Below are 72,089 nucleotides of genomic sequence, written 5' to 3' on the forward strand. Positions count from 1 at the left end.
AGGACTTTTAAAGTTCCAGCGTTCCAGCATTAAAGTTCTGCAGTGGAGAGTTTAGAATCATCATAGTGTCAGTACCGGGAGGATAACAGAATTCCTTTACGGTCAAAGTTGGGCAATTCTTTACTCCGTGAAGTGACGGGATGATGTAATAAGGGTGAGGATTGCCGCCTCAAGTCAAACTCTCAAAGAAAGCAATACATGTGGGCTCCATATTACAGGTACCTCTCTCTCTTTCTCTGGTAGTCAGCTTACTTTGGGAAAATTCAGCATACCACATATGATGTACTTTAAAAGGGGGAAAACTCATATTGATTTCTGTGGACACCAAGGTGGAGTTTATTACTAGAGCTGTCAAGTACAACATTTTCCTGTTGCCTAGAATGGACACACAGGGGAATGTGGCTCCAGATAGGGGGGACTTCCTGTCATACTGGCGCTTTCTCTGTCTGTGTGTGACCAGGTAGATGGGCATGACCCTAGCTGACCAGATAAAAGAGCTGGTCATGCAACCATCTCTCTTTTGGGCTCTTACTGAGAGCCAGTGTGGTGTACTGGTTAAGAGCGGTAGTCTTGCAATCTGGGGAACCGGGTTCGAGTCTCCGCTCCTCCACTTGCAGCTGCTGGGTGACCTTGGGCTAGTCACACTTTTCTGAAGTCTCTCAGCCCCACTCCCTTCACAGAGTGTTTGTTGTGGGGGAGGAAGGGAAAGGAGAATGTTAGCCGCTTTGAGACTCCTTAAAGGTACCCCTGCCCGTACGGGCCAGTCGTGTCCAACTCTAGGGTTGTGCGCCCATCTCACTTAAGAGGCCGGGGGCCAGCGCTGTCCAGAGACACTTCCGGGTCACGTGGCCAGCGTGACGAAGCTGCTCTGGCAAGCCGGCACCAGCGCAGCACATGGAAACGCCGTTCACCTTCCCGCTATAAAGCGGTACCTATTTATCTACTTGCACTTAGGGGTGCTTTCGAACTGCTAGGTGGGCAGGAGCTGGGACCGAAAGACGGGAGCTCACCCCGCCGCGGGGATTCGAACTGCCGACCATGCGATCGGCAAGCCCTAGGCACTGTGGTTTTACCCACAGCACCACCCGCGTCCCCGACTCTTTAGGGTAGTGATAAAGCAGGATATCAAATCCAAACTCCTCCTCCTCCTCCTCCTCCTCTTCTTCTTCTCTCTTACTCTTACTATTGAACTCTCCTGGCTCTTAGCCAGCTCATGGCTCAACCTTCACATAGGTTGGAGCCCACAAGCAGAGTCTGAGATGTAGCTCAGTCTTCTTTTCACTGTAACCACAAAATAAAGGCTGCCTTCAGATTACTGCTGTGAACTGAATGTGAGTAAAACTTTATTCTTACTTTTAAAGAAGACCGTGTTGTGTTACTACTATTTTAAGAGGGAAATAAAGGGGAAACTTACCAGGAACAATCCAAACTGGATTGCTTAATTACAGGATTCTAACGAATCATCATCAACTTGCTTCCAATAAGTTGCAAAGGGAATGTGCTCTGCTATTTACTCACTAGCATGCGTGGGGAGTGATAATATCAAAACACTACCATATTTTCCCCTCTATAAGACGGGGCCCATGTATAAGATGCCCCCTATTTTTGGGGACTCAGATTTAAGAAAATAGGGGGAGATATATCATTGTATAAGACGCCCCCCTAATTTTTGACATTATTTTTTAGGAGAAAAACCTAGTCTTATACAAAAAATACAGTATATTCTCTCCTACCTTTCTTAACATTCCCCCAATTTCAGCATGCTTCTTTCCTCCTTTTAAATCAATGGTGCATTAACAGAGCAATCCTACACATGTCAACTCAGAAATAAACCCCACTGAGTTCAATGGGGCTTGCCGCCAAGTAAGTGGAGATAGGATCACAGTATTAATGTGATAATCTTGGACTGTTTTCACAATTGCTTGCCTCGCAGAGTGGTGTGTGAGAGTTTGGCTCTCAATGAACAGGTGTATGCCTAGTCATCTACAGTTTTCCCTTGGCATGCGTGTTGTGAAGCATGATTTTCAACTGTCGTAAGCGCGCCAAGTGATAAGGCAGCAATTGCAATGAGTGAAGGAATGAGTTCCACTAAAATTGAGGAAGGGTATGGTTTAGCTCTAACTAAGGCTGGGAATTCTATGTGAACATGGACAGATAAAATAAAAACAAAACCTGCTCCATTAGGCCAACCAGTTTCTTTGTTTGTAGGTTGGATGTGTGATATCCGAAGACAGGCCATTCTCCATAGTAGGTCCATAGAAATAATTGGACTTAATTTCAGTGGACCTTCTCCGAATGTGATCTGGTTGAGTATTACTCTATGTCTGTAAGTAAACTGTGGGTTGTATTCACCCTGGTGCATTTCATCCTAAAACCGCTTTCCTACAATAAGAACATTGGGATTCCATTATTTATCAGTTATCATATAGACTTCCTAACCCCTTTCTTATTCCTTCACAAATCCACCAATCTAGCCAATAAATAAGCACAACAACATGTTATTTTATGATATATTTGATATGTGGTGTGTAGGATTTTTATTAAAAAGCGGTATACAAATATATGGAATGAATGAATGAATCCATCCATCCATTGGCTTAACTTTCCTCCATGCAACACACATATACACTCTTGGCATGCAGGTATCCATCCATCTGAATGATGAAATATGTCTGCTTTACAAATATTCTGACTCACTTCTACCTCCAAATGAAATGTAGCTAAACCACCGAAACATCCTGTCTGCCTGGTTTGGTTTGCCATTGCTGCAGAAGAGGCCTGAATGCTTTGCTTGGGTTCGAACTCCTAATCCTTGGTCAGTGGGAAGCACTTGAATGGAGTGTGTGAGGAGGGGCACATGGTTCAGACAGGAAAGGCACTGGCAAGGTTAATGAACAGCTGCTCTCCCCTCCTTTAAGCCCCTACGCAGGTGATTTTGTTCATCACGACCACCTATGCAATTTCTGGCATCATCAGCGGTGCTGTCAAGGGAAGGACTTTGGGGCAGACGTCCAGAATCAGAACCATCGTGTCCCCAAACGCACAAGGACTGCTTCATCACATTTTGGATTACTGAAGAAATGACATGGTGCACATTGCCATCTTAAAAAGTAAGACTATCAAGGCCAGAGTCTACATTTATGTAACTGCACCACCAGTTATGAGTAAAAGTATAAAAAGTAAACTTTTCTTTTTAAATTTTCTGATTTAGTCTGGGACATAACTTTTGAAGTATCTGGGTCTTGAAATCTTGCAACCAATCTCCTCTCCAGAAAACGTGCAATGGCGCTTGGAGGGTGTCCAATATTGTTTTAGGGAAGAGGGAGGAAATTCCAGGGAAATCCGGTGGGTGTGTAGACCTACTGCCTTGAACATCATATTCATCACGTAACCCTATGGAGTTGTTGCATTGCTCCCAGCTAGTGAGGTGATGTGCAAAATACTTGCTTATTTTCTGTCTCCCAACCCCAGCATCATTTCACATAAGAAAATAGGAACCTGCCTGCCTGCCCTATACCGAATCAGACCGTTGGTCCATCTAGCTCAGTATTGTATACGCTGATTGGCAGCGGCTCTCCAGGAATTCAGGAAGGGGCATTCCCAGCTCTACCTGGAGATGCCTTGGCCTGAAACTGGGATCTTCTACATGGAAAATATGTGCTCTATCACCGTTTTCAGTTCCTGCGCTCTTCTAATTTTCAGGGACTCTGGAAACCAAGCAGTGTTCAAACATTCCTTAATGGCATTATGAGAACAGCCTAATTTGACATCTTTAAGAGGAGATGACTGGCAAGGACATTTATTTAATTAAAAGGTGTATCTCAGTGTGGTGATCACACAGGGTCCCCGGACGTTTCACCATCTATTGATCCCTGTGCCATCACTTGATTTCTCGCTGCCATCACCCAGGCCCTACCTGGTACAATACTGAGTCCAGTCATGTTTAAATTGGAACATAAACTTCTGTTTATTTATTGCAGTTTAACAAGTGTGTGGTTTCATAAATGGTATCGGTCAATTACAATCATAGGGTGCCTATCCAGACCTATAACTTCTGCTACCTGCTCTCACTCACTAAACCACATCTCAGATATTTACTTGTCCTCCTAGCTCCTAACTGTTCCTGACTCAACTTATTTCACTACACTCACTCAACCTACCCACAGACTCTATCCCAATTCACTCCCACTCCAACCAACCACCCAACTCCCAACAAACTCCCCTTTCGCCCCTCCCAGAGCTGGTTTTATAATCCCTCTGACTCCACCCCCTGGGTTCTGATTGGGTAACTTGTTTAACTAATTCACCTCCAGCACGCTCATATATTAATGTCACACCCAGTACCAATTACCTGACTGGCCCACATTTCCTACGGGGGGGGGGGGGTTATTGCAATGCTTCACCTTAATGCCATCATTATCCTTCCCCCTCCCCAGTCATATTATTATATTGTCCCATGTGCTCATTCCTTTCCTGAAAATAAGGAAGAAATGAATCAATTATTTTCCCCTGACCCTTGAACTTGTCCAGGGAAGCCCCCTCTGACTTTTTAAATAGCAGAACGGCTAACTGAATTTTGCAGTGGTTCAGGCCCATTCACACATTCTTTGCTCCCTTCACTCAGTTTCACATTTACTACAAGACTTTCCCTGTCCTTAGTTGCAGCATAAACTCATTCGAACTTCAGGAAGCTACTCAAAAGCCACAGGCTTGGAAGTAGGGCTTTCACTGTTCACAATCATGAGTTTTCACTTGTGTTCAGCGCCAAAGAAAAGTGAGATGAGAAAAGGTAATGGGTGATGCTATCTCACCTGTTTCAAGGCTGAGCTTTGTTGTTGAAACCAAATTACAGCCCTCAGTGAAAAGCGCCTTTGCAACTCTCTGCAATGTCTTCATGACTTCCACGAGGTTTTGAATATGCAATAATCATCCATATTCCATACACAGGGAATATAATAATAATAATAATAATAATAATAATAATAATAATAATAATAATTTATACCCTGCCCATCTGGCTGGGGAAACCCAGCAGCTTTCAACAAAACATTAAAACACAATAATTCATCAGATATTAAAAGCTTCCCTAAACAGGATTCCTTCAGATGTCTTCTAAAAGTCAGATAGTTGTTAATTTCTTTGACATCTGATGGGTGGGTGTTCCATAGGGCGGGCGCCACTACCGAGAAGGCCCTCTGCCTGGTTCCCTGTAACTTTGCTTCTTGCAGTGAGGGAACTGCCAGAAGGCCCTCGGAGCTGGACCTCAGTGTCTGGGCAGAACGATGGCCAAATGACCCGGAAGCTGTCTGCAAACAAACGCCAGCTCCCTTGGCCTATAGAACGAGATGAGCACCGCAACCCCAGAGTCATCTGCGACTGGACCTAACGGTCAGGGGTACCTTTACCTTACTCTTTATGCTGCAGTTTTTACTGAATTGCTTAAGAGAGTTAATCTTATCTGAATATATGTCATATTTGGCTGTCTTTCTCTTGCTATGTTTGGTAGCTTTCCACGAGACATTTACAGAAGCCGCAGTGTCAAAAACAGGTTTTTATGTATAGTTACTACTATTATTTCCAACCTCAAGAAGAAATAGAGCATTCAGATCAGGGCTTGTTTGGGTTCTCTTTCCCTCCTCCCCACTTGTCCACAAGAAAGTCTTAGTTCATACAGGACTGGGAGTTGGAATATTAATCTTGGAAGTACTGCCATGCCTAATTGGCACAGTTACCTGCACGTAAAAGCATTTAACATATACAATATATGTGTTTGCATTTCAATGCAGAAGCTTGTTGGGACTGACCGCCAGATAAGTGTGTATAGGAATGCAGCAAGAGTGGCTACTAGGGCAGTTTTTAGCTGGGCTTCCTTGGACTGGAACAATGCCCCTCAAATAAATGTACCTCATAGTTATTGTGCGGCATGTGGTATAATGGTGGTATTTAGTACATTTCAGTCAAATACTGATGCCTGCCTACAGTGGTACTATCAGGGTAGGACTCTGGGGCAGAAAACTAAGACCCAACCCAGCAGAATGAGCAGGTAAGCTCTGCGTTGCAGCAGGGCTGTATAACTACCTTTTGAAGCAAGCAAAGCAATGGAGGTACCCAGGGAGTGGTGAGGCGGGCCCCCACCAGGAGCGCAGGTGATGGGGGGGCACGCAAATTCGGCTAAAATATGTCCATAAATGTAAATATTGATTATTGCCTCATAAGAATTGGTTTTGAATAGAGGGTGAATTGAATGGGGGGAGGCGTTGGAGGAGAGGTGGAAATAAGAGCTAATTTGTCTGTGGCTAGGGACCCAGGTGGCGCTGTGGGTTAAACCACAGAGCCTAGGACTTGCCGATAAGAAGGTTGGTGGTTCGAATCCCCGCGACAGGGTGAGCTCCCGTTGCTCGGTCCCAGCTCCTGCCCACCTAGCAGTTCGAAAGCACGTCAAAGTGCAAGTAGATAAATAGGTACTGCTCCAGTGGGAAGGTAAACGGTGTTTCCGTGCGCTGCTCTGGTTCGCCAGAAGCGGCTTAGTCATGCTGGCCACATGACCCAGAAGCTGTACGCCGGCTCCCTCGGACAATAAAGTGAGATGAGCACTGCAACCCCAGAGTCGGCCACGACTGGACCTAATGGTCAGGGGTCCCTTTACCTTTACCTAGGGGCACAATCTGGACAGTTCTTCCAGGGGCGCAAGATCACCTAGCTACGGCTCTGGAGGTACCCCTGTAAGATAATTAAGTCCAGACCAGAAAATTACCTTGCTCCTTCTCTGTCAGCCTACACTAGAAACTTCTATCAGTCTTAAAATACTTAAGCCACCAAGAACACCATAAAAGAATATTGGGGATTTGTACTGTTGGGATGTGAATAGATGCTAGGAGATGATATATTTATTAGATATTACCCTTCCTTCCTCACGTTTTTGAGTTTAGCAGAGTGCATCCCTTTGCAGCTTAAAAGGGAAATTTAACTAGACTAAAATAGGATTACATAATCCTGGATGCTTTAAGGCGGCCTGGATTTTCCTGGTATTACCCTCTTTTCTCCCCCTTAACACAATAATCACAAAATCAGTCTTGCAAAAGATAAAAACAACATTTACTCACTCAGAATACTTGTTGAAGAGTAATGGATACAGGAGCTTGGTTCAGGCTTAAAATGGTAGTTCTGTTCAAAGACATAGTTAAAAGTAAAGGGATCCCTGACCATAAAGTCCTGTTGTAACCGACTCTGGGGTTGCGGTGCTCATCTAGCTTTATTGGCCGAGGGAGCCGGCATACAGCTTCCGGGTCATGTGGCCAGCATGACTAAGCCGCTTCTGGCGAACCAGAGCAGCGCACAGAAACACTGTTTACCTTCCCGCCAGAGTGGTACCTATTTATCTACTTGCACTTTGATGTGCTTCCGAACTGCTAGGTTGGCAGGAGCAGGGACCGAGCAATGGGAGCTCACCCTGTCGCGGGGATTCGAACCTCCGACCTTCTGATCGGCAAGTCCTAGGCTCTGAGGTTTAACCCACAGTGGTCTAGCTTAAAAAGGGAATCTGAGCTTGGAGATCAGACAAGCAGATGTTCTCACATTGCTGGCAGAACGGAAGGAGATGGAAAGGTAGGGTGTGTCCAGACAGGTGGGAGAATATATATAGTGTCTCTCATGGAGTGCTCTTTATCAAGATTACAGGAAAACTCTGTGAACTTCAGCTCCTATCCTGTGCCTCTCTAGCAAAACATGAACTGTCAGTTTGACTGCACTTTAAATGCCCCACAGTATCTTGGTGAGGTTGTTGGGAGTTCTCTGCTGCAGACCACCCTCCTACAATTCCTAGAATTCATTGGATGAGGGAATGTGAAGCAACGACTATAAGTATGGACCCACTCCAAAATAGGAGAAACTTCCCACTTCCCTTTTCTCAAAACTAGAAAGCTCCCAAGTCTTTCAACACAGAGATGATTCTCCAGTACTGTACCTAGATGAGAAGTTCACCCGCCCTGTTCCACTCAGGTAGCTTTATCCTGCGCTTACGCCCATACTCTGAGAAGTCCAACGAATTGTTTTCGCCGCAATGCACTCGTTATTACAAGGCATGTATAATATACAAGCGGTACTCCAGAATCATCAAAATAAGTACAGCACGCAGCAGGTGCCTCAGTTTGTGGGACCTTGTTAACTTCGCAGAAGGAGTTTCTCTTTGAAACCGGGATCAACGGGCTCCAGTCCTGTTTGCTACAGCTGCTCCGACGCTTCCAATAATTCTTGCTTCGGAGATAATGAAAATATATCATTAACTGTCATACGCATTGTACTTATTTTGATGATTCTGGAGTACCGCTTGTATGTACTACATGCCTTGTAGCGGGTACATTGAGACGAATACAATTCGTTGTACTTTGCTTGCCATATACTGTGTCTTTGTATGCTGGCCCAAACCCCTGGTTTTTCTATTTGTGTATGTTTTCATACAGCGGGTTCCTTATTTTTGTGCAATCTCTGAGAAGCGCACGCTGGCCAGTTCCTCGGGAAAGGCGCGGAGTCAACTTGCGCTTCACGGTTTGGGGCTTTAGGAATCTCACGCTCATAGTTAATACTTTTATATTTCCTAGTTATTTAACTTCTCCCTAGACGCCTTTCTCTCCCGCCGCCCGCCACTTCCCCAACAGAAGCTCGGTTCTTCTTCTTCTGTTTTATTTTATTCCTTAGTTTGGGCTCTAATTAATTTTTTAAGTATCTTTTTATTCCTCCTCCTGCTGGGAAATGGTTCTAGTTTAGCCCTATATACTTTTCTCCCCCTCCGTTTTTTTTTTCCCTTTTCGCCCTATCTGGAGCGGCGGTTCAATAAATAACTTTAATGAGGATGGTTTAATTGCTTTTGGATGCGGACTGCAGACGAAACGTTTGGCTGAATTATTTCTTCGGGAGGAGAGTCTGAGTTTACTTTCCTTATCCAGGCTGCCAAAACTGTCTTCATAAATACTCTCAATCTTCTCTCTCTCTCTCTCTCTCTCTAAGTGACTCTGGCGTGTGTGCTTGGAGGGGGGTGGGGAGATCATTGGAAAGATGCTTATCATTTTTTCTTTATTTACCATTCCCCATTCTGTTCTGGAAGACGCCTCTAACCTGAGAAATGTATTCCATTTGAAAGTTTCTTTGCTGAGCCTGAGACTCCTTAATCAAGAATCGCCCCCCACCCCCGTAATGTTAATCCTCCCACCCTTTCGTCCTTTTCACTCCCTTTTCCCGCCTAATTTTAAGTTCCGCGTAAATCCAGCAAAATAAACATGTCAGCTGGGGAGGCTAACAAGTCAGGCCGCCGTGAGTAACTGCCCTGCCGATCTGACAAATACGGTAGATTATGAGCCGGAGTGCGCCATCCATTTGAGAGAGACAGAGGGACTGAGTAGGGCTCCCTGTTGGCTCGGGAGAGAGAGGGTAGCTTTAAAATTGATGGCTCTGTGCGGCCCGTTATTATTAATAATAAAACGTCTCCAGCCTGGTGAGTAATCTTGAAAAGGGCTTTTTGAGTGGCGGGCTCTGAAATGAGTTACCGCTTTCCCACGGGACGCGGGCTGAATCTGGGAATTGGAGAATTCGTAGGACCGGAAGGAAGGAAGGAAGGAAGGAAGGAAGGAAGATCCTATATGTACTAAAAGCGAGTTGCCTTATCTAGTGGAGGATGGTCCATTAGGGCATGTGCGGCGCTGCCCCACCAACTTCCGTCGTCCCTCAGTCAGCCCACACCTGCCTATTTTCTCTTTTGCTGTCAACTTCCACTTCCTCAGTTTCTGTAAAACTAAAGTGCAGGCATAGGCAAACTCGGCCCCCCAGATCTTTTGGGACTACAACTCCCATCACCCCTAGCTAACAGGACCAGTGGTCAGGGATGATGGGAGTTGTAGTCCCAAAACATCTGGAGGGCCGAGTTTGCCTATGCCTGCTCATGAGGGAGGAGGATGCCAAACTAGAATTAATTGGCTGTGCTCTCTGGCGCCACCTAATGATAGGCTCCCTGTCTTCCTCCCTACCGGGTCTAATGGACACCAGCCACCATTGCAGTTATCCTAGCGTGGATTCTTATGCACCCCAAAAGGCATAATCTTTGCAGAAGGAGGAGGTGTCTGCAGGCTTAGGAGAACCCAGGGAGAAGTGGCAATGCTTAGTGGGTTGGGAACGCTGACTGGCTATGGAAGGAGGTTAATGGAATGGGGTGTCCCCGGAAAGGGCATGGTTGGGTGGAGCCCAGAGCAGGAGTGCTCCACACAGCAACATTATGTTGCATGACTATGGAGGCCCAAATTAAGGTCTGTTGAATATCAGGGAAAGTGGGACATGGGACTGGGTAGAGAGGAAGGAAGATGCATTAATGGACAAACATGGACCAAGGTAGCCTTTCAAACATTGGCGGTTTAATTGATCAGGACTAGAATATCTGCTTTACTTAAACCAGCTAAGGGAAGTTCAGGGTCTTCACCATTGGGAGACAATGAAAGGTTGACACACTACCACACCATGATTTACAGGATTGCAACTAACCTTCAGTAGAAATTATTATGTCAGGCCCTTAGAGAGAGTCATTAGGTGAATGCAGCACAATTCAATAAAATCTACTCAGAACTAAGTCCCACTGAATTCAATGGGGCTTAACTCCAGTTAAGTGAGCATAGGATTTGTGAGAGGATGTGCAGGTAAATCACAAATGCATGATTGCTAGATAGTCATATCCTCTAAACTTCTGTGGCAGAAGGGGAACAACACAACACAACTTAATATTTCCTTGTTCCTGTCACTAAACACTCCTTTTCTTACCTCCAATGGGGCAGGATGTCTGTTAGCTCTCCTCCAAAGAGGACACTCAATTTTGAACTGGACTATGGACTTCTACAAACTTTACGGATTATTGGCTGCCTGGTTTTCATCACTGTAACTGTTGAATCCCGGCAAAACGTTTGAGGTGAGTAAACCTTATATTTTCTAGTTAATTGTCAGAGAGTGATTTCTTTGCTAAAAGAGAAATATAAATGGGAGAAGATAATAATCTAAGTCAGCCTAAAACATCCTTGGGTATCATAATTGTTATAACAGGTTATGCAACCTTGGCCTAATAGCTTATAGAGAGATAAGCTGCACAGAGGTGGTGATTTTAACTCCGCTGAAATAGCTATTTGCATTTTTATGCAAGTGAGAAAGGGTAAAGATAATTAATAAATAAGATATCATCTCCTCATCTAAGTCCATCCAACAGGATTGACCCTGGATTCCCATGACACTGAATGACAGTCAGTTGCTACTGTTTTTAAACAGCAGATGGGGAAAAAAAAACCCGGAAAAGGAGAAACAAGGCGCAACTGTCCCTCTCTCTATCTGCATTTTGGTCTCAGATTAGGATGCGTTGGTTTTTTCAGGCCTATGGAAAGGAATAATGTGAGACCTAGACAGCTGTTGGGTTGTTTGATCTTCTGATTATCTGATGCTTTGGGTTGGTTGTGGTTATATTTGTTTTATCTTTTGTTGGTTTTATGGTCCTTGTATTGATTTGTGCAATTTAATAGATGGTTGTGCACCACCCTGGGAATGTTGGGGGTCAAAGGACCGAATACAAGTGTCATTTATTCATTTATTCATTCAATTTATACCCTACCCATCCTCCCAAGCAGCCCGGGCAAGCGACAGATAGATAGATAGATAGATAGATAGATAGATAGATAGATAGATAGATATAGATAGATAGATATAGAGATGATAGATAGATAGATAGATCCTTCACTTTGCCAGTTACATCAATTCAGATGGAGGTCAGTATGCTGAAGGCATTGCTTAAAAAAACAACAAACTACAACAGTGTAGTCATTAACAGTTTAAGGACCCTTGGGTCTTTTATTATTGTTTAAAGTATTGTTCAAAGTGTGTCCAGGATCTGCACACCCACTGAAGGGACTTTTCACCCCTTCAGTAATACATAGAAGACTGCTGAAGTCAAACAGGTTAATCCCCATAGAGTTATGGAAGGGAGATAATTCAGGAGTAGCCAACATTGTGCCCTCCAGATGTTCCCATCAGACCTGACCATACTGGCTGTGAGTGCTGGGAGTTGATAGTCCACAGCACCTAGAGGGCACTGCATTGGCTTACCTGGGTTAATGAAAGGAACAAACGCGATCAAAAGGTTTAGCTTGGAGCCAGGCAAAAACATTCCTTTATAACCAGGGCTTTGCCTGATTAAACACTGTGTGGCTTTTTAAATGTGTTTGTGAGAGGTGGGGTTTTTCCCCCTTATTTTTCTGTCCGTCTGTTTTTATTATGTTACGTGTTTTGTGTTGTCATGCTGTAAACTGCCCGGTAACCCCCGCCCTGTGATCTTCGGATGAAAGGCAGTATATAAATTTAATAAAAAATTAAAAAGTTTTGGGACATTTGCAGTGCAATCATGTCTACTCAGAAGTCCTAATTAATTCAATGGGGATTTCTCCTGGGTAAACGGGGTTAGGTTTGCAGCAGGAGACTTCAGTTCTAAACATGCTTACTAGGAGGCAAGCCCTATTTAATACAGTGAGGTTACCTTGAAGTCAATATTGTTACAAAAGTCGGGTGTTTGCCGCTCTCTCTGCCAAACAGTGGCCAGAGCCCATGGGGTTCCACGCACTCCCTCAGGGTTTGTGCTCCTTCGGAGAATGCTGCGGGAACTGCCGTAGCTTTAAGAAATTTGGTGTATTCACATATTTACACCTTCAGTGTGCATGGAGGCAGTCCAGATCTTACAGCACGGTCATCTCAAGAGGGGTTTGTCTCCCGCAGCAGTCCAGTCCAAGGCATCTCTCCATTCTCCTGTTCCTAAACACCAAGCCTCTTTTACCCCGTTGCATTCTAGTGGTCAGGTCTTTTGATGTTTTGAAGTACTAATGGCTAATCTCAGGAGTTCGCTGAGTTCATCAACACTTGTCGGATTAAAGACTGGTACACAATTAGGACATTTACATAGTTTAATCAACTCTTCACATGCTAATTGCTGATGCTCAGAAGTAGGTACACGCCTTCCAATACACATGGATCTTGATCACATTCTCTAAGCCTGACACAGCCTTTACACATAAACATCTCACACCTCTTGCACAGCCTCTTTTCTAATCCACATTGAGACGGTCTTATATCCCAGTTATACAAGTATTAATTAAATCCTCATATTTACTAAATCTAAACATTTAGCCACAGATCTATTACAATATGTATAAGATAGCACTGTTACAAGAGTCCCGATTGTCCGGGAATATAAAACCGAGGGACTGAGCGAAATTGCCTATAGAAAAAGGAGGGAGAAACTCCTAGGTAGTTGTCAATGGAAGAGGGATGAGACGCCCTGCAGTTGCCTCCTACTCCCAGCATCAAATCTCAATGGGTTTGTTCTTTCCCAGTCCAGGGACTGTGTGTTGGGACACACAGACTTCTCCAAATAGCAGAAGGAGGCGGCGGTTTCATCGTAAAATGAGAGCCAGCTTCTGAGCCAATCGACCACTGAGTCACCCTGAGGCTTGGCTCCGGGTTGACTCTACTTGGCGAAGGAGCTCGGTTTCTTTCACTAGAACAAACAGCTCGTTCTCCAGTGCCAGCTCCCTCCGCCTGACAGCTCAGCTCTCCCTGGAGGAGACCAGGGCGCTAGTTCAGATGTCAGTCGGACCAACATTCTGCAAACTCCCAGATGAAGGAAAGAAGCATTTCTTCAAGCAACGCAATGAAATTAGTGTGTGTGTGGGGGGGGGGGAATCTGAACTACCCAAATCAATTGTTTCTGTGGTTGATGGTTATCATTTTTAAATGGGCCTTTAAAAAACCAGTTTAAGACAAACCCATGAAGAGTAGAACTATCAGATGGCATGGCTGTTAACAATGAGGGGTACGTGTTCAGAGAGAGTACGTATATTCCAAACAACAGGTGAAGGCGATGTATTCAAATCCTGCTTGTAGACTTCCAGGAAGCAGCTGGCTGGCTCGGGGCAACATAGAAAACTGCCTCATAGTGAGTCAGAAACTGGGGACCATTTGCATGCAGGGCAGATGTTTTACCACGGAGCTATGGGACTTCCCTATAGGAAGAGGATGCTCAGTGCGATAAACAGACCTCTGGTCTGTTCTAGCAAAGCGGGGGTGGGGTGGGGGGAGACTTACTTGGGCTCCAAATGTGTAGCGGTGGTGGTGGGCGGGTCAAGGGGATCGAAGATCTGCTACTATTTCCGCAACTGGGTATCTGTCTCCAGCGTCCTATAGCCGCTCAATCAACATGAAAAGGGAGCTTTCTTCCTACTATTTGTGCTTAATGGAGCCAATCAGAGAGAAAGGAGATGAATCAGCAGTTGATGGTTATTCTGGGCAAGGTGTGCGCAATGAGAAGTTGTTCCATATGCTCCAAAGCTAAGCATTTAAGGAACACTGAAAACACAAGGTGCTTTGTACAATGGAACTTCAAGAGAACCAACATCTAGGTCACTTTGAAAAAAGTTATTGGACTACTCCAAATCATTTGCCCATGTTTGTGCACAGAAAAGAGTAGATCAGGCTGAAAGACAACTCGTGGAGATCTGCACTGGCCATTGCAACGCGCCCCCAATTATCACTATCGTATAACTGGAAGATTATTGTATAATCTTAGAAGGCGGTGCGGCTGTGAGGTTGTGTGGCTGTGACTATCATGGAATGATCCTTCACTTCTGAATTTGCCACTACGCCACTGCAAATATTAAAGTTTGCTGTGTCTGAGGTGCCTCTGGTTGCAGTGGTGTCTTAGACAATTTGAGATTCTGGACTTCATAGTCTTCCCCAACCACCCTTCTTGAGATCGAAATTCTTTCAAAGTGTGGTTAGCCAGCCCTGCTGCGTTGGAGGGTCCTGTTCGTTCTGCTGAGTGGGACTCTGAATTTCTACCCTCAAGTGGTGTCCTGATGGAACCATGTCTCTGCGGCGCGTGGATAGTTGGGAATGAATTTGACATGGATCAAAAATGCCAGGAGGTGTATCTCTCCCACCCCGCTGCCTTGTACAGTATAAGGCTGCAAGCCTAACCCCATTTACCTGGGAGTAATCCCTATTTAGTTCAATGGGACTTACTTCTAAGTAGACACCATCAGGCTTGCAGCCACAGACAGAAACGTTGCTCTTCTGGTGACACATAGGTCTTTTGATCACTGCAGATGGTGACAGCAGTCACGAAATTAAAAGACGCCTGCATCTTGGGAGAAAAGCAATGGCAAACCTAGACAGCATCTTAAAAAGCAGAGACATCACCTTGCCAACAAAGGTCCGTATAGCTATGGTTTTCCCAGTAGTTATGTATGGAAGTGAGAGCTGGACCATAAAGAAGGCTGATCGCCGAAGAATTGATGCTTTTGAATTATGGTGTTGGAGGAGACTCCCGAGAGTCCCATGGACTGCAAGAAGATCAAACCTATCCATTCTGAAGGAAATCAGCCCTGAGTGCTCACTGGAAGGACAGATCGTGAAGCTGAGGCTCCAGTACTTTGGCCGCCTCAGGAGAAGAGAAGACTCCCTGGAAAAGACCCTGGTGTTGGGAAAGATGGAGGGCACAAGGAGAAGGGGACGACAGAGGACGAGATGGTTGGACAGTGTTCTCGAAGCTACCAGCATGAGTTTGACCAAACTGCGGGAGACGGTGGAGGACAGGAGTGCCTGGCGTGCTCTGGTCCAGGGAGTCACGAAGAGTCGGACAGGACTAAACAACAACAACAGGTCTTTTGACACTGTTTGACACCCCGCCTTCCCTCAATACACACTTGCAGCAGCAACACAGCGCAATCTTGTTTCCAGGACGAGTTTTGCTTTCCTTCATCCAAATCGCATTGAAAACAAACTGGAAACAAAAGGGGCCTTCAAGGAAACTTAATGCCCCAAGGGAAGATACTAGGATGGGAAGGTAGCCCACTTGGCAAAGCCGTAGGCAGCTGGAGGAGCAGGGGCCCTGCGCCAGGATTTTGCATTCTTGCCACTGGATGCAGCTGTGGGAAGCCACGAGTGAAAGTATTTTATGGGATAAGACCGCTCGTTACATTCCCGTTGGGATATTGAGGCGGGAAGAGGATTGGGTCGTGTAGCTCCTTTTACCAATATTCGTATTATTATTTATTGGATGTATACCGTGCACCTTCCCGCAAGGAGTCCAGGGCGGCAGTATACATACCAAAGGTGCCATCTCCCTGGGGCCCTGGGTGCTCGAGCACCCATAAAATTCCTCATGAAGGGGCCGGGCACCCGCAAATTTCTATGTCAGGGCCATGCACGCTGCATGGCACCCAGTGGCGTAGCGTGGGTTGTCAGCACCCGGGGAAAGGCAAGTAATTTGCACCCCCTAACCCGTGGATTTGCCCTAACCCCCAGATGTTGCGCCCGGTGCGGCCGGCTCCTCCTGCACCCCCCACGCTACGCCACTGATGGCACCCACGGCCCCGGCCACCCACGGTCGCGGGGGCCAAGCTGGAACTCCTGGTATCACCCACTTCTAGGTATATAGCAGGGGTCACCAAACATTTTCAGCAGGGGGCCGGTCAACTGTTCCTCAGACCTTGTGGGGGGCCGAACTATATTTTGGAAAAACAATAATGAACGAATTCCTATGCCCCACAAATAACCCAGAGATGCATTTTAAATAAAAGCACACATTCTACTCATGTAAAAACACGTTGATTTCCGGACCGTCCGCGGGCCGGACTGAGAAGGCAATTGGGCTGGATTCGGCCCCAGGCCTTAGTTTCCCTACCCATGGGTATATAGGACTGGGACCGTGGAAGAAAAACCACTGTCTATTTGTACAGTACAGTGGTACCTCGGGTTAAGTACTTAATTCGTTCCGGAGGTCCGTTGTTAACCTGAAACTGTTCTTAACCTGAAGCACCTCTTTAGCTAATGGGGCCTCCTGCTGCTGCTGCGCTGCCGGAGCACGATTTCTGTTCTCATCCTGAAGCAAAGTTCTTAACCCGAGGTAATATTTCTGGGTTAGCGGAGTCTGTAACCTGAAGCGTATGCAACCCGAGGTACCACTTTATCTTACTGCCTGGCTAAATGCCCGCTCCGCCCGCTGAAATATCTTTTGCATTGATAGGTACTAGCACGTCGAGAAGCTACAGGGGTAAGTAAAGAGGGGCAGAGTCCTCTATGCTTGAAACTCTTTAAAGGCTCCTATTTTTCATTAGCCACGTGCTTCAGGCTTTCCCGTTGAAGTCAATGGGAAAGTTGGGCTGGACTCGATTCCCTACGCTAGCAGGGGACGGGGAGGGTTTTACGACCCGCCAGCCTGTAGGTTATAAATAACGCGCCGTGCACGTGGTTCGAAAGAGCCCATTTCAATAAAATCCAGCGCGGTGACAAACGGTCAAGGATTAAAATGAATAATATATGCCGGGCTGTATAAAAATTACAGTCTTACAAAACCAGCCTATAAATTTAAATTTCCGCTCTAGACTAGCGTGTGTGTGTGTGTTTGAGCAGCTCCAAATTGTTCCTTGACAAGACCAGCCTTGGCTTAGGAGCAGGCAGTTATCGCTAAGAGAAACACACGTTTGTCCTGGGGGGTGTTGCTAGGATGTCCTCATACACACATTCCTTTACGTATGAAGTGGAGTCTGGGTCATCAAGGCTTCTGCCACCGCAACTTTACCTGTTTTTAAGGTGCCGCAAGATGTGATAGCGCGGTCGCATATCACGTTTACTCAAAAGTAAATCCCATTGAGTTCAATGAAACCCACACTCAGAGAAGTGCGGGTCGTGTGCCTGGGAGTCAGTCTCGTTAAATTCAGTAGGACTTATTTCTGAGTAGACACGTGTAGGACCCCCGATGCTCGTGTACATTTACTTAGCGTGAAGGGATGGGGAGAAGAAGCGCCACTCGTTAAACAAATGTCTGGCGACTGTCGGGTCCACTTCCGAACAGAAAAGGAACTCTGCCAGAAAACGCGGTGGGCTGGAGAGACGGAAATGTTGGCAACGGTATTCTGTTCACATCCTCCCCCGACCAAATACAATTTTGTCCTTGCTTTTGACCTGTGGGAATGTTTTGCATGAAACATCCACCAGAAGACAGGTGGCTCCTGTGACGTCACAGTGCTAGTCAGGCAAGAGGATGACGCCATGTCTCGTCTGATCTTTTACCACTTACCGGAGAAGGATGAAGGAGAGAGGGCTAGGCTGCAGGATGCTCTCCCGGTCCTCCATTGATGCAGAGAACCTGGACTCGTGGATGCTATGATCAAACTTTTCCTGAAAGGTTAGCTCTCCGTTGCTTTGACGATCCTTCATTTTTGGGGGTGTATGTGTGTGTAAAGCAGATTAGGAAGCTCTAAATACCTCAGCCTTTTCCTCTCCTCTCTGTTTTCTCCTCCACTCCTGACCAGATTTAGACTGTAAACTCCTCAGGGCAGGGCTCTCTCATATGCTGATGTTAATTTGTGTAATTGCATGCCTATGCTAATGAAGACTAGTTTTGAACGAGGGATCATCAGAGGGATTAAAAACTGGTCCAAGCGTGAGTTTCTCTTTTGTTTACTTGGATACTAATCCGGGCTAGTGGCTGTTGATTATGTAGCTCAGGGGGTATAGTCACCCCAGTTTAATTAACATGGAATAGAGGAGGGCCCTGATTCCGTGTATGTTGTTGTTTAGTCGTTTAGTCGTGTCCGACTCTTCGTGACCCCGTGGACCAGAGCACGCCAGGCACTCCTGTCTTCCACCGTCTCCCGCAGTTTGGTCAAACTCATGCTGGTAGCTTCGAGAACACTGTCCAACCATCTCGTCCTCTGTCGTCCCCGTCTCCTTGTGCCCTCCATCTTTCCCAACACCAGGGTCTTTTCCAGGGAGTCTTCTCTTCTCATGAGATGGCCAAAGTTTTGGAGTCTCAGCTTCAGGATCTGTCCTTCCAGTGAGCACTCAGGGCTGATTTCCTTCAGAATGGAAAGGTTTGATCTTCTTGCAGTCCATGGGACTCTCAAGAGTCTCCTCCAGCACCATAATTCAAAAGCATCAATCTTCCGCGATCAGCCTTCTTTATGGTCCAGCTCTCACTTCAATACACCACTACTGGGAAATATACATGCGTCCTAAGAATCACTGGAGTACCAGTTGTTGGGAATCAAAAGTGGGAAGAGTACTATCGCCCTCATGGCCTGCTTGTGGGCTTCCTATTGTGGGCCGGCTTGTTGGCCACTGGGGGGACAGAGTACTGGACTCAGTAGGCCTGATCTAGCAGGTCTCCTCTTAGACAGATAAGAATAACCTGGAAGCAAATATCAGATTTGAGGAGCGTGCGGCTACCTGTTTGCGTTTACATACCGAAATGCAGTCGCGTTATTTTTTGCTCAATACGTCGCAGGGCTCAGGTTAGGCCCTCTCGGAGTCAAGAACGTCTTCAATCTTAGTGATTTCTTCTGCGTCAAAACCGATTAGCTGTCTTTGCAAAGACTGATTGCTGCAATAGTGAATGGTTTCTGCATAGTATCAGGGCAAGGGCTCATCCTCCCATTCTCGCTGTGTTTAGCCATCTACATCCCGTCTCAACGTCCCCCCCCCCCAAGGGGAGTGTTCTTATACCCCTTCTCTAGCAAATTTCCGGAAGGCTCTGTGAGCCTCAGCTCCCTGATGCAAAACATGAATTGTTGGTTTGACTGCATTTTAAATATCCCACAGTAGTTAGGCTTCCCAAGAAACCATAGGCAGTTTATTTTATTTTATTAATTACATTTATATACCACATTTATCTTCTAAGGATCTCCAGGTGATGTCCACACGTGTATGTACATAACTCTATTACGTTAAGCAAGATTATTTATTGGGGACAGGTTTACCAGCTGGTGCAGGCAGACAAACACATATAACTTCAGGAATATATTCCAGATAAATGGGAATTATGTGAACTGACATCATCGTTAAAAAGCGTTGCCATTTGTTCTGTTTGTGGGGCTCTACCTGGGATAGCCCATTCACACGCGTGCAAGTTGTCGTTTTCTGTTGCACGTGTGAAGGAGCTTCATGTTTCACCTCTCTCTCCAGAATGTGTCTCCCCCAATATCCGGACTGTAGCTGTGCTTTCCAGAGCTCTCCGAGTCAAACATTTTTGACGCCACGCTTTGAGGTGGATTACATGTGCACGTTTATCACTTGATATTTCATAACTCAGTAGTTCAACTGAATACAGTGGTACCTCAGGTTACATACGCTTCAGGTTACAGACTCCGCTAAACCAGAAATAGTGCTTCAGGTTAAGAACTTTGCTTCAGGATGAGGACAGAAATTGTGCTCCGGCGGCGCGGCAGCAGCAGGAGGCCCCATTAACTAAAGTGGTACCTCAGGTTAAGAACAGTTTCAGGTTAAGAACGGACCTCAGGAACGAATTAAGTACTTAACCAGAGGTACCACTGTATGTGAATTGCTTCCTCTTAAAGAACGTTGTGTTCGAGGTAATGTGAGAAGATGGAAAACCAACCTCGGTGCTTCCTTAAGGCGTTTGGAAGAAAGAAGGGATATAAATGTAATAATACATTTTTTAAAAAAAGTTCTGCTGGTAATGGTGATGACGACTGTCCCAGACATGTTGCCTGCTGTTTATGGCTAGCCTCTTGTTTCAACAGCCAATGATGGCATCAAACAGGCCTGACAGGCTTGCATTCTTTCAAACTCGGTCATGTTTTTTAAAAACGACCATATAAACAATGCGTGCCATTGTTCTTAATATTTTATCTCGCACTATTGTTATATAAGGCGCTTCGGAAAGTCATATAAGCAAAAGGCCAGATCTCTGCCCCGGGGGAGATTACAGTTTAAACCGCAAGAGGCTAGGAAGACTATCCGGGAAAGCAATTACACTTACTTGGGCATGTGGACTAAAGGAGTGAAGGCAAAATTTGCAGAATGTAAAATGTGCATACCAACGGGAATTTAGAATTATCTGCAGCAGGCATTCCAAATATGACTATATTCAGCTTAATTATGTTACAGTGGTACCTCGGGTTACATACGCTTCAGGTTACAGACTCCGCTAACCCAGAAATAGTACCTCGGGTTAAGAACTTTGCTTCAGGATGAGAACAGAAATCGTGCAGCGGCAGCAGGAGGCCCCATTAGCTAAAGTGGTGCTTCAGGTTAAGAACAGTTTCATGTTAAGAACGGGCCTCCGGAACGAATTAAGTTCTTAACCCGAGGTACCACTGTATTCCCTGTGATTGATTAGTTTCAAATAATTATGCAATATAGTTTTAATTAATTCTGCAACTGGTTGTTCCTTCTGCCCTCTCTTCGCATAAGGAAAGCAAAACAAAAATAGCCTCTGTGCTGCCCGAGTTACAGGAGGATGGGTCCATTTCTGCCAGATTAAACAAAAGGTGGGCTTCATTCCAGCGACGCGTGTTTCTTAATTCACCCTCCTACGGTCCACGTTCTGTTGCGGAGTCAGTAGAGGAACCTGAGTGAGGAGGGCAGGAGTTGCAAAAACAACCCCTCATCTACTTGACACGGGAGCTAACATGAAACAGAGACGCGCTGGAAATGAATTATTATCATGCTTTTTTCAAATTAACCACGTTGTTTCCTCATTGGAGTGGCTTTTTGTTGTTGCTGCTTGTTTTTGTTTTCCCTTTAAAAGTTCAATCTGGCATCAGGATGTCATCAATCTGCCTTATTATCGCCAGTCAATGAAATACACATTGGCTTTTATGATGTTGCTTCTGAAGCAAACCGAGATACACAAAAGCGGCGGGATTCAAGTAGCGACCAATAAAAAGTTACTGGTGCCGGGAAGCGGCAGACGGGTTGGAAGTGGGGAAGGGGCGCGGGGGGGGGGGGAGGGAGGAGAGACAGGGCCGGCGAAGATCTGCGGTCACTGTCTACCATCTGCGGTTCGGGTGAGGAGGAGGACGATGACGTTAGCGCCCTCTCAGCATCCTATTAATGCCTCGTTTTAAAAGGCCGGAATGCCGCCTCTGAGTCGGAAGGGGAGGGTAAACCCCCACCCCCCACCGCCAGTCACGCCCCTCCCTGATACACCACAGAGATAATGAAACCCAGGACATCAGGGTTTACACGAGTCAGAAGAACTGATCCGCCGAGTTTAGTGTTGTCTGCACTGATTGGCAGCTGCTTTCCGGGGTTTCAGGCCGGGGGCATTCCCAGCCCCACCTGGAGAAGCCAGGGCTTGAACCTGAGACCTTCTGCATGCTTTGGTGTTGAGCTGCAGCCTTTCACCACCAGCTTTATTGAGCGGACAGTTTAGAAACAACTAAGCCATGCACTAAGATTCTTGGGAGTGTTATCCCTCACGCAAGTTTTAGGATGCTCTTAGGATGCTCTCTTATACACCTACAAAGTGCCCCCCCTACAGACAGGTGTGGTACCACAAATTCTACCAGACATCTGCATTATGAGCAGTTAAAAATACCCTTATCATCCTCAGCACTTGGCAGGGTAATTCCAAAGACCAAACTATCCTGGGATGAGAGAGCTCGTTGTGTTATAAAAGGTAAAAGGACCCCTGACCATTAGGTCCAGTCGCCGACGACTCTGGGGTTGTGGCGCTCATCTCACTCTATAGGCCGAGGGAGCTGGCATTTGTCCGAAGACAGCTTCCAGGTCACATGGCCAGCATGACTAAGCCGCTTCTGGCAAACCAGAGCAGCGCATGGAAACGTCGTTTACCTTCCCGCCGGAGTGGTACCTATTTATCTACTTGCACTTTGACGTGCTTTCGAACTGCTAGGTTGGCAGGAGCAGGGACCAAGCAATGGGAGCTCACCCCGTCGTGGGGATTCGAACCGCCGACCTTCTGAATGGCAAGCCCTAGGCTCAGTGGTTTAGACCACAGCAGCGGGGGGGGGGGACCTCAGAATTGGAACCCAAATGTGGCTCTCCAAGCCTCTTCCCCCCAAGCCATATGCCTTTCACTGGCCTCCTTAAGGGCTTTTGCCTGTCTGCTAAGTGTCCTTAAGCTGTGTCACTGCCTCTTGCCTGCCTGGATGAAGAGATCTCTCTAGAAAGCAACCTCTGGCTTCTGTGTGGCGTACTGTAGTAGAAAGATAAGAGTCACACCTATCACTCTGCCCACTTTTGCCTGTATGGGTTCAAACGTTTTCATGTGTTCATACCTGAACACGTCAAACATGGAGCCACCTGAGTGCCTTACTTGCAGTGACCACGAAAGCAATGCAGATACTTCTTGTTCACGGGGCCTTGTTCACACATGCATGATTGACATGAAATACATCTTGCGAGACCTATCTCTGCTTTGGATGAAAGCAGCACTGGGCAAAGAGCTAATCAGAAACACGAAACTCGATAGTTCAATCATCATGATCACAGTCATTTCCTCATGTCACAACAAATGGAATTTGGAGAGATATCATGATCCTGCCCCCTGCAATGAAGCCAAACTATACACATTGAAAGCTGCACATTTACCCAGGAGTAAGCTCCATGGATTAAGGGTGGCGTTGTGGGTTAAACCACAGAGCCTAGGACTTGCCAATCAGAAAGTCGTGATTCAAATCCCCGCGACAGGGTGAGCTCCCATTGCTCGGTCCCTGCTCCTGCCAACCTAGCAGTTCGAAAGCATGTCGAAGTGCAAGTAGATAAATAGGTACCATTCCGGCGGGAAGGTAAATGGCGTTTCCGTGCGCTGCTCTGGTTAGCCAGAAGCGGCTTAGTCATGCTGGCCACATGACCCAGAAGCTGTATCATAAAGCGAGATGAGCGCCGCAACCCCAGAGTCGGTCACGACTGGACCTAATGGTCAGGGGTCCCTTTACCTTTACCTAAGCTCCATGGAACACAGTGGGACTTACACCTGAGCAAGCACACACAGGCTTGCACAGTCGGTAAGCTAGAAGCCAACCTTGTGCAGACCAGTAAAGTAGCTTATAAAGAAGCCTATATGTGAGAGAGAAATAGGGAGAGAAATAGTTGAAGGAGGGACAGCAGGGAAAAATATATGCCGATGTGAAATGTGCAGGCTTCTGTAAGAGAGATCACAAGACGAGTAGGACTGTAATAACAATTATGACTTTATTTGTTTTATTTGTAAAATTATTTATATGCTGCCTTTTGGGTCCCAGCCCAATATCATAAAAGCTCAATAAATACAGTGATCTAAAGCAATCAAAATTAACAAAGGCATCATCATTAACAAATATTTAAAAGGCCAGTGAAAACATTTACAAAGACTAGTAAAAGACTTACTGCACTCTTCAGTATGCCAGGTGCCTCACAATTCTTAGCCATTTGGTTAGAGGCATACATATGTGTGGTAGGTGCATTATGTAAGACTGTGTTTGTGGAAGACAATCTTACTCGGCTACGAGTGAATGCCGAAGAAGAAGAAGAAGAAGAACAAGAACAAGAACAAGAAGAACAAGAAGAAGAAGAAGGCGGCAGCTGTGGAACAAGGAAGCCAAAATGATTTTGTTATCTAAATATGGGGCTCCATTTTCTTCTGTCTGCTGTGGGTGAATTCTGGCACAGAATCTTCAAACAAATGCTCTGGAAGAGGCCCACTGAAACATGTGCAACTCCTTAGGAGCAAACAGCTTGAAGATGATAGCCAGAATTGATAAGTAGAAGTTTGGTATAGAAATTGAGAGTAGATAGAGAGAAGACCCTCCAAGACCCTCTAGATCAGTGGTTCTCAACCTGTGAGTCCCCAGATGTTGTTGGACTACAACTCCCATCATCCCTAAGCTCTGGCCTTGCTAGCTAGGGGTGATGGGAGTTGTAGTTCAACAACATCTGGGGACCCACAGGTTGAGAAAGGCTGCTCTAGATGGTCATTTAACCTGTGCTGACCTTCCTTAGGCCAAACTACTATGCTTAGGGTTGCTGACCTCATTTCCTTCTCCCTCCTTCTCCATGCTTCCCCCTTTAGGGGAAACATCAATTTTTGGATCTCTCTCCATCCAGGGGTGGCAATTTGAATAAAATATGGGGGGGGGCAAGTAAGCCCCATGCTGCATAATCATTCAGAAGACACGGCACATGCACATTTTTTGAATGGCAATGCCCATCAACTTGGGGAGCCCTTGGCCCCCTCAAATATTTTATTTTACGGGCCAAAAGGACCTTGGCTGCTAGGAGTTGGCTCCTAGGTCTCCCTCCATGCTGCAAGAACAAGCAGGGCCTGTTAGCTAGAACTAGGGATCTTTCTTATCAAATATGTATTTATTGTATGTATGTATGTATGTATGTACAGTGGTACCTCGGGTTACATACACTTCAGGTTACATATGCTTCAGGTTACAGACTCCGCTAACCCAGAAATAGTACCTCGGGTTAAGAATTTTGCTTCAGGATGAGAACACAAATCATGTGGCGGCAGCAGGAGGCCCCATTAGCTAAAGTGGTGCTTCAGGTTAAGAAAGGACCTCCAGAATGAATTAAGTACTTAACCCGAGGTACCACTGTATTGGAGAACAGCCTTTACCAAAGGTGTCATGGACCACCATGATCAACTCCCACCCAGAAACCTACGTCTCCATTCTGGAAGGCCGTGTGGATCCAGAATAGGCCTCCACAGTCACTTATGGACTCACTGTTAAGACCGTGTTCATGGAAGACAATCTTACTCGGCTACGAGTGAGTGCCAAAGAAGAAGAAAAAGATTTCTTGCAATGAATGTAGCTTTCTTATTTTCCAAACTCAGGGTCTCAGTGTGATTATACCCAGGGCAAAGTGTGCTCCTCCAGCAGGAATTTCAGTTTTCAGTTCAGCATCAGCCAGCATTTTAACTCCAAAGTCCAATATCTTATACGCCCCCACACAAGAACATACTGAAATTTTTAATCCTTAACATCATTTTGCATTCATCCAGTAACCTATACATTCCTTTCAACTGCTGCCAAGAAGCATAAAGGATGTTCTGCTCCTACAGGGGTCAGTTATTTAGTGACAGCAAATCTCTGTTTTAGTATTAGGTAGAAGGAATAACAATGCTTCCCCTTTAAGGAAATACAGTGCTCCCCCCCCCTTTTAGACCCCAAGGCAGGTTGGGAAATGTAGGCACAGCAATAGTCTACTTTCTATTGGCTCTGCCAGAGAGCAGGGGAATACCTCTGGCAGTGGCCAGAGCAGGAATAAACCTCCCTTCCTCCTTCGTAGTCTAGTAGCAGTCTAGTTATGGAAAACCCAAGAAGGGTGAAATCACTTCGTCCTTACTGTTCCGTCTGGAGATTTCTCTCTCTTTCTGGATAGTATTAACAAAACTCCACAAAGCTCTCATACATAGATTTATTGAAGATAATCAAGGCACATGTAGAACTATTACTCCCATTCCAATAGGCTGTTGTATGGTTCTGAATGAAGATGGTTAGAAACTTTTTATGAAGTTCTCTGTGGAGCTCTGTAAAGATGAAGTGAGCCAATAGTGTGAAGTGGAATGTCCAGGGTTCAAATCCTAACTCAGCAATCGACTCAGATAAAGGGTCCTTAAGCAAGCCATTGTTCTTCTCATAAGAGCCAGCTCCTAGGGATCAAGGTCCAAGGTCCCTTCTCCCCCCTAATAATTTTTTTGAGAGGGCCACCCTCCCCAAGTTAATGGACATTGCCATTCAAATGGTGTGTGCACACCACGTCTTGTGATCGATTATGCTGGGTGGGGCTTATCTCAGTCCCTCCAATATTTTATTCAAGTTGGCATCCCTGGTTTGTTTAGTCTTGGCTATGGGCTACAAACCCATACACATGTACCTGGGAGTAAGCTCTATTGAACTCAACACAACTTGTGAGGAAACATGTATGAGATTGTGCTGTCAGAGGTATTACAAACCTACTTACAATTATTCTAATGCTTGTTGAAATCAGAAGTGAAGTGATTCAAACATTTAAAACATATTTTGTAGATGTAGAGTTTTCCTGTTATCAAAGAAGACTCTAACTGGCTTTTGAAGGATGAAATATATATTTTATCCACTGAAACGAATCAAAAAGGGGCAGGGGCAGTGGAGGTTAGGATACACCAGGGTGCATTAGCTGGAGTTACATCTCTTCTCAACAGTAAATAAAAATTAACACCACTACCCTTTAAAATAATAATAATATGGAATGTATTCAATGCAGTTTTCTAAAGGAAGTTAGCTCTCTCTCTCTCTCTAGCAAAGAACATTCCTAGCAAAGGAATGTTAGTGTGTGTGATAACCTGTCCCCAGTCCAGGAAGTGCTGGTGTGAATTCTAATACTACATAAAAACTTGGCGTTTCTCAGAACTCCCCATAAAAACATATGTAAAAGAATTGCTACCCGCAATTCATCTGCAGCGTTACAGTTTTTGCAGCCTCTAGGGATGACTCAGCAAATCTTCCTCCATTATCTCAGTAACTGGAGCTTCAGCCGAAAACTCCAGTCTCCAGACACCGGTGTCAGCGACACCTGACGCAGCAAAATCATATACTGCCGAGTCATAAATGATGGTCCGAGGAGTCTGAACTGAGGGCGAAATCCTGATCCATTAAATTTAGTGGGATCGCCATTAGCTTTAATGCGAGCAGGACTTCAGCCAAAGTGAATTAAAGTCAGTCGAAGGATAATGTTTTCGTTGATGCAGCACAATATTTGTGGTGTTGATCTTGTTTCCTTCCCCCACCCGCAGTACTGGAATTAGGACGAATTCATATCATCTACCAAAAGATAATAAATATTGAGTGCCGTCCTCCCCGTACTCACCAAGCCTCAACCTTCACCGGTTCCAAATGTGTGACCCAGATGTAACCATTTCCATTTACACGTGGAGTGTTGAAGTAGACTAGTTAATTAAATACAAACGAAAGCAGAATTAAACAGCTATACACAATAAATCTCTCCTAAGAAATAATCGAGATCCAACCCCGCTGGGAATCTTGTACCTAACAAAGTATGCAAAATATGTGTCTAACTTGGTCCCCTAGTTTGGAAATAGAGACCCCCCCAAATAGTTTATTAGCTCAAGGAGTGGGGGCAACTTAGTGGGAGCCCCAACTTGTGGGCTTCCCAGAAGCACATAGCAGGTCACTGTAGAAAAAAGTTCTATCAAGTTCAATAGAGTTCCTTGCCAAATAAGTGTGTAGAGGATTGTGGCCTTAGAATACATCCTTATACATACCTACCCAGGTGAATCCGTATAGAGATGTACCCTCAACCTGATCCAGCAGGGTTATTTTTCTTATTGCGGTACCTTCATATTGACCCTGTAACGTTATAGACTTTTGAGAGTCCCATGGACTGCAAGAAGATCAAACCTCTCCATTCTTAAGGAAATCAGCCCTGAGTGCTCACTGGAAGGACAGATCCTGAAGCTGAGGTTCCACTACTTTGGCCACATCATGAGAAGAGAAGACTCCCTGGAAAAGACCCTGATGTTGGGAAAGATGGAGGGCACAAGGAGAAGCGGACGACAGAGGACGAGATGGTTGGACAGTGTTCTCGGAGCTACCAACATGAGTTTGACCAAACTGCGGGAGGCAGTGGAAGACAGGAGTGCCTGGCATGCTCTGGTCCAGGGGGTCACGAAGAGTGGGACACGACTAAACGACTAAACAACAACAACAACGTTGTAGAAGGTAATGTAGAAAATGGACCCAGATCTTCAGGTGGTAAGGCAGAAGTTTGATCCAGATCTGGATGATCCACTCCAAATTATTTAAGGATACCAATAACGAACAGGCTCTTTCCACCCCCTTTCTCCCCTAAATTAAGTTGCTGAAACAAATACAGGAGTGTGGTGCGAAAGGATTGTGAGCTCAGTTCCCCAATTCCTAGGCTGAGTTTAAAAAGGCATCTTGTACCTTAATTATGTTTCTCTTTCCCTCCCCCCATTTCACACCTGACGTGCGTTGGCGGATCTCGAGGTCCTGGTTAAAAAACGAAACAGATCCCTTAATATTAAAGGTTTGTCCGCACCTACCACGCCGGGCTGTTGCACGGTTTACTCTACAGCAAGCTGAGATCCGTGAAATGCTCTGAGCCCTAGAACTCGCTATTTAAAATTATTGAAGGATAAGTAAACAGCATCGAATGTACTTTTAGACGTCGGCGCAGAATACGTCCTTGTGCCTTTCTGGTTTTTGCAGTCCCGCTGCTTTCCAAAAAGCAGCCTCCGCAGAAGGAGGGAAGAATCATATGTCGGATTCAACCGCTCTGGGCGAAGCTTTACTCGGGGCTCAGGCACTGGCTGTAATAAGGTGAACTAGCTCTTTATTCGTCAGGTACAGAGAGCTCCACGCGCTGTGTTGAAAGGCTCCCTTTGGAAACAGTACGCTTTGGGCTCAAAGACAATCTGGATTTGACGCAATGATGGATTGCAACGACGGTCGCTTCCAAGTTTCAACGTTCAGCAGGGTTGCAAAAATTATAATAAAAATTTTAAAAAGTTAAAAAAATTAGAGGTAATCCCCCACCCCCGTCAGGAACCTTTACAAGGGAGAACCGCCACCCCGCCCCAAGAGTCATGGATTGGCTTTTAATTACTACGGGGCAGGCTGAGTTTAGAAAGCGTTTGGGGCTGTGGCAAGGACGATCGCTTTTGGCCTTTGTTGCTACAGCCAAAAGAAAGGATTTATGGTGATGATTCATTTATTCTATACAGCACTTTCAAAGTACTTGGCGTTATGTAAGAAAAAGAAAAAAAGCCGTCCGCAGTCCCGAAGAGTTATCAACCTAAACCATGAAAGTAGGGCAGGTAGGGAAGAGAAGATTACTTTCTTCAGGAGAAACTGGTTAGGAGGAGATCCTTTCTAAACATGCAGGGAGATTCTATTATATGGGTAACCTCTCATGTGGGTGGCTGCTTTGAGCAGGGCCTGATTTAGGTTTGATGAGGCCCTAAGCTCCTGAAGGTAATGGGGCCCTTTATATGTCCACATATAAATTGTCCTTTGTCAACATCAAATTGTCACTGTTTTTTTGTGTTGAATATATGCTGCATGGTAATTTATGGATCTAGTAGGTATCTAAGGCCATTTGCACATAACAAAATACATATTTTATCAAAGTAATTGTTGAACTGAAATACAATTAAGAAGTATATTAATAGTGAAGGGATGCGGGTGGCACTGTGGTCTAAACCACTGAGCCTCTTGGGCTGCTGATCGGAAGGTTGGCAGTTCAAATCCCCTTGACGGGGTGAGCTCCTGTTGCTTGGTCCCAGCTCCTGCCCACATAGCAGTTCAAAAGCACATCAAAGTGCAAGTAGATAAATAGGTACTGCTCCAGTGGGAAGGTAAATGGCGTTTCTGTGCGCTGCTCTGGTTTCACCAGAAGCAGCTTCGTCATGCTGCTTAGTCATGCTGGCCACATGACCCGGAAAAACTGTCTGCGGACTAACGTCGGGTCCCTTGGCCAGTAAAGCAAGATGAGCGCCGCAACCCCAGAGTTCATGAATGGACTTAACTGCCAGGGGTCCTTTACCTTTTTTATATTAATAGTGAATTTTTTTTTGGGGGGGGGGCAAGAGAGTGGGGCCCTAAGCTATAGCTTGTTTAGCTTATACGTAAATCTAGCACTGGCTTTGAGCTTCCTGGAGCTGTTAATAGTTAATAATTTATTTTATTTACTATAGCACACTAGTGGTTCTCTTGTAGCAAACACTCTGGGAAGTACTGGATTGTGGGCTTAAGCCAAAAACCTTACAGAAAAAAGTCATGTTTGCTATATTCCCCCTTCCTCCGTGGTGACCTACATTCCAACCTGCCATACATGGCTGCAACCAGGGGTTTAGGGATCCTTTTTGTGGGGAATGGAGGTCTTGCCCTGTGACTGCAAAACTCCAAGCAGGGTGGGACCTGTCACACAGCTGGCAGGTGGGCATACATCCTGGCAGAACACAAGTGGTGCAGGCTGCTGTAGCATAAAGCAGGCATAGGCAAACTCAGCCCTCCAGATGTTTTGGGACTACAACTCCCATCATCCCTAGCTAACAGGACCAGTGGTCAGGGATGATGGGAGTTGTAGTCCCAAAACATCTGGAGGGCCGAGTTTGCCTATGCCTGGCATACAGCAAGGTTTGCTAATCTTTGCCCCTCCAGATCTTGCTGGACTCCAACTCACAACAGTGCTGACAGCAGGCCATAATGGCTAGAGCTGATAGGAGTTTATCAACATCTGGCAGTTAGCCCTGCCCCCTTTCCAGGTATAAAGCAAGGCAGGTGACAGTGACCTCAGAGAAGGTGCCACAAAATATAGTATTTGTTGTTTAGTCGTTTAGTCTGACTCTTCGTGACCCCATGGACCAGAGCATGCCAGGCACTCCTGTCTTCCACTGCCTCCCGTAGTTTGGTCAAACTCATGCTGGTAGCTTCGAGAACACTGTCCAACCATCTCATCCTCTGTTGTCCCCTTCTCCTTGTGCCCTCCATCTTTCCCAACATCAGGGTCTTTTCCAGGGAGTCTTCTCTTCTCATGAGGTGGCCAAAGTATTGGAGCCTCAGCTTCAGGATCTGTCCTTCCAGTGAGCACCCAGCACTGATTTCCTTAAGAATGGATAGGTTTGATCTTCTTGCAGTCCATGGGACTCTCAAGAGTCTCATAGTCAAGGTCATTGAACCCAGGATGACTTTCTCTTCAGAGTGATCTATGCTGTGATTTCAGAGTGATCGGCTTTGCTTTCATCTGCACAGAATGGCAGAAGAGTATATATGTTGCAGTGCTGTGTATGCTTTATGTACTTGACAACACATTGCTCTTCTGGATTAATTAGTGGTACAAGTTTGCACATATATATGGCTTGGAACAACTCAGCAGAACTTTGCAAGCCTATAAAATGATTTCAACAAAGCAGGGGTGGTTTGCTTTTGCACCACTGGAACTGAATGCATTTCTAGCCATGGGCCAGAAGTATGTACTTGCCACACAATATGCCCATGTTTCTCACTGGGAGAGGTGTCTACAAAATTGAAATTTTATCCCATAGTTAGTGGGGTACTGCAAAGGCCAAACAAATTGCTGCTGGGAGCCAGTGTGTTATGGTGGTTGGATCATTGAGATCGGGACTTGGAGGACTAGGGTTCGAATCGCCACTCAGCCATAGAGCTAACTGGATGACTTGGGGCCAGCCACTATCTCTCAACCCAACCTACTTCACACGGTTGTTGTGATGATAAAAGGGAGAGGGGAAAACCCATGTATGCCCCTTTGAGCTCCTTGGAGTGAATTTGGGGTATAAATGTAGTAATCAGAGCAGCAGTAGTAAATAACAACAACAGCAACTACAAATGACTTGTGGGCTGCAACATGCTTTGCCTGACATAAAAATAAAACTGCTTAATTATCCCAGAGTATTCAAATCTCAAAACAAAAGTATTAGAAAAAATATGCAGATTCACACATTGCAAAATGTACTTTAAAAACAAAAGCAACTTTCCTTCTTCTTTGTGCTCTCTCTCTCTTTAAAACTGATGAGTCCCTCCTCTGTTGGACATAGAAAATAATAATAATAATAATAATAATAATAATAATAATAATAATAATAATAATTTATTTTTTATACCCCGCCCATCTGGCTGGGCTTCCCCAGCCACTCTGGGCGGCTTCCAACAAAGTATTAAAATACCGTAATACATCAAACATTAAAAGCTTCCCTAAACAGGGCTGCCTTCAGATGTCTTCTAAAAGTCAGATAGTTGTTTATTTACTTGACACCTGATGGGAGGGCATTCCACTGGGCGGGCACCACTACCCAGAAGGCCCTCTGCCTGGTTCCCTGTAACTTGGCTTCTCGCAGTGAGGGAACCACCAGAAGGCCCTCGGCGCTGGACCTCAGTGTCTGGGTAGAACGATGGCGGTGGAGGCGCTCCTTCAGATATACTGAAGAAATTATTTGACTGTGAGGGTAAAACAACAATCCTGTGCTCCCTTGGAAAGTATTTGACCTGTACCAAGTGCTGTGCCAGCAGGGTTCAGCTATATCACAATGCAACTTCCATGTCTTCTTCTCTCCCCATAACCCCCAAAACCGGCTCCTGAAAGCCCTACTACCCTTCAGAGCCGATTTTGAGGGTGTAGGAGTGGGGGTGAAGGGGAAAAGAAAGGAACAGGAGGTCCCAGCTTGTGTACACAAGCCCCTTACCATGCAGCCCTTTTTATCCAAGGAATTTTTATTTTTTTAGCTATCAGCTTTTATTTCCCATTTTTCTTTATTTCTTTTTCTTTTTCTGGGGGGGGGGGAGCACTGCATCTCCCCATAAGATGAAAGACCACATTGAAATGCAAAGCATGATGATGATTGCTATACTTTACTTTTTATATGCTAGGTGTTGCAACATTACAGACAACGTTTGAGAACCATAAATGCCCATGACTGCATCAAAAGAAAGTTACAAGGAGAAACCAATAATTATTGTTGAGCGAGAGAGAGAGAGAAAAAAAACCAACAGCTCAATCAGAGGAAGCGGAAAGCCAGCCAGTTCACTTTCCTCCTGTCATTTCTTCCCGGTATGTTCTTCTTTCCACTCCAACAACAACCACCCTCCACCTTCTTTTCTAATAAATTACCAGCCATACTGTTAAACACTTTACTGGCAGCCTTTAAGAGCATCCTGTCCCCTCAATCCCTAATGCTGTGCTATCTGGCAAAGGTGTTTTTAAACAGTGGACACTAACTGTATTGATTTTTTTGTGAACTTGGAGATGAATGATAAACCTGGGTAGCTGCAGTGATTTATGGCATTTGCTATATCAGGAATGCACTTTCATATTATGCTGCTGTGGTATATACAGTCTTGGTGAACGGAAGTGATTTTTCAGGCTAATGATGATGGTGCTTTTGCACCTGGTGCTTTTGCACATGGGGTTTTGCACAGGAGCATAAGCAACCGCAGACAAAACAATAAATAAAAGACCTACAAGTAAAACTGTGGTACTTTGACTGCAGTCAAACCCATACTTTTATCAGGAGACTCTGATACAGTGGTACCTGGGGTTAAGTACTTAATTCATTCCGGAGGTCCGTTCTTAACCTGAAACTGTTCTTAACCTGAAGCACCACTTTAGCTAATGGGGCCTCCTGCTGCCGCCACGCCGCTGGAACACGATTTCTGTTCTCATCCTGAAGCAAAGTTCTTAACCTGAAGCACTATTTCTGGGTTAGCGGAGTGTGTAACCTGAAGCGTATGTAACCTGAAGCGTATGTAACCCAAGGTACCACTGTATTTGCTCTGATAGCTTAGAACACAAGGATCTGTCTGTGTATATGTATAAAAAATTCTGTCCTATTAAGCAACGAGTAGAGTCCAGAATCTGATGGGTACTTAAATGACAAAGTGATGCAGGTAGGAAGGAACGTGTTTGATTCTTAATTACACAGAATTATGGTCTAATTCCAATGCTGAGTGAACACAATGGAGTTTGCTTTGTGCTTGAAATGTAAGAGCAGTCCTGGGCTGAGTGCTCTGACTGCCAATTAGTTTCTGGGCCCAATTGAAAGTGCTGTTTTTGACCTCTAAAGCTTTAAACAGCTCAGGACCACAATACCTTAAGGATTGCCTCTCCCTATATGAAAGCAACCCAAACCCCACAATCATCTTCTGAGGCCCTTCTTCATGTGTCCCCTCAAGAGGTCTGGAGAGCAGCAACATGGGAATGGGCCTGTTCTGCAGTGGCTCCTGTATGTGGAATGCTTTCCTCAGGGAGGATCACCTGGTCCTTGGCTGCAGGAGTTGCCAGAAGGAGGCATAAAAAACACCATCCAACCTCCTTAGGGACTTCACCACCTTCTTGACCATTGAGCCCACTACTGGTCTTCTGCACTCAATCCTCCTGAGCCTGTCTTTGCATGCAGAGGAAGACCCTAACTCACCAAGGGTTTGAGACCCATCCGCTACTGTCACCTGGTTTATCCGGCCAGTCAAAGCCATTCCTGGGGTTAAACCACATAAACTGGCTGTCCCCTTCTTTCTCTGCCTATGTACATATACAGGTAGCCAACAGTGCAGCTAGGTCTGGATCTCAAGCAAAAGTCCAGAGTGGCAGTCAATAGGGGCAGCATCATACATCTTCTTCTTTGGCGATCACTCGTAACAGAGTAAGATTGTTTTCCATGAACATGGTCTTAACAGTGAGACCGTAAGTGACTGTGGAGGCCAATTCTGGATCCACACGTCTTTCCACAGTGGAGACATAGGTATCTGGATGGGAGTTGATCATGGTGAGGGTTTGCCAAATGTGCCTTCCTCTTAAGCATGTTTCTTCCTTTCATCCTGAGTTCAAGTATCTTCAAAGTCCACGACACCTTTGGTAAAGGCTGTTCTCCAATTGGAGTGCTCGCAGGCCAGTATTTCTCAGTTTTTGGTGTTTATACTACATTTTTAAAGATTTTGCCTTCAGAGAGTCTTTAAACCTCTTTTGTTGACCACCAGCACCACACTTTCCATTTTAAAGTTTGGAATAGAGTAGTTACTTTGTAAGACGATAATCAGGCATCCGAACAACATGACCAGTCCAACAAATTTGATGTTGAAGAATCATTGCTTCGACACTGGTGATCTTTGCTTCTTCCAGTACACTGGCATTCGTTCACCTGTCTTCCCAAATTATATGTAAATTTTTTTGGAGACACCGTTGATGGAATCTTTCAAGGAGCTGGCAATGGTATTTAGAAGTGGTCCATGTTTCACAAGCATATAGTAAGGTTGGTAGCACAATAGCTTTGTAAACAAGCATTTTGGTTTCCCTGTGAATGTCCCGGTCCTCAAATACTCTGCGCTTCAATCAAGAGAAAGCAACATTCGCAGAGCTCAGGAGGTGCTGGATTTCGGCATAATGTCGGCCCTCGTGCAAAGATAACTGCCCAGGTAGGAGAAGTGATTGACACTTTCCAATGTTACATTATTGAGTTGGATTTGTGGTGCTGCACCTTGGTTTTTTGGACATTGAGCGATAGGCCAAGCTTTTCATAAACTTCTGCAAAGATATTTCGGATAGTTTGGAGGTCATCCTCTGAGTGTGCACACACTACGTTGTCATCAGCATACTGAAGCTCTGTGACGGAGGTTATGGTACCATTACTCTTTGCTTTCAGCCTACTCAGATTAGAGAGCTTTCCATGTGTTCGATATATGATTTCTACCCTGGTGGAGAGTTTCCCTTTGACAACGTCTAGGATCATGGCCATGGAAATTATTTATTATTGAGGCGATAACACAACCCTGTTTAACACCTGATCCCACTGTGAGTGGTTCACTTTGAGAACCATTGTTATCTACGATTGTTGCTGCCATATTATCATGGAGGAGTTGAAGGAGGTTCACAAATTTATCTGGGCAGCTGATTTTCAGAAGCACAGTCCACAGGGCATTATGAAGGTCAGGTCAATAAATGCCATATACAGGGGTTGGTTTTGCTCTCTGCATTTTTCACAAGGTTCATAGGAACGTGCAAGCCCACTCACCATGACAAGGTGAGTGAGTGAGAACGTCATACATACTAGCTCCTGGGCTGGTGTGCATATGCATTGGGGCTGATGGCCTGATGCCAAGTGGCACAACTGTTTAAAAACTTTTTTTGTTTTTTAATTATAGTCAGGAGTGGTTGGCCAGGCATGTGTGCACCTAGTATTATTTTATTTATTTCTAAATGTATTTCTATACAGTTATGTAATAAAAAAAAACCAGGGGCACATAAAGCATTAAAACATAAGAACACAATTAAAAACAATGCAGAAAATCATTAAAGAGTATGGCTAATTATTTTCTGTTCCACCCTTCTGCCCAAAGCAGCCCAGAGTGGCTCAAAGGGCTACAAATGCTCATTTTATTATAATTATTTTACTTAAAAATATATTATCCTTTGTCTAAAACAAACTGCTGCTCCCCCCCCCGCCCCCACGTCAACATGTTTAGCCTCAGGGAAGCAGAAGCAAACCCCATTTTTAAATCCCTGTAGTCTAGAGATGTTGCTATGTGTTAAGTGATTTTAACATGAGAAAGTGCACATGCTCAGACGAATTCCTTCCTTTTTTCTTCTTCTTGAAATCAGCGATGCTAAAATGTTGGTGCAAAAACAAACGAAAGCAAATCAGGAATGCAGAAGCAGCTGTAAAATGGAATGGTGGGGTGGGCTGGGGGAAAGATGAGAATAGACCCTACTGGGCTACATGGACGGGGGGTGGAAATAGCCTGATGAAAACTTCCTGTGTTTTATAATAGACAAGTGGAACCTGTAATGCAGTGTTCCAGTGTGGAGTGCTCCTGTTCAGGGTTCCAGACAGACAATCCCACCATGACATCTTGCCTGAGATTTCTGCCATCCCCACCCTGTAACAGTCAGCCAGAATTCTGTGCTCACTGAGCATGCTCAGACCTCATTGAGCTGTTCTGGGGCTCTTCCTGTTAGGGTTCCCTCTTCCCCCCTTTTGGTACCTCTGCAAACCATGGTGTTTTCTTCAGTCTGCTGATGGATGGCACCAGTGTTACTTCCCTAGAAAAAGAGGCGCCAGAACTTGCCACGGATGCCTCCCTTGTTCTCTTATAATGGCAATGGCACACACCTGAGAGGTGCCAGAACTGAGTTCTGTTGAGTTGCGGCTGAAAAAAAGTCCTGGGTGGTACTGTTCGGGCTACATGGGAATTCATAAACAGGGCCAAACCAAATATTCCAATGGCACCAATGGGAACTCCCTGCCATTGCGAACAGCAGGCACAGCAGGTGGGGTGTGATTCTGTTTGGGACAGTGGTTGGAGCAAAGGCTTAAAGCCCCTCTTACATGCCTCATACCATTGTTCCAACCCACTCTCCCCATTTAAGAAAGAAATCATTCTTTTTTTAAAAAATAAATTAAAGATTTTCTTGTTTTACAGAAGCATGTGTAATGTCTCTCGTATTTTTTCCATGTAACATTTTTACAAATCAGTTTCATTTGTTGAGACTTTTGGGGGGTGGAGGGGTGGAGGGGGGGGAAGATGGGTGGAGTCGGGTGGCGATGTTTCTATTTTCTTAATGTATGTAGGGTTTGGTGTCAGCGTTGCTTGTGCAGGTTCTCTGCTGTTCATTTGTGTTTCTTTGGCGGTGAGAGAGGTTGGGGTTGGCCTATGGTGTGGTTGTTTGTTTGTGATTGGCTGTGGTGATCTTTGTTTTCGTGTGTGAGTGGGTGTTTTGGATCAGGTTAGACATATTGATTTGTATGCTGTTGGTGGATTATTGTCATTGTCTTGTTGGGCTGTGTATGTGATAAAGGGGAGCCATACCGGGGTAAAGGCATCTTCTTCTGCTTGTCCCCGTGTCAGTTTCAGTTTATTGGTTAATTTTTCTAGTAGGGCTGTTTCCCATACTATTTAGTACCATTGGTCCATGCTTACTCCTGACAGGTCTCTCCAGTGTATGGTAATGGTGTTTCTGGCTGCTGAAAGTAGGTGGGTTATGAGTTCTTTGTGGTGTAAGTGGGCATTGTTGTCTTGGCCAATTCTGGGGTGGTGTCTAATACTTGCTTAGTTATTTTACGTATTTCCTGTATGGCTGTTGTCCAGAATAGTTGGGTTTTGGGGCACTCCCACCACATGTGGAGGTATGTGCCTGTGGAGGTGCACCCTCTCCAGCATTTTGGTGAGGTTCCTGGGCGTATTAGTGCTAGTTTTCTTGGTGTTAGGTACCACCTGTAGGTAAGTTTCAGAGTGATTTCTTTTCTTTTCGTTGATACGGATTTAAAGGGGGGTTTAGACCACATTCTGGTCCACTGAGTGGGGTTAATCTCATAGCCTATGTCATTCTCCCATTGTTTTTTGATTGCAACTATACAACATAAGAACATAGGAAGCTGCCTTCTTCTGAGTCAGACCATTGTTCCATCCTGTTCAGTAGTGCCCACACTGGCTGCAAGCAGCTCTCCAGGACTTCAGACATAGTTGTCTCCCAGCTCTGCTGGAAGAGGCCAGGGATTGAACTTCACGCTTCCTATGCATGCCCTTCTCGAAGCTGTGGTACGTGACCAATTCCACATCTAAGTTTGGCCCTCAGAGTGGTTAGCAAAGAGGATGAGCATGTGGTGGTGAGCCCCATCTACCTTCACATTGGAGCTGTGATTTCATAGGTCTGTCTGTCCCTTCCCCCACTTCCCTCTCAGGTGGCTGCAGATCTGTGAGAGAAAATTGCACAGTGCCTCCAGGAATACGATGATGTGGTAGAATGTTTGTTATATAGGTCTCACCCAAGTTTGCACGTCAGTGGCCCAAGAGATTATCCCAGGCATGAAGAGCTCTCATTATTTCTTAATATTCAGTGTCTTGATTACAGGTTGGATAATTACAGCTGCACGGCTTGCAGTTGGAGCTTGGTGGCTCAGAGAGTTTCTGAAGCTGCAGTGTATGTACAGTTTCTGAAAGCAGAACAGGAATGGTGTGTGTGCGTGTCTGCGTGCTTGGTGATTCACGAAGGCCTTTCTTGCAAAGAACATAAATCATGGGAAGGATTCGTAAATCAATCCTTTCCCGAGCCCCATAGCCCACAAATGCAAAGGAGCTGATGATTGAAAAGACTGTGCTCTGTAGACAACATGTGAGCCAGGAAGCCTTTTTCTTAAAAAGAAAAAAGGATTAAATCTAAGAGAAGGCTTGATGATCTAAAAGCACCTCACTAATCAAATGCAAACAGGGTACAAGGACAGATGTTAAAAGGAGACAGGCAAAGAGCTTCATAAACTCCTCACAGCTACCATGAAAAACATTCCCATAATGTACTAAAGCATTCCATTTTGGTCATATTTAATGCCTTCTAAGAGAAATCGTGAACCTAGGCAGTGCTATTTTTCCTGAAAAAGAGATGAACACCTCCCTTGTTCTCTTATAATGGCAATGGCACATACCTGAGAGGTGCTGGAGCTGAGTTCTGGTGAGTTCCAGATGAAAAAAACAACGATGAACATAGGCTTGGAAAAACCAGCTCTTTCTAGTGTGCTAGGCACCAGGATGGGAAACCTCATGCTCCGGGGACAAATGAAGCCCCCCAGGTATCTCTGTCTGGCCTATGAGACTCTCCTCAGGCCATATTCTCTCTCCCCAAGTGACATCCATTACCAATCTTGCTTTGCACGCTCCTTGAATGTTTCTACCTGACTGGAATGTGTCCTTGAACATAACTCTTTATGTTCACCTGGACAGAGAACAGAGAAAGCTGTGTGGAGAGATTAGCCAGCTGTGCATAGGTAAAATTTGTATTCCATACCCTCCAAGTGTCCCAATTTTCCAGGGGCAGTCCTGGAATTACAGAAGCGATCCCGGTTTCTGCTTTGATCCTGGAGTGTCCCGGATTCCCTTTTTCTTCTCTCTTACATCTTGGAGAACAATTAAAAGTGGTGTGCATGTGTAGGTGCAAATACTGAATCCCGTTCATACTGAAAATAAAATACTTGCACCAAAAGAAGGAAATAGTGAAGCTGGGATATGAAGCCCTTCCTATAATTTTGAAGGGAAATGTAAGCAATCTACTTTAAATGCTTTAACTGCAATGCTTCAGCAGCCAGCCCCTTTTTTTTAAATGAAATGTGTGGAGTGTTTATTCCTTTATTATAAATGGAACCTTACACTATTTACTCAGAATTAAGTCCCACTATATTAAATGGTCCTTACTCCCAGGTAATTGGGTAACGACTGTGCAGCCTTTTTTTTTACTCAGAACTAAGTCCCACTGAATCAATGGGATTTGCTCTCTGGTATGTTTCTGATCATTCTCACAGTTGTTGATGTTGATGTTGTTGTTGTTATATTCCACCTTTTCCCCTGACAAGGACTCAAGGCAGCTTATAGCTAAAATTTTATTTCATTCCATTTATTTGTGGAAGGTGTTGCATATGATCCATTCTTGCGCACATTTTTTTCCTGTACAACAATCTTGTGAGCACTTGCGGAGGAAGAGGAGTGCGGGGGAGTGCATCGCCCCTGGCAGCGTGATCCCGGTAGGGTGCCATCGCGGCTGCCACCCTGTCCGCACTGGGCGCCATGCCCTGCAGGCGCCACGCCCCCAGGACACGCGCCACACCCCTGCAGGTGCCATGCCACGCCCCCAAGATGCGCACTAGCCCCGCCTCCCCCTGTTCTCCGCATGAAGCTCCGCCACTGCCTGTGAGGTAGGTGAGGCTGAGAAGTTGTAATCGGCTCAAGGTGACTCATGTAAATTGTGTATATGATGTTTATGTGTACAGGAGATCAAAAGCTTCCTGATGTAGAATAGAATGTCCCTATTTTCATCTGAGAAATCTCGGAGGGTCTGGATTGATTGCTCTATTCATTTTTGACTCTGGTCCCCACATGACTGGCATGTGGTCTCTGGAAAATTGCCCAAAAAGGGATGCGGTCCGTAGACTGAAAAAGGATTCCACATCCCTAACATGCATGAAAAGCCACAACAATGGCTGCATTGCAACTTTACCCTGGTGACTGTTTTATAACTCCACACTCGATTCTTCAGTCAATGAATGGTGTCTAACACCTTTGGAAATACCTGGGGACTTTTAAATTTTCCAGGTGTTCTTCTAAAATTCATCACCGATTCCTCTTACAGTCTTTCCCTTCCTTTTCCCGTTAAGAAAAAATGATTTCAAAGTGCATTTTAATGTACAGTAGGTTATGCAACTATTTTTATGCAACTAAGAGATTGCTCCCTAATTGTTTTAATGTTGCATCTTAATCTTTTAATTGTATTTTAATCAACTTGTTTTTATTATTGGTTGTTAGCTGCCCTGAGCCCGGTCTTGGCTGGGGAAGGTGGGGTATAAAAAATTATTATTATTATTATTATTATTATTATTATTATTATTTACACAGCACATGCATTAAATCTAGAGTGCTGTATTGGCATTGCTCATTTTATTATGACCATTACTGATGGTATGAGCTGCATGTGTGTTGAATATAGTCCTACAGAAATATAGACAATGTACATAATACACAGTTCTGTCAAATTAATCTGATATAAAACATCAACAACTGCCTATGAGCTTGATATGCACTGCCTTGCAAATGTCCAGTCTTGTTTAAATAGATTGTAATCTCGCCCTTTTCATGTATGCTAGTACCCAAACAACCTTTAAAACTCTATGAATTCATCACCATGGAATGTGAAATAATGAAGACACAAATGAAATGGATTTTTCAAAATATTAATTAATTTGCTACTGGAAGCTGTTGAGATGTGACCCAATTTATCAACCTCTATGACCACAACCTCTGCCAAATCTCCCCTGACTTTGCTCCCTTGCTGTCTTTCTTTGTGGTTCGTCAGATGTTTCTGGATTTCATCCAATATCTGGCCAGAGACAGAATGGTCGATGGTTAGGGACCAATGGACCTGAAGTCACACAAATAAAAACAAACAAGAGAGAAAACTAAAATCTGCATTTAATGGAGGTATGCCAGAAAAAAGAGTCAAAGACTTTTTAACTATGGAGGAACATTCAAACATACACCCATACCCACAGCTGCAGTCTGAAGGGGTATAGTAAAGGTAAAGGGACCCTTGACACTTAGGTCCAGTCACAGACGACTCTGGGGTTGCGGCACTCATCTCGCTTTACTGGCTTTACTGGATTCGAACCGCTGACCTTCTGATTGGCAAGCCCTAGGCTCAGTGGTTTAGACCACAGCTGCATTTCTGACATTTGAATTGGCTTATTGTGCAGCATGAGCCAGGCTGGCTGGGTGTCACTGAAAAAAGGGGAGATTTTCTGGTGTGAGGGGAAATATACCATAATATGTCACCCTCTGGCCAGAGAGGTAAGGCAAGATAAGGGCACGATCATCAGTGTGGGACATATTGCTACTACCACTGATGTTATTACTAACAGCACTTTACAATAAAATTAATACAACACAAATAAAATGCTACGTATGCTGTAATAACCTATAAAACAAACTGTCAGCACTATTCATAAAATCAATTACATGTCAAATGAAATGCCTGGGTAAAAAGAAATGTTTCAAGGCATTTCCAAAGTGGCAGGAACCCCTAAGCAGGAAGTGTACCACTCCAGAAAATAAATAAATCAGAGAATACATTTTGTCCTGGGTTTATTATGTAGCATCCAGGGGTAGCCCAAGTTTTTTTTCACTGCCAGAGGTAAAGGGTAAGATTCGGATTTACGTATAAGCTAAACAAGCTATAGCTTAGGGCCCCACTCTCTTGGGGGCCCCCAAAAAATTGAAAGGGGAAAAAAAACCTGGATGTACATTACCAAAATATAAGATAAGAAACAAATAAAATAAAAACGACATACAGCAACAGTGTTTTGTGTTGTGTAGGCTCCTATGATGTAAGTAATGGGCCCTGCCTGCTAGCCTGCTCCCTAAAATATCACATGTTTGCTCATTTCTATATATAAGATGCCTTCACTCTGCATAGACTGGTTGCATGGCAACATGTGCAAATGGCTTTAGATACTGATTAGGTCCATAAATTACCATATTGCATATATTCAACAGAAAAAAGCAACAATTTGTTGTTGACAAAGGACAACTGGACATATAAAGGGCCCAATTACCTTCAGTAGCTTAGGGCCTCATCAAACCTAAATCAAACCTGGGTGAGAAACACACACACACACACACACACACACACACACACACACACACACACACATTCCTCATACAGAAGCAAATTGAATCTTACTTCAATACTGGCAGCATCCTTCACTGTTTGTGAAGGAAGCAGTCTAGGCAAGGCGTCTTAGGGCAGGATGCATATGATCAATGCACCTCTGTTCTCCAGTACCTTGCTACTGCTCCCCTCTCCAAGCACCCACCGCCTGAGGCAGCTGCCTCAGTCTGCCTAATGGTAGAGCTGACCCTATCAGCATCTACAGCTGAATGGTTGGGTAGCAGACAATGTGAAGGTTCATTGCCTGTCGCCCTGGAGAACTGCTGTTACTTGGGTAAATAGTCTGACCTGGAACAACGGGGCTTGTTGTGCCCTTCAGTGTCCTGTCCCCCATGCAGATCTCAAACCTTGTCTTCCTCCTGGGTTTTGAGAAAGAAGAAGCTGGGAGAGCACTTTTAAAAACTAGACAATCTTTTCCCTCAATGCTACTGAGAAAGCTCTTTCAATTCCAAACAGTTTCGACACTGAGCCAAGGAGATCTCATCCATCACTACTGTCATTTTTGTACATGAAAAAGAACTTACCTTTTTGTTCCAAGAAACAGTTAGGGGAGCTTTTGCCTGCAGGCTGAAATGGTACAGTCAAGAGAAACATGTGTATGACTTCAGCTGCTTACTTTTGAGAATGAGACCTTGGCTACAGCCTGGAATGAAGACATAGGGGTGAGGCCAAAGGTATAGCCTCAAACATTTCTCTGAAGAAAATAAGGATGCCCTATTCCATAATAATGATAATAGTAATAATAATAATAATACTCGGGGTGGCTTCCAACACATATAAGACATAATAAAACTATATAGGGCTGCCTTCAGGTGTCTTCTAAAGATTGTATAATTGCTTATCTCCTTAGCTCTAGGGTCACATAATCCCATACCCTCCAACATTTATCTGATGAAAATAGGGATGTCCTAAGGAAAAGTGGGAGCTTCTGGGATCAAATAAAAAACTGGGAGGGCTTCTGTAAATTTGGGGTGTCCCTGGGAAATAGGGACACTTGGAGGGTCTACAAAGGTATCATGGAAGAGGTGGGATTGTGGGATGTGTTTGAAGGGACGGGGGAGAGAACTCACTTCAGTATACATATGTTCAGGGAGGGATTTCTACATATGTAGGGCAAAAAATGGGCAGTAACTCACTATCATGGGCAGAGGGCAACAGGAAGGAAGAGCTGGAAGAAAATGCTAGAGAAGGTTGTGAGAATGCTATAAAGCTAAGGATCAGGGTTTTGTGCTGGATACAGAAGCAAATGCTGAGAGTGCCCTCCTCTTCTTATCCTGCACTAGTAACAATTAGTATTACCCTAGATAAGGGATGGGACACGGGTGGCGCTGTGGGTTAGACCACAGAGCCTAGGGCTTGCCGATCAGAAGTTCGGCGGTTCAAATCCCCGCGACGGGGTGAGCTCCCGTTGCTCGGTCCCTGCTCCTGCCAACCTAGCAGTTCGAAAGCATGTCAAAGTACAAGTAGATAAATAGGTACCGCTCCAGGGGGAAGGTAAACAGCATTTCTGTGTGCTGCTCTGGTTCGCCAGAAGCGGCTTAGTCATGCTGGCCACATGACCCAGAAGCTGTACTCCGGCTTCCTCGGCCAATAAAGTGAGATGAGCCGCAACCCCAGAGTCGGCCACGACTGGACCTAATGGTGAGGGGTCCCTTTACCTTTTTAGATAAGGGATGGGGCATATTTAGTCCTCTTGGGATTCTAGCTCCTATCAATCTTAGCTAGCATGGCCAGTGGTCTGAGATTGATGGGACTTGTAGTCCAGACAGCTGGAGTTCAATAGTTTCCTATACCTGTTTTAGTGCTTTGTAATAGGCGTTCCCCCTGAAATTTAAGGAAGTTGCATAAATCACCGTGTGCAAAAGGGATAAGCTTCTCACATGATGCTCATCTCCAAATACATTGGGGGAAATCAATAAAGTGCTTCCAAACTGGAGTTTAATATTGTAAACAATGCATTTATAATATGGGTCATTGTTAAACTGATTTAGTGTGTGTATAAGACTTCTCTTTGGAAAGGGTGAATTTGGATTAAATGGAGTGGGGGCAATTTCAGATAGATTTCAGATGTTCCAAAAAAAGAAAAGAAAAGAAAAGAAAAACAAGATTTGCACGCATAAGGAGAACCAATTCCACAATAATCAGAAATGCACCAAGAGTGGCAAGACCGTAAGAAGGACAGGTTGGTGCCCCTACTTTAACTCAGCTGTTCTCCTGTGAATGTATTGCAAGCCAAGAAGCCATAAATCTGATCCCTTTATACGCAGCTGTTTTAAATGATTTCCAGTAATCTGGAACAGTGATCCATGGCCAAACATGACTGCTATGTGCTTTTGCAAATTCAGGTAAAGCCCAGCAATGTGGCAGCAATTGAATTCATGTGCAAAGGTTTTCATCTCTCTCTAGACATAACTGGAATCTACTGTTCTCCTTTTAAAATGACACACCAAAACAAGAAAGATAGATTTTTTGCAGGTACTTTAAAACCATGCTTGGCAAACCTGTAGTACTATAAATTATCTGCTAATACAATGAAAGAATGCACCCAAGCAAGAAAGATCAATGAACATTGTCGGTCATTAAGAGGGGGAAGCTGAACATGAAACCTCTAAAAAATGTTAACACTAAATTTATCATTGTCATGTGTCTCTCTCCCTCCTCCACCATTATTTACAGAGTCTCAGAGGCTCTTTAGACAAATAGTTCATTGCGTAGTAAAATTCTTCCTTGAAAAATAAACTTCAGCGTGCAAGTGGTGGACTGCAGGACTGAATATTCCTCTGTGGAAAATAAATTATGTACATATAGAAATGTAGCATGTCAGGATGGGAAGCTAGGTTAGAAGCCTTCTCCTTGACATCTAGATTTCTAAGTGTAGGGAATTCTTCTTCTTTAACATTTGAGAATTGTGACAGGGGCAAACTGTAGGCCCTCCAGTTCTTTAATCATGTCATTAATATAAAAATTGATCAGGAAAGGCGCCAAAATGCATCCCTGTTTGACTCCAGTAATGGTCTTAATTCTAGTGGTGAGATGGCCAGCCAGATCCACCTTTACTTGTATCGATGTGTCAGTATATAATGTTTTGATGAGAAATAACAGACGGAGGTCTATATTTGTCTTTTCCAATTTTTGCCACAATGCGTGTCTTGGGACCGTATCGAAAGCTGACTTTAGATTGATAAAAGCGACATATAATTTTTGCTTCAAATTATGGATGTATTTACATAGCAGAAAGTTCATCACAAAGCACTGGTCCAATGTGGATTTCCCTCTTTGGAAACCTGCCTGGACTTCAGATATCACCTTATTTGTATCTGCCTTTAGCATTCAGTTATGTAATTCTTCCTTTTACATATATAAAAAACCCTACCGTATTGGCCTGAATATAAGCCACACCCAAATATAAGCTGCACCTTTAAAATTGGAGGGGGGGGGGGAGAAAAAGAAAGAAAAAAATACCCGAATATAAGCCACTCCATTTCTCGCTGCTCCTTGGCTGCATACTGGGGGGGCGGGCAGAAAGCTGTGCTACGTTGCCAGCGGCCTTTTCTCTTCCTCACTCTCTCCCTTCCCGGTCTTGGGGCAGAGAATGGGGGACTACGTCCTGGGCGGGGGCTGCTTTGCTGTGCTCCTGGCACCGTTTGCACCATGCTTCTGGCTGCATAACGTAAGGTCACGAATATAAGCTGCACTTTAACTTTTCATGGTTAGAATTTGGGGGAAAAGTGAGACTTATATTCAGGCCAATATGGTATTTCAAATCCAATGCAGATACCAAAATGGGATTTTAAAAATCCTGGACAAATGCCAGAGAGACAACAGAAATGGCACCATGTAATGAATAGGATTTGGGGTGGGGGTGGAATTTGATTCAGTTTGCATTTAAAGGTGGACTTAGCTAATTCACAGCTTCCAAAACTACACACAGACAGCAACACAGCAATCCTTCAAAATTCCCTGGCACATGTTTGCACCAGCTGCTTATTTTTAAAGCCGGGAGTTCTAACACATCCCTTTAAATTTTTGTTCCATTGCCCAGCTGATCTTATGGCTGAATGAATCTCACTGATATTTTCCCTCCTGTGCAAAGAGAACACTATTCCTTTTTAAATTTCATTTCTCTATTGTTTTTAAAATATTAATCCTGCCAAGTAATGAAGTGATTTCAAAAATTAACAAGAATGAAAAAGTGCAAAATGGGGACTTCCGGAGGCGGCGCGACCGGTAATGGCTGCCTTCTCCGAGTAAGGAGAAGGGAGCTCCGCTGTAAACGGGTTGTCCGCTACGGCGAAGCGGAGACCCATTCAGGAAAACCACAGGTGGCAGAAGCCTGTGGTCTCGGGACCCGGCGGGCGCCAGAAGCAGCCCCCAAAACGCTGAAGGGACCCCGTAAGGGGCTCCGGATCGCGGAGGGGGTAGCGGCGCTGTGGGTCGTTGCGCAAACAGCGAAGTGAAGCCGCGTTGCTGTTGCCGGTCAGCGCTGTCCTTTCTTCCTGCAACTTTTCTGAACTTTGGAAACTACAACCCGTGAGTAAATTTGGACATTGAAAACTTTCTGAAACTTTTGTCAACTTTCAGAAACTTTTTGAGAACTTTATGAAACTTTTAAAACTTTTTTAAAAAAGTTGAAATCTGGCTGAAAACGGAGTGAGGATAAGCAGGAAGCCCATCTCCCGCTATACTGAACTTTAAGCAAAGAGCAGGAGGAGTGGAGACAAAAAGTTATGCGTTAACCAAATGCTGGCACCCTGTTAAAGCAGTTTTCTGAGTGAAAGACTTTGAGCTATTGACTTTTGCTGGTCATATTCGGGGTGCATTGATATCCTTCTTCTGTGGCACCAGTGGATTATAAAATAAATAAGAATCTCTGGTGCTGGAGCTGCCTGGATGAGCACCAGTTTGCAACTTTGGATACATTGAATTTAGGTTTTGAAACATTCTGAGTTGGAACTGGATACTTTGAAACTGTTGCAGTCAAGGCACTGTAAGAAACACTGTTTTGCTTTAAGTTTTACTCTGCTAAAAATAATACATTGTGGAGGCGATAGACATGGATTTAAATTTATAAGTTTAACTTGGATTTGATCTTTTCCCTGAAGACGTATTAAGCTCCCTCTAGAGGATTTTGGACTTACAGCAGTGACTTTGTTTTACTTTCCCTTTCCCGGCCTCTGTTTGACTATTGTATCTGGGACTCTGCTTTCTCATGGGAACAACTTGGATTGACCTTGGATTACAGATAACTTTGGAATGAGTGGCGCAAGGAGAAGAGGAAGGACTAAACAAACAACTCTAACTTTATCTGCAGCCTCACAGCGTAGATCTTCTGTGCCGGCCTTGCCTTCCACTTTGCCTCCAGACATAGAGGCGGCCTCCCTAATACAGGCAGGGGAGGGTGAGACAGAGGAGCTGCACCTGGGAGATATGGCTTCAGGGACAAGTAGCTCTGTCTTGGAGAAAATTTTGGAGAAACTGGAGGCTCTGGACAAGAAGGCTGATTTGCATACAGCTAAAATTGAACAGAACACAGAAAGCTTGAATAAGCTGACTGGACAAGTTGCACAGAATGCCCAGTCTATTGGAGAATTAAAGGAGGCTGTAGGTGAAAATCGTAAACTGGCTGAAGATACTAGTCAAAGATTGGAAGAACTTGAGAAAGAAGTAAGACCACTCAGCAAACAAGTTGGAGAACATCAGATTTACTTTTTGATGACAGAACTGCGAAACAGGGAGACCAACTTGAGGATACGGTCAATACCAGAGGTGGAAGAAGATAATTTTATTGAATTTCTAACTAAGGAATTTGCCAAGTTTTGGAAGTTAGAGGAAAAAGACTTTAAAATTGTATCTGCTTTCAGGCTTGGCAGAGTCAGAAGGACAGAGAAGCCCAGAGATTGTTTGATAACACTGAGATCAAAGGAGGAAAGGGACAAGATTTTGGGCCTGCACTACGAAAAGTCACTAGACATTTTGGGCAAGAGAATTGAAATCTACAAGGACATTCCTAAGCAGTTGCTGGACCTTAGATCTAACTACACGGAATTGGCAAGACTGTTGAGAAGCAACGCAATTATCTTCAGGTGGGAGTTTCCACAAGGATTATCCTTTACCTACAGAGGGAGAAAGATCAAAATCAAAACAGTGGAAGATAGAGACAAGTTTTTGGGAGCACACGGAGAAGACCTCCACAAAGGACTTGGATTGCCAGCGCCAGAACTTCCAGGGGAGCCCGCCCCCTCGGATCCTCAAGGACCGGAGAACAAGGTACCACCCCAGAAAGAATAACCAGACCTATCCAGGATGTCTCTGCAGCTTTTGAGCTGGAACATAAATGGCTGTAACAGTCCCGAAAAAAGGTCTAAAATTTTTCATATTTTAAAAAAGGAACAATTGGACATTATATGCTTACAAGAAACACATGTGATTAGGCTCCATAGAAAGGTGTTAATAAATAAAAGGCTTGGTCAAGAATTTATATCATCGGATACAGTTAAAAAGAGAGGTGTAGTGATCTATGCAAAAGAGAGCCTTTCACCAAAATTTCTCTTTAAAGATGAAAGTGGAAGAATCCTCGCAATAGAAGTACAGTATCAAGGAGAAAAAATTTTGATATTAGGAATTTATGCTCCAAATGAAGGAAAATCGGATTTTTATAAGAAGTTGCACGAGACCATGCTGGATTATCTGGATTACAACAACGTCATCATGATGGGGGACATGAACGGGGTCGTATCAACAAATATGGATAAGTCACAGAACCAGAACATTACTAAAGAGGGAAGACTACCTAAGACCTTTTTTGAAATGACTGACAATATGGACTGGGTTGACATCTGGAGAGTTAGAAACCCCCTGGGAAGAGAAGGAACATTCTTTTCTGAAGCTCAACTGACTTGGACACGAATCGACCAAATATGGATAACTAGAAGTCTGGCACCTAAGGTGAGGAAGGTGGAAATCTGCCCCAAAACATGCTCCGACCATAACGCCTTGAGAATGGATATGACATTGATCCCAATCGGCTCCTTTAGATGGAAGATGAATGATGGCCTGTTTAGAGACCAAAGAATTGTAAAGAAGGCCCAAAAAACCCTAAAGGACTATTTTGAGATTAATTTGAACACTACGGTGGAAAAAAGAACTATCTGGGATGCAAGTAAAGCTGTGATGAGAGGGTTCTTGATTCAACAGAATTCCTTAAAGAAAAGACTGCAAAATGAAAAGAAAGATAAAATTCTGGAAAGTATCAAAGAGTTGGAGAAGAAGTTAAGATCTAACCCGAAGTCCCAACCGATTCTGAGAGAAATTAAACTTTATCAGGCGCAATATTCCAAGCTGATAAATCAGGAAATAGAATGGAAGATTAAAACAATGAAACAAAAAACTTTTGAATCGGCAAATAAATGTGGGAAACTGCTAGCTTGGCAGTTGAAAAGGAGACAAAGATTAAATACAGTAACAAACTTAGAGGTTGAAGGAAGGAACATTCAGAACCCGGGAGAGATTAGAAAGTGCTTCCAGAGGTATTTTAAAAAGTTATATACTCAAGGGCCACAAGATGAAATAGAGATTACACAATTTTTGGAGAGAAATGGATTAGCAAAGCTGTCAGAAGAAAATAGAACAATTTTAAATGGCAAAATAACACGACAAGAGATTGAACAGGCCATCCTGAGTCTGAAACAGGGCAAATCACCAGGGCCAGATGGACTGACCTCTAACTACTATAAGACATTGAAGGATTATTTGATACAACCTTTGTTGGAGGTCAGTAATGAAATAATGGAGGGGAAGAAGGCGCCTGAATCGTGGAAAGAAGCATTTATCACATTGATTCCAAAGTCAGAAACTGAAAAGACACAACTCAAGAATTACCGTCCCATCTCCCTTTTAAATGTGGATTACAAAATATTTGCAGATGTTTTGGCACGAAGATTTAAGAAAGTTTTAAGTGAGATAATCCATAAAGACCAGGCAGGCTTTCTCCCGGGCAGACATATGTTTACTAACACAAGGAACATCATAGACATATTGGAACTTTTACAAACAAACATAAACACTAAAGCAGTTTTAATTTTTATAGACGCGGAGAAAGCCTTTGACAACATATCTTGGAAATTTATGAAGGGGAATTTAAAAGAAATGGGAGTGGGACGGGGGTTTGAGAACGGGATTGAGGCAATATATTCAGAACAAAAGGCTAAACTGATAGTTAACAATGTGGTTACAGAAGAGTTTAAAATTGAAAAAGGTACACGACAAGGCTGCCCGATTTCCCCATTACTGTTTATTTCGGTTCTGGAAGTGCTCCTGAATATGATTAGGGGGGACCGGTTGGTGGAAGGGATTTAGGTCGGAGCGAAACAATATAAACTTAAAGCTTTTGCAGATGACCTAGTTCTGACATTACAGGAGCCGGAGTCTAGTTTGAAAAGAGTACTACAACTGATTCAAAACTTTGGTCGAGTGGCAGGATTTAAGTTAAATAAGCAAAAAACTAAAGTTTTGGGGAAAAACGTGACAGATATTGAGTTGGAACAGCTTCAGAAAGAGACAGAACTAAATGTGGTTAAAAAAGTTAAATACCTAGGGGTAAACATAACAGCAAAAAATCTGAGTTTATTTAAAGATAATTATGAAAAATGTTGGTCAGAGATTAAGAGAGACTTGGATAGTTGGTCAAGACTAAAACTTTCTTTGTTAGGCCGAATAGCTGCCATCAAGATGAATGTATTGCCAAAAATGTTATTTTTGTTTCAGACACTGCAGATTGTAGACAAGACAGAGTGCTTCCGGAAGTGGCAGAAAGATATTTCTAAATTTGTCTGGCAGGGCAAAAAGCCCAGAATCAAATTTAAAATATTAACAGATGCGAAAGAAAGAGGGGGCTTTGCCCTGCCAGATTTAAAGTTGTATTATGAAGCTGCAGCTTTCTGCTGGTTAAAAGATTGGTTACTTCTTGAAGATACGGATGTCTTGGATTTGGAAGGTTTTAATAATGCGTTTGGATGGCATGCATATTTATGGTATGATAAAGCTAAGATAAATAAGGCCTTCAAGAACCATATTGTCAGAAAATCAGTTTTTAATGTCTGGACAAAATATAAAGACTTACTGGAGAATAAAACTCCGAGGTGGCTGTCACCCCTGGAGGCTAAGGCTCGGAAAAGAGCCAATATGGAGGCCAACTGGCCAAAATATTGGGAGATAATAGAAAAGGATGGTGACAACTGGAAATTGCAGAGTTTAGAAAAGATGAGAGACAAAGTGCGAGACTGGTTACACTATGCTCAGATTAAAGAAGTGTTTAAAAATGACAAAAAGCTAGGATTCCAAGTGGAAAAGTCAAAGTTAGAAACTGAACTGTTAGAACCTAAGACTAAGGTACTTTCAAGAATGTATAACTTGCTGCTGAAATGGAACACACATGACGAAATGGTAAAATCAACAATGATAAAATGGGCGCAGGATATTGGGTATAATATTATGTTTGAAGATTGGGAAAGGTTGTGGACCTCTGGGCTGAACTTCACTGCATGTAATGCGTTGAAGGAAAATGTGATGAAAATGATGTATAGATGGTACATGACCCCTGTTAAACTGGCTAAAATATACCATTCGTCTGATAGCAAATGTTGGAAATGTAAGGAAAATGAAGGAACATTTTTTCACCTCTGGTGGACCTGCCCTAGAGTGAAGGCCTTTTGGGAGAAGATATATAATGAATTAAAAAAGGTGTTTAAATACACCTTTACTAAGAAATCAGAGGCCTTTCTCCTGGGTATTGTCGGCCAGAGTGTGTTAAAAAAGGACAGAACATTCTTTTTGTACGCAACAACAGCAGCAAGAATATTAATTGCCAAGAATTGGAAAACTCAGGAGCTACCCACTGTGGAAGAATGGCAGATGCAACTGATGGACTATATGCAATTAGCCGAGATGACCGGCAGAATTCGAGACCAGGGAGAAGAAAGGATGGAAGAAGACTGGAGGAAATTTAAGATTTATTTACAAAAATATTGTAATTTGGCTGAGTGCTGAATTGGATGCCAGTGCAGACAATTGTCTACCATTAAATTAGATTTAAGGCTGAATTATATGTCAAACCAAATTAAGATTATTAATTAAGATGAGTTAAATGATAATTTGTTTGAAATTAATTTAATGATGATGTAAGTGTATGCGGGAGGTGTGGGGGAGTCCCATGTAACAATTGAGAGATGTTAAATGGACAATGATAAGTGGTGCTTATCTAATATATGCTTTATTTGAAAACTTCAATAAATATATTATAAAAAAAAAAAAGAAAAAGTGCAAAATGTATAAATACAAGTAAATTGAGTAGTACTGCAATCTTCACCATATCTTCTCAGAAGTAAGTTTCATTAAATTCCCAGTGAGTGGGTTTAGGATTGCAGCTATTGCATAGGAACTACAAAACTAGCTCAAAAGGCAAGGATCCTTACAGCAACTGTAGCTTCCTTGTTTTGTTTGTTTCTGCATAAAGAAACACTTGTCCTTTTATTTTATTTTATTTTATTTTCAATTTTTTAAATTAATTTTCCACATTTATAATGGAAATAACATACAAAACACACAAAAGAAAACACATTACAATACTAAAGAGAAAAAATAAAAAACAAAAACACTTATTACTTCTAAGACCTAATTTAACTTTCATTGTTAACCGACTTCCTCAAATCTCCCCTATTTGAATTTCATTGTATCACTTTGTAACAGTTCTCCAAAATCATATGTCTAATATAATTAACTCCTTCAATTTACTATCCTCTTCTCTTTTATTGGTATTCTTATCTTTAATGCTTTACAATCCATTCTTATTCTAATCCTAAGCCTATTTGATACTTCCAAGTAACTTCTAATTATCTTATATTACAATATTTGGCTAAATATTCCTTGAATTTCTTCCAATCTTCTTGATACTCCTCTTCTTTCTGGTCACGGATTCTTCCAGTCAGGTCGGCGAGCTCCAAAAAGTCCAACATCTTCATCTGCCATTCTTCTATTGTTGGTATTTCTTGAGATTTCCAATTTTTAGCTAATAGCAGTCTTGCCGCTGTAGTGGCATACAAAAACAATCCAATTCCAATCCTATATCACTTGTCCTTTTAAACTCAGAAGTTTGCATAGTGTCAGCAAAACCACAAATTACTGCTACAGGGTTTTGTAGGGAGGCCTGCCCGATTTTCTGTTAGCACTTCTGAACTTGCAAAGGTATGAAACTTTGCGCTCACCCTCAACCACTTCACATTAGAACAGAGGTAGGGTACCTTTTCCAGCTGAAGGGCCACATACCTTTCTATGGAACTTTCCAGGGGCCGTATGCCAGTGGTGGTTGAGGCCAGAGACAAGTTGGTAGAGCGACAGACAAGATGCTTACCTTTGTACTATGGAAAAGACATATGCTTCTACCAACCTGTTCAACACACACACACCTTGATCTGAGTCTTCATATTTGAAGGCTGACCTGACCCGAATCTGTGCCATGAACTGCATCAGGAACCTTGCACGGTCACGTGGTTCTCTGTGTGTGTTCCATTGTAATATGAAAGAGTCAGTTGACAGCAATGTTATCCTTTTTTTTTGGTAAAGACAAACCCGTTTGCCTGTTGGCTCTAGGTTCTGGCGTGCTGCTACAACTGAGGAGCTGTGTTTGGCTCTATGGATTCATCTCCCAGATTGTTATTTAACAATGTTATGTGCTTTTACCTGCTCTTTTGATGATGTATTGGAGCACTGTTCATATTTTGTAGTGTTTTGGTTGTTTGCTGCTCACCCATGGTATGAAAGGTGGACTAAACATACTACAGCAGCAGCAGCAGCAGCAACAACAAATGATACTGGGCAGTTGTTGATTCCCCACCCATCCAGTACTCTGTAGGTAGTACCAGGAGAGGGCAAGTGGCTTCTTCTATGTGCTCCAATAATTGTTCTTTCTTTTTGAAATCTGTCATGAAATTCAAGGTACCCTCTGCCCATCAGCTTCTTCTGTGCTTTCCACACAATATTTTCCCCAGCAATACTATCACTGTTGCACTCTTGTGTAACTCAGAGCAGTTCAGATAACAGTGGCTGTTCCCATATTACATGAAAGGGTATAGTTACATATAGCCTGTGTGTCATTATATTTAGCTTGTATATAGTTTGGGGGTGAGTATAGCTAATTACCGTATTTTTCGCTCTATAAGACGCACCAGCCCATAAGACGCACCTAGTTTTTGGAGGAGGAAAACAAGAAAAAATATATTCTGAATCTCAGAAGCCAGAACAGCAAGACGGATCGCTGCACAGTGAAAGCAGCAATCCCTCTTGCTGTTCTGGCTTCTGGGATAGCTGCGCAGCCTGCATTCGCTTCATAAGACACACACACATTTCCCCTTACTTTTTAGGAGGAGAAAAAGTGAGTCTTATAGAGCAAAAAATACGGTATGTGATTTGTCCCAGGGTCTCCCAAATTCTGCTGCAAACACTCCCACACTAAATAATGTGAGCTGCATTTTAATTAATAATAATAATAATAATAATAATAATAATAATAATAATTTGCACAATGTATTCTGCCTTTTACTATATGATAACAGGGCAAGGAGTCTTAAAGAGCACCAAATTCCCACTCCTTAACTACTGCCTCATTGCCCCACTCAGTCCCCCTGCCTTCCCCCACCCCACTGCCCATTCTGAGATTTGAGTAAACACTGCCCTGTGTCTTCTAGCCTTGAAGTTGAAGACACCTTTTAGCAAGACGAAGTGCTAGAAACATGGTCCACAAAGGCTGGTCCAGGTGAATCACCTTTTGATCCTGTATATTTCAAAGGATGTGCTTCATTCTCATCCATCAAGGTAAATGGAACTTAAATGTTCTCTTCCTGAAGTGCTGCTGTCAGCCTGTGTTAGTAACACTGGCCTGACTCAGTAGAAGGCAGCTTCCTATGCTCCTGGCATCATCAAATTTATCACACGTGTATATAGACCAAGTATCATGAATTTCCACAGTGGTTTGCAGCCAGGCAAGCAGGACTTCCCAGTATGTGTTTTGAGAGCAAAACAGAAGGAAGTAATTTCTAGTTTCCTGTCTCTAATTCTGATGACTTGTCCAGCTTGATTTTTTTCCACCAATTGTTCACTCAGTAGTAACAAAACTGAAAACAGCACCAAGGCATTTGCAGTGTTTTGTCTCTTTTGGCTTGCTTTTCAGCCATTGCACAAAATATTTTTGTGTCTATTAGTTTTCCCAGTAATTCATTTGGTGGGTATCTTGTCTTAACTTGTACTTTGACCTAATTACACAATGTGTTACATTCTGCCAACTGCAAATGAATGCTTTCTCACATTTCTTCTTGTACATTTGTTTGCAGTTTTTTTAAAATGACAATCTAATAAAGGAAATTTGAGAAAGTATTCAAACAACAACAACAACACATTTCATTGTTGGAGGGGGAAATTGTGTGTCCTTTTGTCCTCTGCCCCAAAGTGACAAGTTCCTCTAGACCTGCGGTCAACAACATTTTTTAGCTGTGGGCAGGTCCACCGTCCCTCAGACCATGTAGTGGGCCAGACTATATTTTGGGGAAAAATAATGAACGAATTTCTATGCCCCACAAATAACCCAGAGATGCATTTTAAATAAAAGGACACATTCTACTCATGTAAAAACATGCTGATTCCCAGACCATCCGCGGGCTGGATTTAGAAGGCGATTGGGCCAGATCTGGCCCCCGGGCCTTAGTTTGCCTACCCATGCTCTAGATTCTGGATTTAAATATTTTTGAAAACTATCTGTCAGTCAAAAACCCAAGGACACCCATCAGTCAATTTTTTAAATTAGTTTCCTTTTGTAATATAGCATAGCCACTTCACAGATTTGTCCCACCCCACTTGTGTTTAGCTGGTGCAATTGTGTATTCCTGTTGTTCATTGGGTCCCAATGTCCCCACTGTGGAAGGATGTGTGGATCCAGAATTGGCCTCCACAGTCACTTACGGACTCATTGTTAAAACCGTGTTTATGGAAGACAACCTTACTCAGCTACGAGTGATCACCAAAGAAGAAGAAGAAGAAGACTGCATTTAAAGGATTTAGATGTAATACAGATGTCCAACCCCATCTGACGTTGATGGGTAGTAAGTTCAACCCAGGTTTCTACAGGGACTAGCTCAGGGGTCAGCAAACTTTTTCAGCAGGGGGCCGGACCACTGTCCCTCAGACCTTGTGGGCGGGGCGGACTATATTTTCACAAATAACCCAGAGATGCATTTTAAATAAAAGGGCACATTCTACTCATGTAAAAACACACTGATTCTAGGACTTGTCCGTGGGCTGGATTTAGAAGGCAGTTGGGCCGGATCCAGCCCCCGGGCCTTAGTTTGCCTACCCATGGACTAGCTGTTCAATCAAGTTCCCCATGGAATAGCCAATTCAGTCATGTCTCTACCTTACATATGACATCAGGTATGGTGCAAGCAGCTGTGGGTGTGGAAAAACATGGGCCAATTTGGGCCCATCCCATGCCAAATTTGACTCATGGGCCTGACTTTCCCCACCTCCATTCTGCAAGCTGACTTGCTATCATTTCTGCCTACATTACACATTCGTTTTATTACTCTTCAACTAAAAATGCTCTCCAAGTGACTTGGAAAAATATAGAAAACACCATTTTATTAGCAAAACCAAAACAAACTTATTAGAAAAAAATAAATCAAAACACTGATGGTGTGCCAGCTAGGAGAAAAACAGCAGGAACTTCCATTTCAGTAGCCAGGAAAAGTTTTCAGAAGAAGAAGGAAGTCTGCCAGACAGGTTTTTCTATTTTTGCTCTGCTGCTGGTTTACAGTTTTTATGATGTTGTTATTTATACGTGCAATTTAAATGGTTATTGGATTTATATTGGTTTTATTAATTTATATTGTGTTGTAAGCTGCCCTGAGGGTTCTGGGGATCTGTCTCTGGTTGGAAAGAGAAAAGGGGGAGGGGGGAAGGTAAAGAGGATCTCTCTGGACAAGAAACCTTAAAAGGGTGGGTGCCAAGAAGAAAGACGAATGCCCTGTATCCCAATCAGTCAGAGCAAAACTTAAGCTTTCTGGTCTGAGAAAAGGTCCATATATTTCAAGAAAGACAAGAGAAATGCCTCCATCCCATTTTGATCACAGGATCCAAGCTTTGTAAGGTTTCCCAGAAGCTTGAATGGGGCGGAACCAAATCTGAAGCTAGCATAGATGTTGATTACATCTTCTGCTGTTCTTCCATTATATTAGCTAGCTGCTAGCACAGGCTTCCTCAACCTCGGCCCTCCAGATTTTTTTGGCCTAGAACTCCCATGATCTCTAGCTAGCAGGACCAGCGGTCAGGGATGATGGGAATTGTAGTCTCGAGACATCTGGAGGGCCGAGGTTGAGAGGAGAAGAAGAAGAAGAAGAAGAGTTTGGATTTGATATTCCGCCTTTCACTCCCTTTAAGGAGTCTCAAAGCAGCTAGCATTCTCCTTTCCCTTCCTCCCCCACAACAAACACTCTGTGAGGTGAGTGGGGCTGAGAGACTTCAAAGAAGTGTGACTGGCCCAAGGTCACCCAGCAGCTGCATGTGGAGGAGCTGGGACGCGAACCCGGTTCCCCAGATTACGAGACTACCGCTCTTAACCATTACACCACACTGTGCTAGCAGGTTCCAGAGCTTCACACCACCTGCAGCTTCCCAACTGTCATCAAGAACAATCCTATGTAGAGTCAGGGCCATAGCTATGGGGTGGTGAGGTGGGGCCAGGGGCGCAGGAGATGGAGGGGCACGCAAAATGGGCTAAAAAAAAAGTCCATAAATAACAATATCAATTATTGCCTAATAAGAAATGGTTTTAAACAGGGGGTGAATTGAATGGGTGGAGGGAGAGTTGAAGGAGAGGCAGAAAGAAGAGCTAATTTGTCAGTGACTAGGGGGCACAATCTACATGGTTCTGCCAGGGCGCAAGATCACCTAGCTACGGCTCTGTGTAGAGTGCACTGCAGTAACCAGAGATAGACAAATCTGTCAGTTTCACTTTCTCCAAATTTCTCAATTCTGCCCCCAACAATGTTAAATACAGTTCCCAACTTTTCTACAGCCATTTGCATTAAAAAAAAATCCTCATGTAAATTAATCAAGATATCTCTTCATACCCACTTTTTCTTAATGCGCACATTTTTGTATGCAGCTTTGACTAATATACACATTTTTGCAAGCAATTTCCTCCAAAGTAACACTTTAAAAAAAAATCACTTATGCATACATTTTAATGCATTTTACCCTAGGATGTGCATTTTTGTACACTTCAGTTGGAGAACTAAAAAAATTGGTGGATGGTGCATTTTGAAGGATAATTGTGTGTTGGTTCACAAATTGGTTCAGGAAGTGCAAATGTGCAAATTATACTACCTAATTCATTAAAATACTGCGGGGAGGGTAAATCTATCTCCCACCCCCAGCAGGTACCCAGTTGGGAGGTTACTGGGGTATACTAGTGTGTTCTGGAACTGAACTGTAAGTTGGCATACATTTGGGTATTTCAACTGTGCAGTATGGTAGCTTGATTTGCTACATCAACCCACCTGAAACTTAATCTGGGTGACCAAACCTATCTGTGCAAAGACATATTAGGCGAATAGCAGTCACACTGCATAATTCAGGGGTACTCAATGTGGTACCCTCTGGATATTCTTGGATTACAGCTCCCATCTCCCCTGGTAATTTGGCCACGCCAACTGCAGCTGTGGGGTGTTATTGTACAAAAGCATGTGGAGGGCACCACATTGCCTATCCCTAACATAATATAACACACCCACGCCCCACATCATATTGAGTTATACAAGTTTTTAAAACCCTGACAATTTTAAGGGGCAATTCAGTAAAATTCTTCCAGTGAGACTGCTACAGGATGAGAAATGGATTTTAAATATAGATAATAACCCCCCTGGTATCCTTTAAAACAAAGTAGAATGTGAGTTTGGCTGTGCATAGTCTTACATGCCTGAAATGGCTTTTGGAACTGGATTTACGTACCCCAGCATGGTGAGAAATGTCTCAACAGTTGCATAACCGAATGAGACAAAACCATTTTCTAAAAGCTGCTGCGTCTGCAGTGAAATCTTCCTTACCATCAATTATCCTTGGAGAGACATCAGGCATCATTCTTGTTATGTAAAATGCAGGTCAATTGCTTGAAGAAGCAAATTTGCAAGGTGTGGAACAGGCAGGCGGAAAATGCGGGGTGGAATTTTCTTTGTCATCTCAAGGTACACCTAGCTGAAGCTGTAACCCAGGGGTCAGCAAACCTTTTCAGCCGTAGGCCGGTCCACTGTCCCTCAGACATTGTGGGGGGTCGGACTATATTTTGAAAAAATAATAATACAGTGGCACCTCGGGTTAAGTACTTAATTCGTTCCGGAGGTCTGTTCTTAACCTAAAACTGTTCTTAACCTGAAGCACCACTTTAGCTAATTGGACCTCCTGCTGCTGCCGCGCCACCGGAGCACAATTTCTGTTCTCATCCTGAAGCAAAGTTCTTAACCTGAAGCACTATTTCTGGGTTAATGGAGTCTTTAACCTGAAGCGTATGTAACCTGAAGCATATGTAACCTGAGGTACCACTGTAAGCGAATTCCTATGCCCCACAAAGAACCCAGAGATGCATTTTAAATAAAAGGACACATTCTACTCATGTAAAAACATGCTGATTCCCAGACCGTCCGCGGGCTGGATTAAGAAGGCGATTAGGCCGGATCCGGCCCCTGGGCATTAGTTTGCCTACCCATGCTGTAACCTCTGAAAGATATGCGAAGTATAATGTCTGGGGAGCAAGTGTAGCTACCATCTTGACTACTCTAACAAAATGCATTTAGCATCTGCTGAATATTAGGTGAACTGGTAGATTCCCTGGCCAAAGGGTTCACAACCTGCTTTAGCGGGGGGAGGAGACCATCCTGGAGGGAAATCTCTGCTGGATTAGATTAAAAATCCACCCAGCAGTGGCTGGCCAAATGATTCCAGGAACCTCAAACAGAGGACATGAAGGCGACTGATCTGCACAAATTGTTGACCTGAGCATCTGATATTCAGAGGTAGACTACCATTGAACCTGGAGGTTTTCTTGCTTTCCTGACTGATAGCCGTTGAAGTTAGCAGCCAGATAGAGATTAGGAATTTAAGGTAGGCCAGAAAGAGGGTAAGAATTTATAATGGGTAGCATGAGTGGGATGCGGGAAAGTTGGTGGTGGGGAGGGAGCCATGGGAAAAGGCTCAAGAAGAAGGGGTTTAAAGGAGGAGGTAAAGGTAGAGGGACCCCTGACCATTAGGTCCAGTTGTGGCCGACTCTGGGGTTGCGGCGCTCATCTCGCTTTATTGGCCGAGGGGGCCGGCATACAGCTTTCGGGTCATGTGGCCAGCATGACTAAGCCGCTTCTGGCGAACCAGAGCAGCACACGGAAACGCCATTTACCTTCCCGCCAGAGTGGTACCTACTTATCTACTTGCACTTTGATGTGCTTTCGAACTGCTAGGTTGGCAGGAGCAGGGACTGAGCAACAGGAGCTCACCCCGTCAAGGGGATTCGAACCGCCGACCTTCTGATCGGCAAGTCCTAGGCTCTGTGGTTTAACCCACAGCGCCACCCGCGTCCCTTTAAAGGAGGAGAGAAGTAGCTAAAATGATAAAAGAAGGGGATTTCTTCCCAGGCCTAAGTAGCAGTATGGCAGGTTGCACAGAATGGATGTGAGAGGGGAGGAAGGGAATGGGGAGCCTACAAGCGAGCAATCATTCACAGAGTGAGAAAGAGTGTACGGCAGGGTTGGGGAAATCTCCAAGATGGTTCTCCAGATGTTGGTGAATGCAACAATTCCTAAGACCCCCAACCATTAGCCATGCCAGCTGGGGCTAGTGGCAGATGGATTCTAACAATATCTAGATTCTAACAACATCTGGAGAGCCACAGGTCCCCCCCCCATCATTGGTGTAAGGAAAAAGAAAGGATGGCATATAATCAGGTGGAAGAGCAGAGAGTGTTGGTTGAAAGTAAGGTCCAGGAATAGGCAACCCATCCTTAACCCTCTGAGAGCATTCCTGCAGAAAAATGGTATGTGATGGATGAGCCATGGGAAAATCCATCTGGCCAGTTGGCTTTCCACATCCAATAATATTTCCATTGTGCGCAAGCATGTTTCAGTGTTCTTTATACCTCTTTGACCCTCTCCTTAACTAAAGAAACCAGAGTAAAAAAGTGCAAAGCAGCAAATAGTGCCGACTAGGCCTTACAAAAATAAAAGAAATCACACAAATGTGTTCAGAGTGCATAATGTATTCAGGTCACTAAATTCATGTTTTCTGGATGCAGAATACTATTTATTGATTGATGAAGATGCACAGAGAATATCAGGCTTCCTCAGCCTCGGCCCTCCAGATGTTTTGAGACTACAATTCCCATCATCCCTGACCACTGGTCCTGCTAGCTAGGGATCATGGGAGCTGTAGGCCAAAAACATCTGGAGGGCCAAGGTTGAGGAAGCCTGTATGTATGTGTGTGCGTGTGTGTTTGTGTGTGTGTATCTCACTGTAATCAAAGGTGAAAAGGTGAAAAGCCTGAAGACTACTGATGTAAGGGAAGTTGTAGAGCAAGATACTAGCCATACCCTCCAACATTTCTCTAATGAAAATGAGGACATCACATTCCATAATGATAATTTTACTATTTATACCCCACACATCCAATTGGGTTGCCCCAGCACTCTGGGTGGCTTCCAACATATATAAAAACATAATAAAATATTAGACATTTAAAAAAAAAACCTTCCCTATACAGGGCTGCCTTCAGATGGCTCGGAGTTTGGATAACTCCATACCCCCCCCCCCAACATTTCTACAATGAAAATAGGGACATTCTAAGGAAAACAGGGCAGCCTAGGATCAAAGAAACGGGGATAGCTTCTCTAAATCAGGGTCACCCCTGGAAAATAGGGACACTTGGAGGGTTTGCCCTCAATGGACAAATAAAGATCTTTACTCTCCATGGACAAAGAAAGACCACATTGCAAAAGGTTCCCCAGTATAGACAGATAAAATAAACCACTGGCAAAGTTCAGTGTACTAGTGATATTGCTGCCCAGTTGTCAGCACCTGTTAAATATCTAGGAGAGAAGTGGGAAGAGATTCTTCAAATGTCTCGGCTACTTTCCTAAATGACATTTTGCCGAGACAGAATTTCCCAGCAGCTCCTATAAAACTGCAAATGCCTGACCTAAGCTGGGATCCCCACATCACTTGCTGTGTAGTTAGTCAAACAAAAACAACAAGGAGTCTCATCTTGCCAGTTATTACTTTATATACAGCAGATGCTTTTTATCAAGTTCCATTTTAATGGATGCATAGTGTCAGTTCTATGAATGTTTGCTTGAGAAATCCCAGTGTGTCCAACAGGGGTTCCTTCCAGAAAATTTGAGTATAGGATTTCAGCCTTGGTCAGCAGTTCAAGACAAACTTACTAGGAAACAAACCCCAATGAGCTCTATGGGATCTGTTGTTGTTATTTAGTCATGTCCGACTCTTCGTGACCCCATGAACCAGAGCACGCCAGGCACTCCTGTCTTCCACTGCCTCCCGCAGTTTGGTCAAACTCATGCTGGTAGCTTCGAGAACACTATCCAACCATCTCGTTCTCTGTCGTCCCCTTCTCCTTGTGTCCTCCATCTTTCCCAACATCAGGGTCTTTTTCAGGGAGTCTTCTCTTCTCATGAGGTGGCCAAAGTAGGGCTGATTTCCTTCAGAATGGATAGGTTTGATCTTCTTGCAGTCCATGGGACTCTCAAGAGTCTCCTCCAGCACCATAATTCAAAAGCATCAATTCTTTGGCGATCAGCCTTTTTTTATGGTCCAGCTTTCACTTCCATACATCACTACTGGGTAAACCATAGCTTTTACTATACGGACGTTTGTTGGTAAGGTGATTTCTCTACTTTTTAAGATGCTGTCTACAAAACATAATGGTGTATAATTCTTAGTTTTGGCATATGGCAGACCCCTACAATATTCTTCGCAGCTGATGTATCTGCTATTACTTTTGGCTCCAGCTCATTTTCAGAGTGCATTGCTCCACTTGCCTAATTAATTCCAGCTTGAATCAGTACAAAAGAAATTACCGGCAGTCTGGTCTACTACCAATTTTGCATCCTGCCTACATCCCTCTTCCTACTACTTCAGTACTTGATGACACATAGGGTCAACAAGAACTTAGCCCAGAGTACATATAAACTTCATTTACACACAGCATTTATTGTTCTAATGTAACCGTTATGGCACGATCTGATAACTCATAAAACGTAACAGGTGCACAGCACGTTCTAATGTGGAGACATGTACTAAGTTACACCAGCTCCATGCAACTACTTGACTCTCCAAATAAAGGCCCTATCAGCGCCATACAGTTAAAGCAGTACCATGCCACTATAAACAGCCATGGCTTCCTTCAAAGCATTCTGGGAATTGTAGTTTGTTAAGGGTGCTGAGAGTTGTCGGGAGACCCCTCTTCCCCTCACAGTGCTACAATTTACACAGTTCCCTGGGAAGAGGGATTGATAATTAAAACCAGGGGTCAGGAACCTTTTTCAGCCGTGGGCCGGTCCACCGTCCCTCAGACCATGTGGTGGGACAGACTATATTTTGAAAAAGAAAAGTGAAATAATTCCTATGCCCCACAAATAACCCAGAGATGCATTTTAAATAAAAGGACACATTCTACTCATGTAAAAACACCAGGCAGGCTCCACAAATAACCCAGAGATGCATTTTAAATAAAAGGACACATTCTACCCATGTAAAAATACACTGATTCCCGGACCGTCTGCGAGCCGGATTGAGAAGGCGATCTGGCCCCCGGGCCCCAGGTTGCCTACCCCTGGTTAAAACACTCTGTGAATGGCAGCACTGTGAATAGTTTCATATAAATTCTTTGGGTGGAAGAGGTGGCAGTGGAATCTGACCATACATGAGAAGAAGGCATAGGAAATTATAGTTTCCAAAACTGGTCTAATGACCAGACATAAAATGTATTACACTTTTTTTTTTAAGGCTTAAAAATATCTTTCCGTTGGTAACACTTTGCTCCATTTTTAACGAATATCCCTTCCCTCCTTTGGCACAGCTTCGCTACTCCCTCTGATGCATGACTTTATTGATGGTCCCTAGCTCCGGATATGTAGGGAACATTTCTGGATTTTAAAAGCCCGTGGAGATTCTGCAACATGCTTGTTTGCAAAGCTATTTTACCACCACAAAAAGAAAACTGTACAGAACAAGCAACACAATAAAACTCAAATGTGACAAGTCGGTGGGCTTGCAACCCGTCCACTACACAGTACAGAAAACTATAATAATAACTTTCGGATTTGATAAAATACAGTGAGGTGTAGGATTTGGTCTGCTGGCTTCTTTACTTCACTTTTATATATAAGCTTGCCAGGAAAGAGATTTTGCTTTCCATCTCAACCAAAATACCTTAGATATTTATGGAAAATAAAATAAAATGGGGTTTTGGAGCAGAAAAGTGTGTTGATGGTGATCACAGTGACAGTAACACCAGTAACACAACCAGCAGTACATAGTGCTTGAGTACTTTATACAAAAAACAAACCAGGTCTCTAATGCAAGGAGCTTACAAACTAAATCTAATCAGGGGGTAACAGCGAAGAGTCTCCCTTCGCTACATGAAATGCAAGTATTAAAGGAGATGATTGTGAACAAATTTATTTGCAGGTACCCTGGCTTCATTTTACTTGGGGATGAAGCAGGAGTTATTATTTTTTGGGGGGGGGGACACTAAGACTTTTTTCTGAGTAGTCATATATACAATGACACTGTAATCCTATACAGTGCATAGTTTACGTACTGACCTGTCAGTAAGTCCCATTGAACTCAGTGGTTCATAATTCTGATTAAGCTCATGGGGCTAAGCTAAAGGCTTCAAAGAACAGGTGGATTTTGACCTGTACAGTTGCCCAGTTTGCAGCAGCTGCAAGAAAACATAGGAGAAAGTTTGTTCAACCAATGTTATGGGTTGTTACACTTCCTCTGGTATGTCACTGCAGGGTTTTATTACCTCTATGTATTGTTTATAGCTATAGATTTGTATGATTGAGTGTTATGGCCTGCAGCTAGAACAATAAAAAGTTATATTATTGACATTTGATATAATATAAATCAATAAATTATCTATATTTGACTTATTTTCCAACCTGAACTCGGCACTTTTCAAAAGAGACTTAATGGAACTGGAGAGAAGATAGTTTTGCAAATGGGGACAACAGCCCAAGGAGAAAGGGCTTGCCAACCCCAACAGCTTCTTTTAAAACCAAAAAGAATCATATGGAAGACTTTATGGTTTGCTTGGATTCCACACCCACTTCCATAGAGCTCAGGATATTTTTAAAAACCCACTAAAAGACACCACTTTAATATATCACCCTATAAAACAGAAGCGCTCATGAGACTAATGACATTAAAAGTCCAGTTTGACCCTGTGCTCCCTCCGTTCCTGACTGACCTGAGGAATAAACAAACTGGCCTGCTGGCTCTTCTGCTTTTAACAGCTATCTTGATTTGCAGGAATCGGTAGGTTCATAAGCAGGGAGAAAAATCTTTATCCCCTGCTGATGTTCATTGCGGGTGGCGCTGTGGGTTAAACCACAGAGCCTAGGGCTTGCCGATCAGAAGGTCGGCGGTTCGAATCCCTGCGACGGGGTGAGCTCCCGTGGCTCGATCCCTGCTCCTGCCAACCTAGCAGTTCGAAAGCACGTCAAAGTGCAAGTAGATAAATAGGTACCACTCCAGCGGGAAGGTAAATGGTGTTTCCGTGTGCTGCTGTGGTTCACCAGAAGTGGCTTAGTCATGCTGGCCACATGACCCGGAAGCTGTACGCCAGCTCCCTCGGCCAATAAAGCAAGATGAGCGTTGCAACCCCAGAGTTGGTCACGACTGGACCTAATGGTCAGGGGTCCCATTACCTTTACCTTTAATGTTCATTGATCCAGGTGCTGTTCCAGACACCAGTTGTTGTTGCAGTCATGTCTATCTGTAGGCTTTCCGCAGGGGTACCTGCTTAACCACTGTGAGAACAGAATGCTGGTAGGATTGTTTCCCAGATGGTTTGGTACCAGTGGTCCATGTTGACTCCTGACAGGTCCCTCCAGTGTCTGGTTAGGATGCTCCTGGCTGCTGAGACCATGTGGCTTATGAGTTCTTTGTAGTGCGTCTGTACTAGGAAAACTAACCAACAAACTCAAACTAGCATGGGGACAAAACAAAAGAGGACGTCTTCATCCCGGTGTGCCTCTCCACAGCCCAACAAGACCACAACAGGAGCACACTGACAGCATATGAATCGATATGGTTAAGTTGACCCAACAACCTCTGCCCCCCTCACACACACAAATGAAATTCGCTGCAGTCAACTATAGGCAACCAACCTTGCTCTGCCTCCCCTATCTCTCTCACTGCCAACAAAAACTAATAAATGAATAGAAATAGAACCTACCCACAAGACACTAACACAAAAATACACTATGAAGAAGAATGGAAGTTCAAGACAACAATGCCCATTTACACCACAAAGAACTCATAACCCACCTACTTTCAGCAGCCAGAAACACCATAACCAGACACTGGAGAGACCTGTCAGGAGTAAGCATGGACCAATGGTACCAAATAGTATGGGAAACAGCCCTACTAGAAAAATTAACTAATAAACTGAAACTGACACGGGGACAAACAGAAGAAGACACCTTCACCCCGGTATGGCTCCCCTTTATCACATACACAGCCCAACAGGACAACGACAATAATCCACCAACAGCATACAAATCAATATGGCTAACCTGATCCAAAACACCCACCCACCTCACTCACACACGAAAACAAAGATCACCACAGCCAATCACAAACAAACAATCACACCCTAGGCCAACCCCAACCTCTCTCACCACCAAAGGAACACAAGTGAACAACACAAGCACACTGACACCAAACTCTACATACATTAAGCATAATAGAAACACCGCTACCCGACCCCACCCCCATCCATCTCCCCTCCCTCCACCCCCCTTTCTTTTTCTTTCTTTCTTTCTTTTTTCTTCTCTCACTAATGCCTCAACAAATGAAATGGATTTGTAAAAATGTTACATGGAAGAAAAAAATACGAGGCATTACACTTACACTGTAAAACAAGAAAACCCTTAATAAAATATTTTTAAAAAAGAAGAAGAAGAAGAATGGAAGTTCTCTCCCTCTGCTCTTTCCCTGCGCCACTCTTCTCCCCCAACTTTGTACTGTCTATAATATTAGCGTCTCACATCGAATATGAATGATCTGTAGAAAGAACTCTATGAACTGAAAGCAGAGGTGCCGTATGTACTTTTGTTACTCAAGAAAATATTGGGTAACAAATGAATGCTGGATTGGATGGGCCTTTAGCCTGCTCCAGCATGTCTTATGATCTTAACAGAGGCCAATAATAAAAATTTAAGATAACTGACTCCCTTATCATGCATTTATCATGCAGATTAGAGGCAGTTCTAATCTAATTCAGTTCTGATGTGGTCCCTGCTCTTCTGTGTCAGTATTTGTGTAGAACAGGGATTTGTCATGCATGACATGACTGAAAGGGGGGAAAAAAGCTGACTCTGTTTCTAATCAATTTCCAGGAAAATCCTCAAAAGTCCAACTTTTGGCAAGTCTTAGAGAGTTCTGATGCACATGGACAGAGCACATGTTGTGCCTGCAAAAAGGTCTCAGTTTCAGCTATATTGTAATTTTTTAACTTGCATATCATTTTTCAAAACCAAAAGGTTCTCTCAGAGCAACTTCCCATGAGAAGGCTGATTTTATTATATACATACAGTACATATATGCATACAATAAGACAACATTAGAATCCCATCACTAAAACCACACATAACTTAGTAATAAGAAGACATCCTTCTCCAATTTGCCTGATGTTCTCTGGCTTCAATCCCAGGGATGTTCAGAAAGGAATGGGCAAATATGTCAGTTCTGTTTTTTTCTTAGTTTTACATTTTTCTTATATTCAGCTCTCCACATTTCTGCACCAGTCTTTTTTTTTTTTTTTAGTCCTCCTGAAAACCCACCAGTGAATTTCTCCTAATGTATAACTGTCTGTATGCAATTTTACATAATATACATTTTTAATTAAGCAATTTCCCTAATAGAATGCATTTTAAATGTTTTTTTCACAAATATATGCATTTTTATGCATTGTTTCCCCTAGTATGTGCAATTCTGTAAACATTTCTTGGAGAACATTTCTTGGAGAACTGCCTGCAAAATTCAGAGAAGGTCAAATGAATTTTCAGTTCACATTGGAAAGTGCAAATTACGTCTCCCCCATCCGTATCCCCAGATAGGGGATAGGGGAAGGAAAAATTAGTTTTGTAGAATTACTGATCTAGAATTTATTCTTTTATTTGTTTAACAGTTTTCCTCCAACCTCCCCACCCCACTCATCTCTATGAATGTGAATATCTTTATAAGACAATAATAATTTTTAATAGCTGTGACTGATATGAAAAATCCCTGGTTCAGAAGGCCAGCCCTAGCATTAGCCTTAGTGAAGCAACCGCCTCAGGTGGCAAATGCTTAGAGACAACAGCAGTATTCCCCTCTCCCCAATCCTAACCATTTTGACCCAGCTATTCCTCCTGCACTCTCTGCTCACTCTACTGGAAATCAAAACTGTGTGCCATACGCCTGCCATAAACCCTCTCAACTAGTCCACTGCCGTCAGGTGAAATGGAAGATGCAATCGCTCTGCCAGTGTTCAGGTAGGGCTTCATACATTCAAATCCTGGGAACTTTAGTGTGCTAATGGTGCTGAGTATTTAGCTCTGTGAGAGCAAAACTACAGTTCTCAGAATTCTTTTTCTCTACATTTGTGTGTGCGCACACAAACACGCTTTAAATATATGGTTTGCATGCAGTCTGAGATTCAGCTCTCAGTCAAGTCAGCTTCTGAATATGGAATGTGGATGTGTGCCTTCTTGACCTTTGGATCAGGAAACAATATGCATTGGGCTAACTGTGAGTTGAGGCTGCGATCAGCTACACACTTACATAGGTGGTAAATTTTATTGGAATCCAGAGGGTAGCCTTCTACCCAAACATGTTTGGGTCTGCTGGTTCCCAAGAATAAAATACGTAGGTGGAAAGTCTCAGTTGGAACGAGAGTTGAACAAAAGAATCATGGAACTGACTGGAGCCATCCCATTCTTTTGTAAAGCCAAGTTACTCCCATTTTAGGGTAAGCTTAGATGTGCAGAATGTCTAGGTGCTTTTTTTTTAAGGGGACAATTACAGACTGGAGGCCTGTCTCCCCAATAAATCACCATCAAAGGTTCTCCCACGTCAGTAGAACACATGTACTTACAAGAATTATGTGTGTTTGATGCTAATAAAACCAACTCGATTCACATGTAGGCTGGCCCTTGTTCATGCAACAAGCTTGTGGGTGCCGCCAAAGTCTGTGCAGAGTGGGAAGGAAAGGAGGCTGTGGAATATCAAAAGGAAGGACCCCACCCTCCCAGGCCCACCATTCTTTGCAAGAAGAGTATGACCGGATCAGGCCCAATCAGTTCCAAAGACCACCTCTGCATGACTCTGCACACCGCTGAATTTCAGAAACATAACCTGGCGTTCCTCTGAGTCCAACTTCTGTACCTGCAACTATAATCCAAGTGTTTTTAATGACACCTTGGACTCAAGGTACCAATTAGGCATGTTGGGATAAGAACAGCCTTCAGCTGGATCAGCCTGTACAGATGAGACTACATTTTTCTGAAACAACAAACAGTCAAGAGAAAGCTCGTCTCAGTTTAGGCACCTCTTTGAACTGCCCTGGCAGTTGGTGTTGCAATATGACCGACACAACTGGTTGGCATTTGTCTCCGCACTTCACCCCAGCTTGTCCACCTGCTTATTCAGCAGTTTTGGGATGGTGGAACGAGGGCAGCAGAGAAAAGAAAGAATATAAGCTGGCCCCCAGATTGGCAGAAGGTTCGGCTAGATAACCCTAAGGGGTCCACTCCAACTCCATACAATTCTATGATTACATTACTTTATTTTGAATTGCCTACTAATTTCATTCCACCAGAGTACACAGGTTTACAAATTAGCCGAAGGAAAAGTGACAAATTTCTGCCTCAAAAGCATTTTAGTCTGAAGCTTGATAACTGGGGGCAAGTTAAAGCAATTTAAAACAGGCTTCTGTTTTTTTGTGACAGAGGGAGGGAAACTTTATTATTAACATTATTCACACTTTAAATAAATCTGTAATTTGAGTGCTTTAATTTGCAAAGTGCTGGGCAGACTTCTTTATGGTTGCCCTTGCAACAACTTTGTGAAATAGGTCCCTGTTTTTCTCATGGGTCAGATGAAAAACTGGGGCTGATAAAAACCTGCTTTGCCCAATTCCACAGATCCAATCCATTATTAATTAA

At 43.7% G+C, this 72,089-nt stretch overlaps 1 long non-coding RNA gene across 2 annotated transcripts; it reads left to right on the plus strand.

The window, feature by feature from the left end:
- The first annotated feature begins 10,803 nt into the window (after positions 1–10,803).
- Positions 10,804–33,494, plus strand: LOC310755983. 2 transcript variants are annotated; one of them, XR_014544599.1, is made up of 3 exons: positions 10,804–10,942; positions 18,061–18,250; positions 33,231–33,494. It is a non-coding gene; the product is annotated as an uncharacterized lncRNA (long non-coding RNA). The 2 variants fall into 2 exon arrangements; XR_014544600.1 differs by having other exon boundaries at positions 10,818–10,942; positions 18,064–18,250.
- Positions 33,495–72,089: the final 38,595 nt, after the last annotated feature.

Source organism: Podarcis filfolensis (assembly GCF_964270895.1).
Source record: "Podarcis filfolensis genome assembly, chromosome: 2".
Lineage (NCBI taxonomy): Eukaryota > Metazoa > Chordata > Lepidosauria > Squamata > Lacertidae > Podarcis > Podarcis filfolensis.